We start from the raw sequence: 71461 nt of genomic DNA, 5'->3' as shown, positions 1-71461 counted from the left end.
TCTCAGGCTCCTCTGAGGCACCCCTAGCCATCACCCGCTTCCAAGTCAGCTACCTCTTCCCCCAAAACTCTGGGAGCAGATCTCCTTGACAATTTTGCATATATGTAAATACATTTAATCTAAGTGTTAAGTGCACGCAACGTTCACTCCCACCACAGAGGATGAAACCATCGTGCGGGTGTCCTCACGTCCTGCCGTGGTTACCACCCGGCAGATTCTGCAGTGTTAGCGCTGGAAGGGTTGTCCATTGCTGGGGCTGCTCCATTTGACAGATGACACTTTGGGAAGTTAATCGATTCAAGGGATCTGTCACCTGTCATCATCTCCACTCCACTCCCCAAATCACACCTCCCCTCTCCAGCTTTCCCAGCAAAAGCTTCATTTCCAAGTTGAAGTCATTCTAGCCAGAGCCACAGGAAACAAATTCAGAAAAAGTCCCTGGAACCTAGGTCCTCCTAGAAGCTTTAAACTCATTTTCACTTTTTAAAAACATTCCCACCCATATTATGCTCCCCAGCATTCAATACGAAGTTTCAGAAAAGGATAAGGTCTCCTTCCAGTCGCGATACAGAAGGCTGGGGTCACAAAGGTAACTCCAGAGTCCGACTCTGGGTCTGTGACCTGCTGACCCGTTTTCTCTCTAGCCAACCTGGAGAACATCCTTGTCCAGACCAGAGTAGAGTATCTCTGTCCCCTCCCTCACGAAAATTTTTATTTCTGTTTTGCTGAAGGCATTGGACCCCAAAAGTTATCCAAGGAAGAACATGGAAAAGCGATTTGTCTTCTACAAGACAGAAATCAAGGATAGGGTGGAATTTGAGTCTGCCCTGTATCCCAACTGGTACATCAGCACCTCTACAGCTGAACAAAGACCCGTCTTCCTAGGACAGTCCAGAGGAGGCCAGGATATAACTGACTTCACCATGGAAATCGTCTCTCCCTAAAGAAAGCTGGGTCCAGAGAGTCCACATGCGTGGAGTCACCCGAGGGCTGGCAGAAGGGGGATCGGGTCTGAACATGGCTGCAGCCTGAACTTCACTGTTGTCTAATCAATGCCCAGCCACCTTCCCTACGTTAATGCTAAGGCGAGCTCCTGCGCATCAGCTGGCAGGAACAGCCCCTCCTCCCAGCGTCCATCCTCAGACCCCATCCCCTGAGCCAGCCCTCTCTCACCTCTTCTACTCACTCCGCGCCAGGCGGGTGGAAACCCCGGCGCACTTGATTCAAAGAAATCCTCTGTCCTTTGTGCCAGCTTCTGATAAGTGATCACTTAACTATTTATTTATTTATTTATTAATGGGTTAGTCTATTTAATTTAATTCAAGGGGGCCCCAAGAAGCAGCAGTGTCTGTGAAAGACCCTAGTCTTCAATATCTATGGGACCAATTTAATTTGGGTTCGTGCACCATCTTTCAATCAAGTCCTTTCACCAAGGCTGAAAACATATAAGCTCAGATTATTTAAAGGGGAATATTTATGAATGAAGTGTGATCAGATTGTTCAATGATTTCGAAATAAATTTCACTGATAAAAAAAAAAATTTCTTCCATGTGGTCATTGACAGTCCTTGCCTCTGGCATAAAAGAAAGATAAATGGGACCTACTCAAATCAAATGGTGATCATTTCTTAAAAGCCTTTAGTCAAAAAAAAAAAAGACTTATTCGGGGGAAACAGCTGTTGAAATGTGGCGGTCCTCAGTGGCCATCCCAACACCCTCTCCTCCTCCTTTTCCACAGCTGTCCAAGCAAGGACACAGTATGTGGACGGACGGAGGCCGTACAACCCAGCAGAGCCCCTCTCCCAGCTCTCTCTCTCTTTCCTACTTGCAGTACAAAGCACGGGATGACTGTTATGAGAAGGCATCCAAGAGGTGCGCGTCCAGAATATGTAACAGGATTCCACGGAGGCAGGCAGCCGCTCTGGGGAGGAAAGCAGAGGTGCCCCTGGGAGCCCCAGCAGTGATAGTGTCCCTTTCCTTGGTTGAGTCATACAATTCCACGCACCTCTCTCAGGCCCAAAAGGGAGGACACGCCAGAAAGAATATGAAGGCATCTCACCTTGTGAGGAGACCAGAGTCTAAATGATCTATGTGAGAATACACTGGCACAGCCATTTCAGGGAGAAAATTGACAGTGTCTAATTTGTTTTCAACGTGCCTTATGACTCAGCAGTTCCGCTATTTGGTGTCTTCCCTAAAGGGACATGTTCAAGGATGTTTACTTTTAGAATTGTTTATGAAAAGTTTAACAAAATAAACTGGGAACATTCTAAATGTCCTTTAGGGTGGAATAGGTTAAATTAAAAAGAAAAAGAGAGCGCTGAAATGGAAAGAGATCCAGGCAAATCACTGCAAGAAAAAGTCAAGCTGTGAACAGTAAGTACAGAATGATACCATTTACGTAAAAGAAAAAAACACTGCACGTCCAAAATGCCTGCCTATGTGCTTCTAAGCGCATGTAAGGCAGAGAGCAGTGGGAGAGTACTGACTAGACTGAACATAGGGGTTACCTGGGGTGGGGTGGAGCTGCGGAGGCACGGATGTTTTGAGTGAGGAGAGCCAGAGCCCTCCCCTACTCGACCAAGCACAGAAGTACAACCGGAAGTAGGAAGTCTTCCCAGTGGGCTGGGAAGTCAATTTGTCTGCACCTTCAGCAGGTAACACACCACAGCTCTGATCACCTTTCAAAGAGATCCCATCCACATAGCTAGAGTAGGAGGCAAACGCTTGTGAATTTGACTTGATGTCTTGATGTCTGTGTCAGACGGACCACAGGGTTAGGCTGTGACTCATCCCATAAGCTCAGGCTGGAGTAAGCAGATGTGGGGAAGGTAAATGATGCAATGGCAGGTGGGAGCATCTCTGGTCTGAAGGACAGGTTGGGGATGGGTGGCTGCTACAATGTCCTGCTCAGAGCGGCAAGGGTAAGTCAGTGTGCCTTCTGTGCAGACCTCCTCCCCACCCCACTCCTCACCCCCTCAGGATGGTCTTGCTAAACTACCCACAACCACCTGGTTCAGCTGGACGCCAGGGTGAGGATGACCTGGAGAACAGGTGTGTTGCCTGTCCAGGGATGTGGGTCCACAGTCGAGCCTCCTCCCAGTTCCCACCACATCCCACCCACATCCTGGCTCCTAAACTGGCAGCTTGGAAGCAAGCTGAGTGGTTTTATTTTCTCCCTGGAAAGTCCAGAAGGCCTGCTTTTCTTATTTGCATAAGCATGACTGTTTGTTTACACAAGTAATCATGAAAACTCACATCCCTCTCTGAAAGTAGATCATAAAACCATGAACTTCAGGATATGGACCAGGAAAAGTAGGGCTGGGAGGGGCAGGGAGGATGCCAGGGGCCTGGGCTGCTCTCTCCAATCAGGGACCTCACTGTCTCTGAGAACGTTCTGGCAAATGGGGCAGCTGGGGACAGAGGGGCCCAGGTAAGGCCTGGGCCTGGGCAGATGGGGCCCTCTGGGAACCGAAGTACGAGTTGGGACTATCATTCAGCTACTCTCTTCCAGGTCTTGAATTTCCCCACAGGCTGTTTGAAAGGACCGATGCTTCTCTTTCTCCAGCACGTGCACCCCAATCCCACCAGCCCCCAGAGACAAAGGTGTGAAATCCTTCATCTGCCGGGGATCAGCTGGGCTTCCTGAGGCTTGTAAGTCAACCCAAAAAAGCACCGGCTGGAAGGGGATTATGTAGTTTACGTGTGAAAGTTGGGTTGGGATCCGTCCTTGCGCCAGAGGGATGTGTGGAACCCTGGTACATCCAGGAGCATCCACAGATGCTATGATTTGGCTATGAAATGTATCAGGAACACCTGGAAGGCTGTCAAGCTTGGAAGCTGAGCCTCAGCGCCCTCCACGCTTTGAGAATGAGACCCTGGTCCCAAGCAGCTCATGTCCTCCTGACACATCGTCTGCCGGAGCAGCACGCCCAGTTCCCTTCCCCAGAGGCCTTCCAGGGCCCTAATCCTAGTAGAACGTCAGTCTTCCGACATTTCAGCTTACATGCCACCTACAAGAATTCTGAAAAACTGCGACCTCACCATCCACCAACACACACGTTTTATGTTAAAATCTAACATTTTTCATCACAATTTTAAATAGTTCATTGCAAATGTTCTCATTTCTGGAATATTGTAAATTAGACATTTTAAAAGAAAACTATTACGTCACTTTTGTAAATGCATCCAGTGAAATCTCAGTACCATAGTGACCCTTTCCTACTGTCATCCATCTAAACATAACATGAACAAATTCTTCAACAGTCAGAAAATGTACACTCCTTTCTCTCCTTGAACTGGATATTTCCAATCATATCCTAGATGAAATTTTATACTAATGTAATATCTACTACACTTAAAAGCATTTTACCTAGCATCATCACCCTATGATACTTCTTTGTGAAAATAAAAATACATGTTGATCAAAACTTAATTTATTATATTTTTATGTAACCATGGGATGCTGAAGTTTTTAAAACTTGGTGTAGGTTGAGTCATCATTACAATTATTGTTAGTACACAACTGATGAAAATAACATACATATCTAAATTTTTATTAGCAATGTATCTTGAGGTAGAGCTTTTTAAAATGATATCATATATTTATATATTATTCATAATTAGAATGAAGGCTCAACAGCAATGTTATTCTTACTTTGCTTGCTTAAATCAAGTGCTGGAGAAACTTGCACATTTAAATAATAAATAGATGGGAATGAAAGGAATTTTATCATAGTAATGCCACTCAATGCTTTGAACTCCTTCTGAGTTACTTGCCAAAAACCATATAGTCATCTATCATCAAAAACTATGTTTAATGACTTATTAGCCAGCAAGATATTTAGGTCCTATTTCCGTTTTACCAGAAGATGAACAGAAACCACCAGAGCTACAAAAGTCCTTCGGGTTCTTCCCCAGACACCGAGAGGTTCCCTTTGCTCCACAGGTTCCGCAGGGACTCTGATACCCCAGGGCAATGCAGCTTCCTAAGACTCGGAACATGCAGGAAGCCTGCTGTTCTCATCTTTTTCGAGCTAGGAGACGGGCAAATGCACAATGGGAAGTGCAGGTCACTGCAGCCTCCTTTCTACCACTCATGCAGCTGCTGCCCTGTGTTCTCTTGGCTGGATAAACGACATCAAGAGTGATGGCAGCGACAATACGGAATCAAACTCTGCTGCACAATGCGGGGGAAGAGGCTGGTGTGGAGGCCTGGGGCCACTCGGACCTCTGGCTTGTTTTCTTCCTCTGTAATGATGGGGGTGGAGGAGGGTCAGGTCAGGTAATCAGCTCTAGCATCTGTGGTTCAGTTCATCATCACTGATAGGAAAGCAACTAAGCAGGGTATAGGATAGAGAATAAAAGGTGGGTGCAACGAGAGGTACTATTTTACATGAGGTGGTCAGGGGAGGTGGCGAGCAGAGATCTGAACGTCGGGAGGGCACCGATTTTGCAAAGATCTGGGGGGGCAGCACGCCAAGGGGAGGGAGCCTTGAGCTGTAAATGGGCCTGGTGTGAATGAGGTGAAGGGGAGGAAAACAATTTGCTCTACTTTTCTATGCCCTTTTTTGGCTGCTCTAATAATGAAATTCACGTAAGACGGAATCATCGGGAGAAAAACAATCAAATTTAGTTTCACACGTACAGGAACCCCAAGGATATGAGGCTCAAAGAGCAACCAAAGCAGTCAGCTTTTACACCTTTTAGACAGAGAAAAGTCTGTGAAAACTTGACAAAACAAAGGAGTTTTTGCTTGAGATAGCACACTACTAACAAGGTTTGTCTATACAGCTTCTAAGCCTTGAATTTTTTCTCTCTGGCCATAAAAATGCCTCCTATCCTGCTGTAGGTAGGCTATCCTCCCATGGGAGATTTATTTCCTGCTTTCAAGGGGACAAAGGAGGGTCAGAGCCTCCTTCTTGCACTGGCTGCTTCCAAAATACCCTTAATTCAAAATAGTCAATATGCCAAAGTGGCACATTTGAGGGCGGCCTGGTTTGAACCCCATTGGTGGCACAGTAAGAAGGCCAGCGTGGCCGAAGCACAGTGAGCAAAGGAGAGAGGGCTGCCGAGCAGGACAGGGAGGCGGGCAAGGGCCAGGTCTCTGTGTGAGGAGTTCCGACTTAGGGTGTGATGCAAAGCCATGCGAGGTTCCTAAACACAGGAGGGATGACCTCATGTGGATTTTATCACTCTTGCTGTTTTGAGAAGAATGGGCCCTGGCGGCAGGAGGAGAGGATGTCAAGAGTGGAAGAAGACAGACCAGTTAGGAGGCTGTGGCAATGGAGGACACAGGAGATAATGGTATCTTGAACTAGGGTAATAGGAGAGGAGGTGAGGAGGGATGTATTCTGGGCATAGAGAGAGCAGAACTGGCTGATGGAGTACATGTGGGTGGGAAAGACAGTAATCAAGAGGGACTTACAGGTTTGAGAGCAGATGAACTGGGTAAATGGGAGTATTTAATGCAAATGGGGAAGCCTTGGGGAGGAACGTGCTGGGGGGAGGGAGTGGTCCAAAAGTCCTGTTGGGGTCAAGTTTTATTTGAGATCCCTATTCGACAGCCATGAGAATATAAAATTGGAATCTCCCTTGAGATTCAGATTCAGGAGTAAATGGCATGTGGACAGCATATAACGCCATGGGTCACGTAAGACTATCTACCAAGAGTGGAGCTGGGAAAGAGAGAATGGCTAAAGACTGAGCCCGGGGCATGACAACATAGAGAGATCGGAAGGAAGAAATGAAGCCGTCAAAGGAGACTGAGGAGGAGTAACGAGTGAGGTAAGAGAAACATCAGGAGAGGGAGAGGATGGCAGGAGAAAACGGGTAAAGGAGGAGGCCCACCAGGTTCAACGATGCTGAGAGGCTGAGTTCATGAGGACTTAGCCATTGGATTCCCAGTGAGAAAGAGGCGGTGTGTGGCCATGACAAAAGTAAGGACAGAGCTGAGCACAAAAGTGTGATTGGAATGGGTTCCAATGAAAGGCAAGGAAGGGGAGCCAGTGAGTAGACAAGGCTCCTTTGAGTAGTTTTGCTGCAAAATAAAAGTGGGAGTGAGGGGGGCAGAGAAATGGAGCTGGAGGGGACTGTGGGATCAAAAGAGGATTTTTATGAAGATGAGAATTGTGATAGCACATTGGTAGGGTTACATGAATCAATCAGTAGGAGGAAGAAAGAAAAGCTCACAGGAGCCAGAGCCTTGAGTAGCCCACAGGGGAGGTGATGAAGGGAGGTAACATGCATGGGGACAGATGCAAGTAGGTCAGTAGTTGCTGGGGTAGACATACGAGGCAGCTCTTTCCTGCCTGCTCCCGTCTCCTGAATGAGACAGCACAGAGCATGCTCAGGACCGGTTTAGGTCCCGGTGGTTAATATTCCTGCAGGGTCTGGGTTTCCTCTCCCAGCTCCCTAAGCAAGACCATTTTCTCTGCCCAGCTCTTACTCTCAGATCAAACAGGCTGAGCTGCCCTGGCCACTGGCACGTTCTCTTGGAATCATCCTCTGCCAAACTCCAAGTGCTGCTATGCTTTACCTACAACCCCTTCAAGGTCCTACTGATGTCTAGAAGAGTCTGGAAGGCATCTCTTCTTATTCATTGTCACAGGATGGCTGTGAGCAGTGGCCATCCCAGGCAAATGAGAATTTTTCTGCCATCACAGACAGGAAATGCAGAAGAATAAAGAGACTTTAAAGCATCCCATTAATCAATACAATGAGTACAGAACTGTACTGGAGGAAGAAACATCAACAGTAAAGAAATCAGTCGAGTCTGATAAAGCAATGAAAGATGTTAACTGCAACAGATGGGAAAAAGTTGAAAGTGGTTAAGATAAAAATTGCATAAGGGTGACATTTGAAAGATGTCCATAGGGTTTAGTTGTGAAACCAATTCACAGTGACCTGAAGGCCTCCCACTGACTCAGCAGCCCGACTCCAACACTTAGGGCTGAGTGTGTTACCCTGTGGTTTGCGTCAGCGTTGTCCAAGAAGAGGCCACTGACCCTGTCTCAGATTCTCAAGCCAATGACCCAAATCAAGTTCCTAAATCTCTGGCTCAGGATCCTCAGGGTCAGAATCTTTGACCTAGGAGCCATCTGAGATGGTTGATCTGTGATCTGTGTCTCTGTGTTAAGTGGATTTACCACACCAGAAAATTATTTAAAGGGGAAAAAAAGCATAGAACTGATGATGGACATGAAATCCACAGCTTTAAACCTCTTCTGTGTTGTGCAGACATCAATTCTGAGGCTCTTTTAGTGACCTGTCTTTGGCATTTAATGTGCCTGAAACAAGTATAAAGAAATTGAGACACTGAAGAATTTGAAATGTTACATTTGCAATTCCAGTTTGAAGTGTGTAATTGATATTAGACTTCTGCTTTTACTTTGAAGAACAGAAAATTTCATTCTGTTTGTAAAAAGTTTGAATTTTGAAAGCCTGATTCACCACATTTTTTAATTTGCCTTTTTTTTTTTTTTTTGGAGTGTAACTTAGGTGCTTAGAAATATTTTGCTCATTAGATTTCTAAGTCTGCCCTGGCAGGCACTGTTTGAAAGAATCATGTATGAAACTTGTAGATATATTAAATTTGTAGTTTAAAATATTTAAGGAAAAGTTAAGTTAATTGCAATTAACTATGCTAAAAAAGAGAGGTAAATATTGAGATTTAATATAGTAAACAATGAAATAACTGAGCATTCATTTAAGAAATGAAATTGGTTTTCTCACTGTTAGGCCAAAAATTAGCCTTAGAATAGCAAGATTTGTAAGTTGAGCTTATTAAGAAAATTTTTAATTTATAATTGTAATAGTTCACTAGCTAAATTAAGGCTCAAGTAACTCTAAATGCTTTTCTATGCACACAAGCAACTCTTGAACCTTAAAAAAAAAAAAAAGTTAACTGACATCAGAGAAAGTCAGTTCACCTCTGCAACTCTTCAAGTCAGAAGACCAGGGAGAAGCCGGTCTCCAAGTGGTCTTTGGAAAGCTGTGCTGTTCTCTCCCTCCCCAGCAACCTAACAGTCCTTGAATACTTCATCCTCATTGGTTGTTTCTAATCTCTGATGACGGACAACTCTGCTGCTGGGTCTCATAGCTGAGTCCCAGTAGGGGAAACATCCGCCCACCATACACACACACACACACACACACACACACACACACACACAGACTCTTTGGCAACAAAAAAGCAATTTCCACATAATTCAGAGTCTCTGTTTCTTTCCACAAACCCCATGAAAAGTACAGAGCCTAAGCAACGTTTCTTATGCTCTTTTTCTCCTACATCCATTTCCCTCTCAGCTGCCTCCACTCTTTCTCTTTTAGGCTTGTTAAAATCCCTACCCCGTGTCCTGGACCCCTTGCTCTTCACAGCCTGGCATCACTCAAGTCTAAACAACTGGACTGAGTAAGGCAGAACTGGCCCGTTTGAGGGCAGGGATAAGGGGGAAGAGGCTAAAACGCAATGTGAAGAAAATGTATCCAATACACAGAAAAAGGGCAAACAAATTATTTGCAGCTTTTCAGGGTCTAACCAGCCTGCCTGAAAGGCACTGGATGTTCTAAGGCAAGGGTTCACCAAATATTTTCAAGAAGAGGCCAGATGGGAAATCTTTCAGGCCTGAGGGCCACAAGGTCTCCGTCATAACTACTCAGCACCACTGTCACAGCGTGAAAGCAGCCGCTGACAATCGGTGACAAATGGACAGGCTGTGTCCCAGTATGTTTTCATTACAAGAACACACGGAAGGCCAGATTGATCCCATGGCCAATGTGCTCACCCGTTCTTTGGAGGCAAGTACCTGTGTTTAATGTACTATTTACTACTGATCAAGGCCCAGAGGCTGTAGAGTTAGATGTTGACTTGCAGAAGATGGATGAGTGGTGAGAAATTTTTGTCCAGTACAACAGCAAATTATTTCCGTCCAGGAGAAATGGTGACTTCTACTGTTATGATCTTATTACCCTAGTTTGTATCTAACTTTGCTATCTTATTCCAACATTCTTTATTCCTCTGATGTTCTGTATATGTACAGGTATATCTGTATCTATCTATGGATATAGATATACACGTGTGTATATGAATTTCTCATGTCCTCCTTTGACCAGCTTTGTTGGTTTCCCCAATACTGAGTTAAATAGAATTTTGACATGTTTCCTGTATATTTGTAAGAGAGTTATATTTTTAACATCTTAAAAGTTATACTTCAACAATGTCTATGTCAGTAATTTTTTCCTGTCCCTTTAAAATAGAAATCTCTTGGGTTGATCTGGACCAGACTGCCCCACCATTCCGCAGGCTTTGGAGGTTCCACGGCCATTCCTCCAGCCCCAACCCATCCTCAGTGCTAGGGCACCTGGAATTAAAAAGATTTGCAAATGAGACTGGGCTGAGCAAATTAAGAGGAAGTGCAGGAAGCAGGATGTGTCGGGTCAAGCTCCACCTGTCCTGACTCGCTAACCTCACCCAGGGAGGTCTGTGGGGACAGGGAGGGGACCACTGTCTCCACCTCCTCCTGTACTCCCCAGACCTTGAGTCATGCTGAGTGCAATAAACCTTGAATAAAAGATATCAAGGGCAATAGTATCTGAAGTCCTCAAAATACTTCTCCTTTAGTCCAGAGATATTACTTATAAGAACAAGTCAGGGATGTGCAAGAAATTTTACATACTTCACAGATGTTTACTTTTGAGTAATGTTCAAACAGCTTTTTTTTAATGAAAATAACCTGATCTTCCAAGAATCGAGGACTGGTTAAATAATTTTTGGTATATCCACATGGCGAAATACTATACAGCCATTAAAAAATCACATTGAAGTAAACTATCTTATGATTTGGGTAAATATTCATTTTATAGTGTTTGATGAAAATAAAAGCAAATAATAAAATAAACAATTGGATTTGATTTGATGAGCATATATATTTGTGTATATAATTATATAGAGAGATATAAGAAGTATAATACATATGCAATATATGTATTATGTATATCCATTACATATATACACACATAATATGCGGTATATATGTGTAATATATATTTTATATATATAAAGACAAATCTGATGGTAAAGATACGGTACATCCATGCTCTGCTCAGCCTGGGGGACTGGTTTGGAGCCCTCAGAGTGGGGAGAAAGTCGGACAAGAGATCAAGGCAGCTATTTGTTCAGAGTCTTTGTGTTTCAGGCTGTTTATGGGAAGGCAAAGGACAGCACAACTGTAGAAAGCCCCTCCCTACTCAACCCACAGACTGCGCAGCAGCTTTGGAACCCCCAGAGCTCAAGGAAGCCACGTGCAAAGGAGAGGAAGCAAAAACGTGTGTGGACCTGCCCCGGCGCTCACGGGCTGCGCCACGAGCTGGGAAATTCCTGAGACACGGGGAGAGACTAGGCCAGAAGGCAGAGGTCACGCATCAGCAAGCCCAGGCAGGAGTCCACGTAACACAGATGCTTCTCTCTCTGGCTGGTGAAGTCTAGCACATTTGGTCCCAATGTTAAGTAAATACCGTGAGAGACATCCCAGCCCAGTCCCAGCCACAAAAGGAAATAAACATAATTTTTGGCTTAAGGGGGTGGGGACAAGGGTGAGATTCAAGAAAGTTTTCACAATAGAGGTGAAATTTAAGCCCCGAAAAACAAGAAGAATTTCTATTAGTAGACATAGGGTAGGTGAAATAGACGCAAAGACAAAGGTGGCAGGAGGGATGCAGGGGACAAAGGTAGTTGTCACCACAGTGGGGAGGGACATGGCTAGTGTGGAAGGTAAGACTGGTGTTTGGAAGGAAGAGAATGCTGCAGTATACTTTGGATTTAATTCTGTGGGCGATGTGGCTAGTTGGTCACACCCCAACCCTTGTGACAAGACAAAAAGGGTTTGTTGAATGTCTCCTTTCACCCCACCGTTCCCTCCCTCTTAAGAAGAAAAAGAAGGCTGAGGCACAGAGAATGGCAATGACTTGTTCCAACTCCACTGTGATTTGGGATGAACCAAGGACCAAGCCTCACACCCGGCGCGCTGACTTGGACTCCCTTCGTTACTAACACACTGATTTTAGCCACTGCGGACTACCTTGAGGGTGCACCAACATCAGAGCTTCAGCTTCCCTGCAAAATGCCCAGTGTTAGTCATGAGGCACAGAGGTTACGAGCACTGGGCTGGGATTCCCAGCTTTCATATAAAGTTGCTGTTTGACTCGTGACCATTCACTTAACCTCCCCACGCTATTTTTCCCACTTATGAAAGGAGATCAAGGTGTCAGCATAGGAGAACATGCAACTCACCTCTCCACTATGAATACATAAAAAATACATCCACAAAGAGGGGAGGATGTAGCTCAGTGCTAGAGAGCGTGCTTAGCATGCATGAGGTCCTGGGTTCAATCCCTAGTACCTCCATTTAAAAAAAGTAATTAAAAAAAAAAGAAATAAACTTAATTACCTCCTCCCCCTCAAAAACAAACAAACAAACAAAAAATACATTTAAAAAGAAAAAGATGTACAACAGATTTCTTCTGTATAGCACAGGGAACTATATCAATATCTTGTAGTAATCAATAATGAAAAAGAATATGAAAACAAATGTATGTATGTGTATGTATGACTGAAACATTATGGTGTACACCAGAAATAGACACAGCATTGTAGATTGACTAGACTTCAACAATTTTTTTTTCAAATACATCTACATATGGAACAATTCTCACTGAAAACCAGCTGGAGATTGGCAGAAAGACTCCTGCACAACCAAGGCTGTAAGAAAGATCCACGTGGAACAGGATAGGAAGGGGAAAGAAGTGATCAGATCAGGACCTGTGTCCCTGGGAAGGGACTCAGAGGAAAAGGGAGATTACACGGGCAGAGATACTCCTGGGGAGTGAGTGATTCAAGTCATATATTGGGCACCCCAGCCCTGGGGTCCAACACACAGAAGACGAGCCCCCTTGGCTGGTTGGAGGGCCAGTGGGACTAACCGGAGGGCTGTGGGAAGCCTGGACTCTGCTTGTGAGGAATGTGTGCATGCATGCTTGCTGGCTCCCAAAGCAGGGCAGAAAGAGCAGACTGAAAATCGTCCTAGTGGTTGACCGCCCCAGTGCGCAACCCAGCCTGAGCCAAGTGAACACTCCCGTCCTGACTGCTTCATGACACAGCTCCGCACCGGGGCAGTGGCTCAACTTTGAGACACGGAGGCAGCTCAGACAGGAAGTGGCATCTAAGCAGAGTGGGGACAGCCATTTACACCAGCAGCACATCAGAGATAGCCCTGATCCCTGTCTGTGGACCACCACGGCCCGAGCTCTGACCCACCTCGAGTGCTCACAGCAACCCCTCTTGCTCCAGCTCTCCTCTGGAGTGAAGGTCTCGTGCTGGGAGAAGGGAGAGCACACACTTAAAGGGAACTAAGCCGGGTCACAGCCAATCCTCAGGGCTTCTGCTTCATCAGCTTGGGACCTGACCCCACTCCCAACAGGGCAATGATGGCCACTGAGTGGAGGAGAAGCCCCAGCTTTGCACTCTTTGGCCAACATCTCCCCAGTTCCCCTACCCTCAGCCCCTAGCAACTATCTTTCTACTCTGTTTCTATGAGTTTGAAATTTTTAGATTCCACATAGAAGTGAGGTCATACAGTATTTGTCTTTCTCTGTCTGACTTAGCGTAGCAGCCCCAAGGTCACTTAGCATAATGTCCTCAAGGTTCATTCACCCATGTTGTTACAGGAGGCAGGATTTCCTTCTTTTTATGGCCGAGTAATATTCCATTGTGTATATGTACCATGTTTTGTTTATCCCTTCATCCATTGATGGACAGCTGTTTCCACATCTTAGCTATAAGTGAATAAAACTGCAATGAATATGGGAGTGAAGATATCTCTTCAAGATAGTATTTCATTTCCTTTGGATATTGCTGGATCATATGGTAGTTCTGTTCTTAAAGGATGTTGATTTTTGTTAAATGTCGATCATATATTTTGTCTTTTATCTATTAATGTGGTGTTTCACATTCATTGATTTATGTGGAAACACCCTTGCATGACACAGGTAAATTCCACTTGATCATAGTGTATGAACCTTTTAATGTGATGTTGAATTCAGTTTGCTACATTTTCTTGAGAATTCTTGCATCTATATTCATTAGGAATATTGACCTGTCCTGTAAGTCCACAAACTTTTATTCCTTTTATTCTTCTTTCTATTTGCTCTTCGGACTATAATTTCAAATGATCTATCTTCAGGTACACTGACTCATTCTTCTGTTTGATCCTCTGCTGTTGAAGCTCTCTACTGAATTCTTCAGTTCAGTTATAGTATTCTTTAGCTCTAAACTTTCTGTTTGGTTCTTTTTTGTTTTCATCTCTTTGTTGAACTTCTTATTTTGTTCTTGTATTGTTTTCTTGATTTTATTAAGTTACTTAGCTAGGTTCTCTTGTAGCTCTCTGAGCACCTTTAGAACAACTGTTTTGAATACTTCTTTGAGCAGTTCTCCATACACCTGAAGTCAGTTATGGAAAGTTTACTGTGTTCCTTTGGTGGTGTCATCTTCTCTGACTCTTAGTTATTCCTGTAGCCTGGTGCAGGCGTCTGCATTTGAAGAAGCAGTCACCTCTCCCAGTCTTTATGGGCTGACTTTGTTAAGGAAAGACCTTCACTTGTGGGTGGAGCATGCTGTGACCCTAGGTCTAGTGGTGCAGGGCACCAAGTTCAGGTGCATGTAGACGCCTGTGTAGTGGCCAGGGGCCAAATTGCAGACATATATGTGGGAAGGGGGTGGGGGGCAGACCATAGCCAGCAGCAGTGGCCTAAGCCAGCTGCAGGGCCTTGGCTGCTGGCATGCACTCCTGTGGCTGCAGGGTCTCCCCATGGATGCAGGCATGGCAGTGGAGGCTTGAGAAGGGAGTTGGCTGGATGTGTGCAGGTGTACAGTTAGAGGGCTAGTTCCAGGTAAGCCCAGTGGTATAGGTCAGTAACAGCCATTCTATACGTCTAGCTTTGCTGATCTCCAGGTAGGGTGAAACTGAAGTGGGTCCTTCATGCAGTGCCCCAAAAGGCTCGAGGAGCGGGCTGCTGACTCTGCTTTCCCCTTCCCAGTAAGAGGAACTCTTTCTAGCTGGGGAATTCCCTTCTAAGGCTGAGTGATGCTGGTTCGAGGGATAGGATGATGCAGGCAAAATGAAACTGTTCTTCCTTCCCATTTTGTGTAGTTATTCTCAGATATTTTGTTCCTCTGATTTGCTGAAGTTTCTTGGGTGGACTCCAGAGTTCTCTTAGAGCTCTTTTTGTTCATGGACAGCTATCCAATTGTTGATCTTTGGGGGAGTGGGACAGAGGATGAGGTCTGCTCCTTAACCATCTTGGTGACATAACCTCAACGATTCCATTTTAGATGAGGAAATTGAGGCCCAGAGAGGATAAAGAATGTAACGAAGTTCATTTATTCACTCAGTAATATTTAGTGAGTACCAACCATGTGCCAGACCCTGTACCAGGTGCTAGAGATTTAGAAGGGAATATTTTAATGTGGGGAGACAGACAGTCACCATGTAAGAAAATTATTTCAGTTAGAGGGAAATGCTGTGTCAGCAATAAAACACAGTGATGTGATAGAACTGAGAAGGGGGTTCGTCAAGGAAGCTCATCAACGAAGTCCTCTCCCAGCAAATGTCTCTGAACTAAGCTCTAAATGATAAGAAGAAATCAACCATGGAAAGCAAGAACAATCCAGGCAGACAGAACTATACATTTACATAAGCATAAAGGCCCTGAGGAAGCAACCAGTGGATGAGATTAAGAAAAAGCTAGAAGGCCAGCGTGGCTGGATTATAATGAAAAAGGGGAGAATCAGTGGCAGGATAGGAGGTGTTTTAACAACTGACCCTCTGAGGAAGCAAAAACACAAAAGTATTGGTTTGTAGCATTTTCCAAATTCCAAGGTGTAAATATTTCCACCATGGCCAACTTTAAGCTACCAACGTGACGTCACTAAATGCGAAGTTGGAAAGAGATGCGCACAGCCATCTCATGAGCAGGTGTAAGTGGCTTCAGCACACCACTGAGTGCTATGAGGCAAAACTGAGAAAAAGATAAGGCTCACCATCACGCGGGTTTTGTAAGCTGTACCGAGGAATTTGGACCCACTTAGAGATTATTGAGAAACTACTGGATGATTTTAAGCAAACAGTAATATTACTAAATTTATGTTTTTAAACATTATCCTAACCACTGTGTGGAGAATGGACTGTCCAGGAGCAAACGTGGAAGCTGAGAGACCAATTAGGAGGCTGTTGCTCCATCCAAGGAATGGTGGAAGCTTGGACAATCATGCATGCAAGCTTCCCTAGTGGAGAACGAAGAAAGAAAAAGATGTAGATACTAATTAGGGGTAAAGTTATGGACTGGATGTGGGAATGAGGAGAATAAATAAATCAAAGATAACTTCTTAGAGTTTTCACAAGAGAAGCCAGGTAAATCTTGGTGCCATTTACTGAAGAAGACCCCGAGAGGAACGGGTTTAAAGTAAGTGATGAGTCGAGGGTTCCCTTTTGGACATGTATAATTTGAGACACCAATGAGATATTCAAGTGAAGATGACAAAGACTTGGACAGATATGCAGGCTGGAGATATAAGCTTAGGAAGCACCGCAAACAGAGGGCAAATAAAGAGAAGAAGGTAGGCGCAGAGCTGAGCCTGGGACATGCCCAGACCGAGAAGCAGGAGAAGAAGAGCCTGCAAAGGTGATTGAAAAGGGCAGCCAGGGGCAGAGGAAAAGTAAGGGGGAAACCAGGGAAAGTAGGCGTCCCAGAAACCAAAGCAAGGAAGCATTTCAAAAACACGGGTGTGGCCGCCCGTGCCTGGTGCTGCTGAGAGACGGGGGTGGGGGGGGCAGACGAGGGCAGACCAGATGGAAGTCAATGGTGACTTTGGCATGCGAGTCTCGGAGGACGGGTGGACACAGAAACCCCACTGGAACAGAAGGAAGAAAGGAAGAAAGAGCAGGCGATGCAGCCGTGGAAACAGCAGGTAGAAGCGCAGCCCTCTGGGACGGAACACGGAGAAGTGGGGTGGTGGCCACAGAGGGAGGGGGGTCAAGGGAGGAGTCCTTCATGAGGGCAGACACTTGGGCAAAGACCTGGGAGGGAGGGAGGAGTGGATGCTGTAGGTGAGAGAAGGGTCCTGAGCCGGCAGTGGGGGGTAAAAGCCAGAGCTCAAGATGAGGGTTGTCCTCAGGGACACCTCTTCCATCGTAACAGAAACAAAGGCAGGTGGACTTGGTGTTGCAGTGCGAACATGAGAGAGCACTTGCCCAATTACCTTTATTGTTTTAATGAAGTACAATATGACTATCATCAGCTGGGTGTAGGGGTGGGTGAAGGTGAAACCATTTCTTCCTCCTGTTCAGCCTCCTCCCCTTTACCCTACTGAATACAGTCATACTCAATGCCTTCAGCCTTCCCTCCTTCTTTTTGTACTGGTCCTTCCGATCCTGCTCTGACTCACCAAGATAACTCACCCGAGTAAGATGTCTATATTTTTAAAACAAAGGATCTGGAAATAATATATTAGTCTCCCCCAAAAATGCTTCTCTATAATAGAAACATCTCAGCCCAGTAGGGGAATTTTGTTCCCCCAGGGATGGTAGGAAGGACTTAACCTTGGACCTGATACCACAGCTATCACATGGGACAAGTGAAGAGTGACATGTGAGACTGTCACGTAACTCCCCAGGCTCCAGGATGACTCCATTACTCACATTTGACCACCGAGGCTCTATCCATAGAAAGTGAGCTTGGACTTACCTGCCCCAAAGAGGGGAGGGACGCCCCAGAACTACTGAGAGGCCTCACCAAGTGTCACTTTAGGATCCAAATGCAGTTTGTGGAATGTCCACACACTTGACATTTAGCTGTTAACTACTGTGAGTGGCTGGAACTCAAGCCTAGATGCCCACGCATTCCCCTCTCCCAGGAATGACATCGGGGACACCTGCATCTGCCGTCCCAGGGAAAGGTACAACAGGCCTTCCAGCCAACCATGGGTGGAGGCTCGTGTTGGAAAAATGAATTCTTCACCCACAGCTATTTTCTTTTTTCATCAATAGAAATACCTACAGACTGAGTTGGCAAATGAGAGCCTGAGACACGTGCGAGGAAATTCTGGTCCCTGCTGCTGCTCCAGCTACTGAGTAATCACTCTGAATTCATTCTGTCTCTCCCAGGATTCTGCCTCTGCTTCCTTGGGAATTCCCCAGTTCAGGGAGTTTGCAGTAATCTTGATGTCTGGCTATTTATTTCTAAGGCTAGAAATGGAATATTTGTGGAACTTCCTTTGTTAAGAGGAAATGGCGACCTTTAAACTTTCATCAGAAGAAAAGGAAGTAAATGCTATAATAAGGTTCCCTCGGTCATTACCATCTGGCAGGGCTAAGAGTCTCTTGCCTTTGGAGTGACCTCAGCAGAGTCCCTGAGAGACAGCAGGGCCACGGCCCCACGGCTGTGCAGGACCTAAGGCCCAGCTATCCCTTCTCCTTCCACCCACCCTCCACTCTCAGGAGGCCTCAGATTCCATTTTCTAAGGTTAGGGATGAAAAAAACTCACCAAGAAGAACTCTGTAGTCCCTCCCTAAGCCTATTTCCCAAGCCTGCCCCAGGATGTCCCTCCACACCTTGTCACCCATCAGCCACTTGGCCTCCCTATGTGAGGAAGGAACATCGACAAAGCCCCCCTTGGCCTCCAGGCTGCTCCCATCAACTGAGGTCCTGACGCCTCAGACCTAAAGGTTTCTTCCTGGCTCCAGCCCCTAGAATCCCTATACTCTTTTCCCAAGAAGCCACTAAAGGGAGTAAACCAAGATATAAGAATATATGCGTGATGGTGAGGCTGTGGAGAAAAGGGAACCCTCTTACACTGTTGGTGGGAATGCAGTTTGGTGCAGCCATTATGGAAAACAGTATGGAGATTCCTCAAAAGACTGAAAACAGACTTACCATGTGATCCAGCAATCCCACTCCTGGGCATATATCCAGAGGGAATCTTAATTCAAAAAGATACATGCACCCCAATGTTCATAGCAGCACTATTTACAACAGCCAAGACATGGAAACAATCTAAATGTTCATCAACAGATGACTGGAAAAGAAGCTGTGGTATATTTATACAACGGAATACTACTCAGCCATAAAAAAGAATAAAATAATGCCATTTGCAGCAACATGGATGCACCTGGAGATAGTCACTCTAGGTGAAGTAAGCCAGAAAGAGAAAGAAAAATACCATATAATATCACTTTATTATCTCAAGGGGAAATAAAACATTGAACTGGAAAGGAAAAGTACCTAGTTTACTAATTGGCTCAGTTCTGAATAGCACTGACATGTTATCATAATATAAACGCTTGCTATTGATGTAAGAAAATTAAGATGTAACTGTATCAGGAGGACTGGGAAGTAGGTAAAATGAATGTGTTGGGGGGCAGTTTGGGGCAGAACACAGAACCAAAGTCCTCATTTCCCAAAGTGGGAATATCACTGTCAATACCTAAAACTTAGAGTTCAAGAAATAATAAAGTAAGCATGTCATTACAAAATAAGGATTCAAGAGCAAATAGGAGAGGTGGGAGGAGGAGGTAAGAATCTGCCGTATTTAACAAATCTTATAGACCCACTTGACTCTTTACATGTAGAGCTCTGACTTTAAACACATACACAAAATTTATAAAACTGTACTATTTTTTAAAACTAAATTTAAAAAGGAGAAGAAGAGGTCTAAACAGTCTCATTTCAGTAATTAAAACTCCCTTTCAAGGTAGCCCACCCAGTCAAAGTCAAAACTGCAAACTTAATTTCAAAATCAATACTTCATAAGCCAAGAAGAGAAAGAAAAATACCATATGATATCATTTATATGCATAATCTAGAAAAATGACATAAATGCACTTATTTATAGAACAAAAAACAGACTCACAGACATAGAAAACAAACTTATGATTATAAATCAATAAACAATGTAAAAACATTTTTTATAATTAAAAAAAAAAGAAAACAAACTTATGGTTACCAGAGGGAAAAGGGGTGGGGAGGGATAAACTGCGAGTTCGAGATTTGCAGACACTAACTACTATATATAAAATAGATAAACAACAAGGTCCTACTGTACAGCACAGGGAACTATATTCAATATCCTGTAGTGACCTATAATGAAAAAGACTATGAAAAGGAATATATGTATGTTCATGTATGACTGAAGCATTGTGCTGTACACCAGAAATTGACACAACATTGTAAACCGACTAGACTTCAATAAAAACAAAAATTGTAAGCAGAGATGATAGTCAAGCAAAAACAAAACAAAACAAAATCAACACTTCAGTCCCATGTGTGACCAGGACACCAATTCCTTACTCTGAAAAGGGAGCAATTAAAGAGAAAATAATTGAACATTAGCCTGTCCCTGTGTGTGTGTGTGTGTGTGTGAAACAAATGTGACAACACACTGAGGACTACTGGTTTAGGAGGATGAGTATACAGATATTCATGGTGCTATCCTTTCACTTTTTTTAATTTTTAAAATTTTTTTAATAAAATTTTTTAAAGATTACACTCCATTTACAGTTATGACAAAATATCGGCTCTGTTCCTCACATTGCACAAGACATCCTTGCAGCCTATCTTGCACCCAACGGTTTGTACCTCCCACTCCCTCACCCCTGTGTTGCCCCCCTCCCCACACTGGTAACCAATGGTTTGTTCTCCATGCCTGTGAGTCTGCTTCTTTTTTGTTACACTCACTAGTTGGCTGTATTCTAGATTCCACATATAAGTGATATCATACAGTCGTTGCCTTTCCCTGGCTGACACACTTCATTGTGCTCTTCTTTAAACTTGTCTGAATGTTCGAAAACGTTCGTGGTGAGAGCTGGAGAAGGGGGAAGGAGGGAGAACCCCAATCCCACATCTAATTCTAAGCCTGCTCAGCCTGGCCTGTGCCTCTGGGAAGGGGAGCGTGTCTGTTCCTTCACTCTTTCCTCTTTCCCCTCCCTCTTCTGTCTGACCTTCCTCCCCGACTGGGAGCCTCGGAAGAAGCAATGGGAAACAGAGAAAGTCTTCCATTTCTGGGATTTGCCGGCCAGATCGAACCCGCGTGCCAGGCACAGTCCTAGGTCGCCCAGGTGCTCGGAGACAACTCGTCCAGGCAGGTCAGCTGAGTGCGTGGGGCAGGCGGCAGGAAGTCACTCATTGGCATGAGCTGATTTGTATGCGGGGGCAGGAGAATCTGCAAGGAACTGTGTGAGGAAACGGGGTGGCATCCTCTCTAGTAGGCGCCTCCCCTCGGGCACGGGAATCACCCAGAAAGGGCCTTGGGAAAGGTATTTCACCAGCGACTCCATGGGGCATGGGTGTAACAGTCCCCAGGACACAGGGGCAGGGGGCAGGGATGTGGTCTTCCCTCCTCTGCACAGATGCAGAATAGCCTTGGGGCCTGTCCACACGTGGGTCCTCAGAGGACAGCCCCTCCCGGAGAGACAGGCCTCCGGTGTGGACATCAGCCTTCGCTGCTGGCCCCTGGCAGCAGGGCCAGGGCTGTGCCCTCCTGAGGCATCACAGGCCACTGTCAGCAACAGCAGGGGCAGTGCCATGAGGGGACTGCAGCCGCCAGGCTGATTTATCTGTCAGATAGCCCCAAAGCTAGCTCTGAGTCCAAAACAAGCTGGGTCAGACGCGGGGTGGGACTCCGAGTTCTTGGCCGGAAGGGAACAGAGCCAGGGAAACTGAAATTATGTTTTTGTCATTCCTTTACCCCCACACAGTATGAGGCCCAGAAAACTTTTGCTTCGTTTTGTTTTTCTCCGTAGAGTCTTTTATAACAGCTTTTTGACATGCAACTTACAGTCCAAAAAATGCACACATTGAAAGCAGACAATTTGATCATTTCTACATAGGCATACACCAGTGAAATTATCACCATAATCAAGATAATGAACATTTCCATCGCCCTCCAAAGTTTCCTCAGGCCCCGCTGTAACCCCAGTGCCAGACAATCATCGGAGCTTTCTGCCCCACAGATCAGTCTGCATTTTCTAGAATTTTATATAAATGCAATCGTACAGTACGTATTCCTTCACGTCTGGCTTCCTTCGGCATAATTATTTCGAGGTTCATCCATATCGTTGTGTGCATCACTCATTCCGTTCGTCACCAGGCAGTTTTCCATCACGTGGATGTCTCACGGTTTGGTTATCCATTCACTTGCTGATGGCATTGAGTTGCTTCCATTTTTAGTAATGACAAATAAAGCTGCTGTAAATATTCCTGACATGTATTTGTATAAACACATGTTTTCATTTCCTTTGGGTAAATAAAAACCTAAGAGTGGAAAGTCTGAGTCATATACAGTAGACATACGGTAGACATATGTTTCCATTTTTAAGACACTGTCAACTTGTTTCCCAAGGTAATTGTATCATTTGTTCTAGTTCTTCCACATCCTCATCATCTGCACTTGGTGTGCTCAGTCCTTCTCATTTTAGACATTCTTACAGGTGTGTAACGAGGCCTAAAGAGTCTGGAGATATGTTATCTTCTTTGGCTCCAAGAATGGTGCCAAGTCTGGAAATAATTCTTGCTTGATTGATCAGTCTTTTTCGGTAAATGGAATTAGCTACAAACTGGTAGTCCCACAGGTTAAGCTGTGCCTAGTCCAAGGCATAGACGCAGACACAGAGACAGTGAGGATCAGAAGACAGAGTAGGGGATTGGTAAGGAGGTGGCCTGGGCTCTCGTTCCGGTCTGTCATCTAGTCAAAAATTAGGTAAGCAGCCATGGGCAACTCACTCAGCTTCCCAGGGGTCAATTTTTTTTATCTGTACAATGAGAACATTAGAGTAACTTAATTGCAAACGTTTACAGGTGATCAAAATTATACGTATCAGTGAAGAAGAATTTGCTACATTACGTTAGAGAAATTTCATTCCTATGAGAGAAGCAAATTTCCAGAGATTTTAAGGACTCCATCAGATACAAAAGCAGGGAACTTAAATATTTTTGAGTCTTGATTTTGTTACCAGGAAATTCACCTTTTGTTTGATTTCCCCAACTACCTCATAAGGAAAGCACGGCTACCCCATTTCAGATGATAGATAACGTCTGTCTGTCAGGCTGCAAGCTTGGGCTCTTCTTGCTGCAATGATAAAGGAAGCAAGGAGTTCCCTACAGATGCATTAATCACTCAAGACCCCTGCATATGGGAGCTCCGTCCCCCTCAAACTGAATAGAGTTGCAGTTTCATGATAATCTCAGTCCTCCTCAACCCAATCCTTAACGTGAATGGTTTAGCGAGGCCTTGCCTCTAGAGACAAAGTTGCTAAGGATTTAAAAGAAGAAAAATGGGGTTCACCTCTGCTCCATTGGAGAGGAGCAGAAAGCGCAGCCCACACTGTCCTCCACGCCTGGAGGATTCAGGGGTCATGAGTATTTCAGGAGGGCCATGGGCGAGCTGAGGCTTCACTGGGGAGAGCAACCAGGTCACTGAGGGGTCTGAGAGACAAGCTGGGAGAGGGGCAGTTAGAGCAGACTTGGGGGGGGCACGCACGAGCGATGTCTCCATGTTCCTCAAGAGCTCTGCTGTGGTGTCCGCACCTCTGTGCATCTTTGAAGGCACACCTTGGATAAACAGATGGGACTCACAGAGGCATTTACAGGCTTTGGTTCACCAAAAGGGAGACTATTTTAACAACGCAGAGCGGGCTGCTAAACAAAGTTACAGGTACCCCACTCCACTTCTTGAATTAGCCTCATCTTTGCAGGAAATGCAACTGACAGTACTTACTCCTGCCCTGGGGAAGAGGTTGGACTAGGAACACAGTTTCAGAATTCTAAACAGTAGAAGGTATGGTCACAAACTAGGAGTCTTCTACAGTTTGTGTTTAATGAAACTGAAGAGTTGAGAAAGGAAATGCCAGATTAGACATTAACAGAGATTGCATTGAGACAATGCAAGTGGATGGTAATGAAATAATGAGTTCTAGGGCCTGGCTCAATTAGAGTGGGGAGGGCTGGGCCAGAAGCTTTCCCAGAATATTAAGTAATGCTGAGCATGAGGAACAGACTAGAAGGACCTTTATACAGGGGTCTGCCACCCAAAAAGCCACCAAGGTGTCCAACAAAAAGAGGGGTGTGTGCTCACCCCCCTTTCAGGCCCTCAGAAGAGAAAATTCCCAAGACATGAAGGCCAGAGGAAGATCTCTTCATAAAATTTTCATAGGCAATTAGGGAAGACTTTTTTTTAATGTTTTAAATGTTTTTAAACATTTTTAAATGTTTTTCTTACTATAACAAAAGTAACGTTTGTTACAGAAATGTTTTAAAATAAAGAAAAGCACAAAGAAGAAAATTTAAAACATCTGTGATCAAAAATCCAAAATATTTCTGTTGTTGACATATTGATATACATCCAGCCAGTCTTTTTTGTTTTTTATAAAAATGGGATCATACAGATATGGCTCAGTAGCTAAAATGCAGAACAAAAGGAAAAAAAATTTTGCCTCCTCTGTGTCAAAGAGCTTGCATTATTATTTTATGAAGTGCTCATAAAAGCTAACAGTAAAAAATCAAAAAGGGTAAAATTCATTAACAGAAAATTAATGAATTTTTTAAAGTGAAAATCATGCGCAGTGGTCAAAGTATGGGAAAATGGACACTTTGATACAATGCTGGTGGCTGGGTCAAGGGACACAATCTTCCCGGAGGGACAGTCTGGCAAAGATGTCCATAAACCTTTGGAGTCTGAATTCCACTTTTAGAAATTTAGCCAGAGAAAATTTATCCTATGGAAATTGAGTCCCAGGATGATATAAACATTTGCCTTTATTTTCTTCTTGTAATTTTATGATTTCATTTTTTTTAATGTTTAAGCCTTTAATTTATTTGGAATTGAATTTGGTATGAAGAAAAGAAGGCAATCTTTTCATTTTTTATTTTTTCAAAGGATTATTAATTCCCAAACACCATTTATTACTTAGTCTATGCTTTCCCCCTCTCGTTTTAAATACTGGAAGTTTGGCTCTGATGTGTGATCCACTGCCTTTCAGGCTGCATTTGAGGACATCTTAGACTGACAGTCAGAGGATCCTGTCTCCTCCCACAAACCTATGAGATAAAGAAAAACGTCACTTCTTCACTTTTCATTTTATTTCTATGAATTCCTTCTTTCCAAACTCTGCAAGGCCACTGGTTCCAGTCTATAGAAATTCCCGGGACCGCAGATAAAGCAGAACTAACCAAAATGGGGAAATTCGGGAAATGCTTCTCTATCGGTTAAGCCTACCCTACGTGGTGACTCAAACCGTCCAGAGCCTAAATCATCGTTTTCCTCCCCGAACCATTTCCTCCTCCAGACTTCTCCATTTCTGCTGTCCAGACTCAAGATCTTGATGTCAGCCCAGAGTCCTCTTTCTTCTCTCTGCACACCGCTGACCCACCACGTCAGTCCCTCCTTCCGCATTCGGGCATCTCAGCTCGGTCCCTCCACCTGGTCGCATCACTGCCCCTCAGACCGCGCCTTCCTCCCCTTCCACCAGGAGGAGCAGAGTGGGCTCCCAGCTTCACTCACTTCCTGTGCTAACAATCACAGTCAGAATTTTCTGCGTCACAGCATCGTTCTGCTCAGAACGCTCCAGGGGTTCCCCCTTGCTCACGAAGTCCAGATGTTACACCGCGCGAGGCCCGCCGCAACTTGGGAACCCCCGCCTACCTTTCCCATCTTTTCTCCTGACTCCGACACAAGCCCTCTACCTCTCTAATATATTTTTATTATTCAGTTGTTATTTCTCTCCTCTTTCACCTCTAGTCTTAACGGGATTTAGGGATATTTATACAAGTATTGAATGAAGTGTTATGATGTCTGATGTTAATTTGTAAAATTTTAAATTACACCGCACATTGATGCCCATGTGTTGACTTTTCTCAGTGGGTCAGTAGCCCTCACAAAAGCACAGCTCCCAGGCCCCAGTAAGACCTGGCTTTCTCCAAGCTCTTCTTTTAAGAGACATAAATGTCTGCAAGTTGCACCCTATTCAGTCCTGGAAATTTTGCACCAAAGATTTGATCAGAGTATTTTCCTCTAAGTCAAGTAAGAGCTGGAGGCAGAATGGGCTCGGGGCGACTGAAAATGAAAGCGCTGTAACAGGTCAGAGCAAGCTGGAAGGAGCAATGAGCACCACCAAAGGTGAGCCGGCGATGGCTGCGGCTGCACTGACATGCGCGGCACACCAGCTGTATCTCTGCGTGGATGGACCAGAGCCCGCTCCCTGGAAGGACACCACACTCTCCCTGCTTGCCCTACTTCCCTGACTTCTGCTTCCCAGTTCCCTTACCTGCACTTCCTGGGTTTTGCCTTCTGACTGCTAGGTGTGCCTCCCCGACTCTCTCACCCACTCTCAAGATTCCCATTGCTAAGGATTCCACATCGCCAGCTGTAGCCCACGGTCTTCTGAGCTCTCAGCACATGGGTGCACTTCCTACTGGATTCGCCTCATGGGCTCCTCCCACTCCACATCCTTTTCTCCACGTCTGCCACCATTTCTCTCAGAAAATGGTGCTTTGGTATTTATTCCTCACCGCTCCTCCCAGAATATGTATAACTCACATACATCAACCATCCAAGTGGGTAGCTCCCTTGGTGCCATCTGTCTTCCTCACACCCCAACATCTAACTAATCACCAAGTCATGTAGAGACTCCTTCTGATAACTCAAGTGCATCCTTTTCTCCCCATCTCCATGGCCACCATCCAAGTCCAAACCATCCTCATCTCTCACTTGGATGATCCAATAGCCTTCTCCCCTCATTTGCTTTCTCCCCTGCAGAATTCTTACAGATCTTTTGAAAACAGAAATCCGATTTGACCACTGCCCGGCTTAAAAACGCCTCAAAACTGCCTTCAGGATAAATCCAATGTCCTTAATCTGTTTACGAGGTTGCCTGTGACCTGGCCCTGCCTGCTCTTCAGCCTCATCTTATGCCACTTTGCCCCTCACTCCTTTGACTTCTGCCAGACGGGCCCCTTTTCGGTTTCTCTAGTGCAGCTTGGTCCTTCTAACTTCGGGGTCTACGCACATACTGTTCGTTGCCCAATACACAAACCTCTTTCCCTACACCTACCTGTCCTTCATCTGCCTAAATCCCACCCTTCCTGTCCATTATGTTGCTTTCTCAGAGAGACTTTCTGTGACCTTGCAGACTAGATTATGTGCTCCCCTCCCCCACCTAGTATCTAGCTCCATAGCATCCCATACCACCCCTCTCTTAATAACCACCCACAACTGTGACCATATGTGCAAGATATGGCGTCCCTGGGAGCAGACACACTTCCATGAGACTCAGGCCATGCTTCTTATAATCGCACCTCATTCCTCAGCTCCAAACACATTCCTGGATCAAAGATCCCCATCTTCTATGAAAGAATGAATGAACTGATAACTTTTAATAATTATTTCAGCCTACTGTAACTGACTATAGACAAGCTTGCATTCTACTCAGAATTCCTTTGACTATAACCCGATTTTTGGCTAGTCAGATTTGACATTCCCTGCAGCAAATCTATGCTTTCCATTCTGTGTCAAGGAGGGACCTGGAGCAGTAAAGAAAGATCCAAATTACATGGATGGAGGAGGGGGGAGAATGAATCCTAAAGGGGGAACAGCCTGGGCAAATGTGGAGAGATGGGAGGATGCTGGATTGGGGAAGAAGGAAAAAGAAACTAACGCTAAACTGAACACTCTTACAAACACAATCTCATTTAATCCTTCCAAAACTCTATGAAGTAAGAATTACAAGCCCAGTTTTACAGATGAGGCAATCAAAGCTCTAAAACTTAAGGAATTTGCCCAGGGCCACACAGTAGGAGAGACAGACATGAAATGTTATGTCTTTTGCTTTTTGTTTTTAATTGAAGCATAGTTAATTTACAATGTTGTCTTAGTTTCAGGTGTACAGCAAAGTGATTAAATTATATATTTTTTCAGATTCTTTGCCATTATAGATTATTACAAGACATGGAATATACATTGTTATTATTATTCCCTGTACTATACATTAGGTCCTATTCTTTATTTTATATACAGTAGTGTGTATATATCAATCCCAAATTCTTAATTTATCCCTACCCCACCACCCCTGTCCCCTTTGGTAACTATAGTTTGCTTTCTATGCCTGTGAGTCTATTTCTGGTTTGCAAAAAAGTTCATTTGTATCATTTTTTTTAGATTCCACATTTAAGTGCTATCATGTATTTGTCTTTCTCTGTCTGACTTATTTCACTTAATATGATAATATGCCTTATGCTTTTGCTAACCCAGTTTCCTCAGCCAGGACTACCTGCTCTCCACCTCCTAAATCTAATTCTTCAAGAGCTAAAATGCAGCCTCCAGGAAGGCTTCCCTAATTCTCTGGGTTTGCTTCGGTCCCTCCCTCCCCGTCGGTCTGTTCCTGTCTCTATCACAGCACTTCTTTTATTCCACTTGTTCTACCGTCATCTGCACAAGTCTTGCCCGCAAGTTCCAGGCCTGTTAAGGGCAAGTGGAGCTCTTTGCCACCTCTTCCCTGTGACTCCCACTACAATGCCTTAACACATGATGGACCTGGCAAGATGACTTCAGGAAGGTTCCATGGAAGTATGCTATAGGAATACCTGCTTCTCTCAGCCTCCAGGTTCTGCTCCTGAGTCCAGGCTCTCTCAGGCTGCTCCTTCTCGCCCAGGTGAGCCACCATGCTTTGAGCAACCCTGCAGGGGATATAGTGGCATATGGGGAACAGCACTGGATAGTAGACCCCCCTGGATGGACGAATCCAGGAGAGAGGAAATTAAGATAGTATTTCTTCCTTGGATGTTCCTTTTATATCAGAACACTCCAAAACTTGTCCAGCCTTTCAGATTCAGAAACTTAAACTTCCTTTTCTTGATGGTAATTGAGGGCCCAAATGGCCCTCCATGTATCTCAAGCTTTCTAGAAAACAAGTCTGAGTCATCACCACTTAACAGATGGAATAAAAGTGCCATTTCTTTCTAATTTATCAGCAACTGTCCTATATTTCTGCAGCAGAAGAGGAACTTATTTCTGTTTCTACTCAGAATGACAAATCAAATTTGCCACTGAAGTCATGAAAAGCGTGTATCTATTTGTGACTCAACTGTACGTGTGGCTGAGACAGTCTACAAAAGGACAGTGAGGAATGAGTCCAGCGTGGGCTCCACTATACGAACATAAAATTTCAAGAGCACAGAGGTGCCCAGAGGAAGAAAAAGGACATGTTCAGGGTAATCATGAAGTATGGATTGGACAGTTAGGGTTGGAAGAACCCTAGCCATCATCCAGCACAACTTCCTCCCTTTAGAGATAAGGAAAGCCCAGGGATGTGTGGAAATTGCCAAAGGTCAGAGCCAGACTTAACTCTCTTGAAATACACTGTCTGTCACACTGGCCACTCTGGGCCAGAATTGCTCTAATCAGGGGCCCATCCTCTCCAGCAGCCAGGAGTTCATACCAAAGGAAGGGAGACTATTATGCATTAGGCACAAGACCTTTGCAAAGGACCATCTGCATGCATAATAAGTCAGTCTCACATCATATTAGATGCTTATATTTATGTTTATAAAAAAATGCCTTGAAAAACTGTAAAGCACCCTACAAATGTTAGATTTTTAATGTAATTATATGATTTGTTTCTGGGATGTTCATTCGACAGTACCAACTTTTATTGGCTATCTTGTTTTCACAGCTAATTGATCTTTATATCTGGAATATCTGGCCAAAATGAAAGCATCTGATTAAGTTCTTGATTTGCTTTATTGGGAAATTCATCTCCCAGAGGCCGAAGAATGCGGCAAGAGGAATGCTAATCTAGACACACTTCTGTCCAAGAAGGAATTGATTATCTGAAAGGAATTTTGAGAAAAAGTGCATCTTACTTTGAAGTTTGTGATAGAGAAAGGAAGGACCCTCAGATATAGTTGTAATCAGAATAGGTTAGGTTTTGCCGCAGTAACAAATAAACTCTGAAGTCTCAGCAACTTAACACAAATGCAGGTTGTTTTAATCTCATGCATTAGCAGCCACACCTCATGCATTTCTAACCACAACATATGGGACACATGACCTCCGAAGTTGCTGCATCAGGGGAAGTTGGCAATGACGGAGGCACACACTGGTCCTTGATTGCATCAGCCTGGAGGTGAAACAAATCTCGTCTCACTTCCTGCTCACAGTACATTGGCCAGACAAGCCATGTGTCCCTAATCTAACTGCAAGGGAGACCAGGAAATGAAGACAGGCATTTATCCAGTAATTCCACAAATGGGCAGATGGATATTCGATGAGCATGGTCTACCAAATACATGCTCCTTAGATTTCAGGAAAGCAAATGTCAAAATGCATGAGTATCTCGTTTGTATAAAAACAAATCTATGTATGCCTTGAAAAAAGAAAGACTGAAAAGAAATTCACCAAAATAGTAATAGTGACTACTTTTAGTTATTCAACAGTGGGGGGATGTTTATTTTCTTCTTTTCTTTGCACATTTCCCTACCAATATTTAATAAACATGCTTTAGAATCTAAAAAAGTAAAAAGGTAATACAAGTTTTTTTTAAATTGAGAAACAAGTTCAGACCAGAGGTAACTATGACTCCGATGAAGAAAATGACTCAAAAGGAAAGGAAATTCCTTAAAAATGTGCTTCTAATTAGATAGTCAAAATTAGCCAGCAAGAAGAAAAGTGAGACACAGGCACAGAAATGACTGCTGCCACACAGGAGACTTTCCCATGAACTCTGATTTCTAAAAGAGCTTCCGTGAAAGACAGAAAAAAGGGCACACAGCCAAAGGAGAAGGAAAAGAGGGGACACAGCCCTATTTACCACCATCGCAAGAGGAGAGAGAAAGGGAATCTGAGATACAAACAAGCCAAAAATGCACATAAATTAGGGAACAAATACCCTTAGGCGAAGAGAAGGGGTCACGGCCAAACGGGGATTTGCTGGCTGATCATGAAACTGTCCCTTCCTGATTCTGCCAACTTGAATTTCTCCATCTTCCCCAAGCCACAGCCATCCCTCTGCTCTCCAAGTTCCAGAGCACTTGTGCAAAGTTTCTGCAAAGTTAAATGGGTAAAGATGTTAGTGGGGTCTACACAAGGCCCTGCCTTTCTGGCTCTTGCCTTTCTCCCCATCCCCATTTCACCACCGGTTTAGCCTACCCCTCACCCCAACTCTGGGCTCCAGCCTCAATGCCCTACTTGAACTAATTTGACCCCCATGGAATTTGCTCTGCCTGGAATATTCCCTCTTCCCTCTCCATTGAACTATCCACGCCCGATCTAAGACTAGCTCCTCTGTTCAATGCGTGCACTACACGCATCTCAGTTGGTACACATCTACTCATGTGGGGGTTACTGATCAGTACTGTCAGCTTGCAGGAGAGCAGGAACCATGGCTGTTTTGCTCACTGAATAGGGTCTCTCTCTTTTTTTTTAAACTTCTTTTTTATTTACGGGCGAGAAGCCATGGAGAGATATCTTTTCTTCACTTTACCTTTCTTTACTAAAGAGCCAGGATATTTCGAACTAGAAATCAAGAAACAGTGAGTTTCCATTTTCATTCCCACTCTTATAATGAACTCTCCGTGTGACCTTGAGACTTAGGCATTTCCCTTCTCTGAGCCTGCTTCCTCTGTAATAAAGTGAGAGTTTAATTTAGATGGAATCTGAAGTGCATCCTTCTCCAACATATATCATTCTACGTCCTTCAATAGAGGAGACAAAGCAGAAAAAAATCAGAAATTAACAGGAGCAAAGGAAAGGAAGACGTGCTAAGAAAAAGAGAAGGTCTTGTGGTTGGTTGAGGCCACACTCTGGAGTCTGAATCCCATGTAGGCAACTTGGTAACCTTGTGACCTTAGACAGTTGCTTAATCTTCCGGGACCTTGACTTCCTCTTCTGTAAAATGTACTAAGAATGCCTACCTTGCAGGTTTGATTAGAGATTAAAGGAGATAATGTATTATAATGCCAGGATCATCAAAGACATGGTTAACTGTTAGATCCTTTCCTCTTTCCCACTGTCATGGAATTTAAAAACATTATAACTAAACAGGGCGAGGGTTGAGCCAAAGGGTCAATCGTCTCTGCATGTGATGCTTTACACGCACTTCATTCCTCTGAAGGGGCTTTCTATCACCTAAAAGGAAATAATTGCTATTCCCTTATAGAGAAGAGTCATGTTTTCTCTCTTCATTCAAGCACCCTGAGAGATCCAACTACACACAATGATTTTAAAGTTGGTTCTGTAGATGATCATAGGTGTTTCCTGTCTCCACGTACAATAGCAAGAGTGTCACTAAATCCCCATCCAGACTCCACCACTGACCATGCACTCAGGTACGCTGATCACCTTCACCCCTTTCCTGTATTTCAAAGAAAAAAATCGAGATTTCATTGGAGGGAGAGAAGAGAGATGGAGGTTATTTCAAACCATTTCTTTCTTTTTTTTTTTAACAAAGAATCCTAGAATCACTGAATGATACACTGTTTGAGGCTGGAAAGACCGTTAAGGATGATCAGTTTCAGCCCTGTCACTTGGCGTTGGTGGTGATAAGAGACTTGAGCTTCTCTATGCAGCAGAAGGAGAAGATTGGACTTGGGACCTGAATCCGAGCACTGGCTCTGCCACTTTGGGGACCGTCGTTTGGTTACTTAACCCCTTCAAAGGTCCTCAGCTGTGAAAGGGTGTGGTAATCACTACCTCTCATAGGTAAAGCGAGGCTCCAGTGAGACAGGGTGGCTGAGAGAGAGCTCTTTGTAACTATATAAAGCAGTTTTCAAAGGAAAGCGTCACGTGACTTTTTGGACCCACAGCTTCTGGAGCTTATAAAGCATATCCACTCACCTACCAAAATACTGCGTTATCTCAGCTCACATACCTGATTTTGTGAATCATGAAAGAAAAACACTGATGCCCAGCAAAATCCCTGGCATAGAACAAGTGCACAATAATGTTTTTCTGGATGAGTCAGGTAAAAACGATTAAAGAAGGATTTATTGGTGGGGGAGGTGGGCAGGGAGGTAATTAGGTTTATTTATTTGTTTGTTTGTTTGCTTTTGGAGGTGGTACTGGGGACTGAACCCAGGACCTCCTGCACGCTAATCATGCATTCCACCACTTGAGCCATACCCTTCCCCTAAAGAAGTCAAGAGGTGGGTGCGTGAAAAGCCACCCAAAGTGTCAGTCGCACGACAACCCCCAAACACCCTTGGGCTCCAGCAGAGTTCTACCTAGAGTCTCTCCGTGTTCCCTGGGAAGAGGTGGTCTGGGGCTGAGTGAGGCTTACTTGCAAGTCAACCTTTGTTCACACTCACAGAAAAGTAGGTTCCCCCAAACCAAGCAAGGACCTCTCACTCTGTAAACCTGACGCACATTGCTTTGTCTTTAAAAACCAGCTTCCAAGAAGGTCATGTGCAGGAAAAGGCTAGACGAGGTTCCAACCTGAGTTGGCTGTCTAGAGAAAAGTTCAAACCTTCCTTGAGAAAGTCATCAGCCACACTGGAGGAATTCTCTGCAGGAGATGTGACATCGGCCAGGATGGGTGTGGCCACTGACGGTGGAACCAAGGGTATTTTCCTGGATTACCAAAGAGGTGGTATGTATTCCTCCCAGAAACTGAATAACTTCAGGGTTTCAGTGGAGGTTTTCACCTGAAAATGTCCTCCCTGTTGAAGTTTCAAACCATTACTTTCAATAAGAGCTCTGTTTTCTTCTGTGAACTCAGGCGTTACGATGATGGCCATACACGACTGTTCCCAAGCGACATAAGCCATCATTAGTGCTGTTATTATTTTTGTTTAGCTGCATCTCCATAGCAGCCCACGTTCACAGCGTGCTTTGCAATTGTTTCTTAGTAATAGTCCTCACAAGATCTGTGGGAGGCCGAGGGGAATGACCAGGGATAACATTTCTGTGTTGCCTAAAGGAGAACCACAGATACAGAGAACTGGCGGCCATCACTGTTCACAAAAGGATCCACCCCGATCTGTCCAACCTGGTCCTACCCTGGCACTGCCTACAGCCAAGACGCCAGTATTTTCCGTGGCTCTTATTTATAATTGTTGTAATACCAGGCCTATGACCAGCAGGAACTGGACTGGGCAAGTGAATCAGAATCAGAAATTTTGCACCTAGGACAGACCTCAATGATCACCTAACCAGCCTCATTATTTGCAGTTAAACAAGACCAAACAGAATACTTTACCCAACTCACACAGACCACGTGACTCCTAGTTCTGAGTTTTTTCGCTTTTCAGTATGTTGCATTGTGGTGCCTTGCCTTCCTCTCTTTACATTTTTATTTCTCCCCCACCTTCTTTTCCCATCTATTTCCTTTATTTTAAATTATGAGGCTTAAACCCCAACCAGAAAACCTGAAACATTTATCTGCCAAGATTCTGGTGTTCTACCACCCAAACTGGGCTAGCCTCGGGGTGCCAAAAATCTTTGACAATAACGACCAAGCAGCACTGAATCAGTGTCATTTATGAGTCCTTTCCTTTCCCCTCATCTCCATTCTTGAAGCCAGCCACTGGCTTCTGGCCTTGCTCACACCTCCCTGAGTCTGCAGTGATCCTCACACAGCTGGAGTTAAGCCTCAAGAAGGCCAGGCTTCTCTTCGGGCTCTGGAAGGTGGCGACTTCGCTCTAACGTGGCCAGGGCACAGTTTTCTCCTGAAGCTCCACCACTTACAGTCTGAAATGGACTGAGGTGCTCAGAGGAGTAAGAGGATTAAGACTTCTGTGGTTGAATATCACTCTTCTCTCCTCCACCCTGCCCTAACCAGGAGGCTGTCGCCTACTCAAGCAAACCTCCCTCTTCAGAAAAGATGGAACCTCTTCCCTCAAGAGCCAGCCCTTCACTGCCAAGTGTTCCATCAATTCATCCTCAGCCCTGCAGTGCAAAAAACAAATTAAGCCAAAACACAATCTACAGCTCTTGCACCTCTCTCCCATTCTAGCCATCTACAATTCCGATTTTAGTTCTCCCTCTCTTCCCCACTGAGTATTTTTAGAAACGAGTTTCCTGCTCTTCTTCCCTTTTTCCAAGACTCCATGTTTATCATTGTTTAGAACAAAGCAACTAATAAAGGAACCAAGTCGGAAACTCCTGGGAGCTCTGTAAACACTATTATCAAGTATATAATTTGCCATTATTCTGGCCAGTATACTGCTGAATGAACGTTAAAAAATATAAAACGGAGGTGGGTGGAGGGATCAATTTGGGAGTTTGGGATTGGCAAACACAAACTACTATATATAGAATAGATAAACAACAAGGTCCTACTGCACAGCACAGGGAACTATATTCAATGTCTTGCAATAACCTATGATGAAAAAGAATATGTAAAAGAATAGATATGTGTGTAACTGAATCACTATGCTGTACACAGAAACTGACATGATATTGTAAGTCAACTATATTTCAATTTTTAAAAATTAAAAAAAAAAAAACCACCCCAGAATCTTTCCCTGTAAATTCCCGGTGATGCAATCATGGCCACGCCTACTCCACAGCCAACAAAAGGCAAAGGAGCCTGACTCGGGCCACAGTTTCCAGAGAGACGAGCGAGTCATTTCATTGTCGCTCGAGTCAGCAGAGGTATCGTCCTTATCACATCTTTGGCTTTTAAAGTATTTCTTGTTTTTCTCCTTGGCCTTTATCTCTCAAACTGCCTTCTCTGAAGTTAAAGCCTCTTCCTTCGTTTTCCGGCCCTTCCGTGGTTTGGTGTGTGAGTTAGAATCACAGTCAGATTTCAGAAAATGATTCCCTCTGCTGGTGGGAAACTGAGGGACAGAGGAGCTGGTTTCAGCTGAGGGCACAGAGGGGTAGAGCCGAGCCTCCCTTGGAGGGAACTTCTTCTACCAGAACTTATTAGGAGAAAGCTGCAAGTGTCTAACTCTGTCTCTCGCTCTCATATCTGTGTAAATATCTCATTCTTGTCAGGGTGTTTTGTTTTGCTTTGTTTTCACACGTCCAGACATTCATTGAATGCCTACTGTGAGCCGTGCATCAGTCTGGGCACATGAGGGATACCAAGATTCTATTAGAAGTTTACAATCTAGTAGAGGAGGCAAAAATGTACGCAAATAATTCAAGGGGGTGAAAAGAAGGACGGGGAAAATGCTGAGTGTGAGCTAAGTCATTCATTAAGTTTCTCAAGAAGCACAGAGCAGGGGTGGTTCCCCTTGCAGGCATCTGGTTCAGAGGCAGGCTGGGCTGACAGCTACTGGTGTTCTCTGTTGCAGAATATGCAGAAGATGGCCAAAGTCCCCGACCTCTTTGAAGACCTGAAGAACTGTTACAGGTAGGAAAGAGATTTTGTCTCTTGTGATTTCAAGGAGGGGAGCAAGGCACATTAGAACCCAGCTGGGATTACGGTAACCTGAATGGGGCCAGACCAGCAGAGGATGCACAGGGGTGCCCCACCTCTGCAGTGAGCGCAGGCTGAGCGAAGACCCAGGGGACCTAAGCATCCAGCAGGGAAACTGAGATGAAGAGGATGGGGAGACAGCCATTTTAGAAAGCTTATTGTTCAGGTCTGCTGAGTCCTAGTGGTTTTCAGCATTGACTTAGACACAGCCTCGGTGGGGTTCACAGACCCTGATACAGTAATGGCTTCTAATGAACTGTCGGAGAAAAAAACCTTTCTCAGGAAAACTTCTCGATCTCCATCTGGAATAGGAAATGGTTTCACAGCAATCTGAGCACATGAAACACACACAGTCACACCTCCTTCATAGGACACAGGTAAATGAATAAAAAGTTAAAATTGTAGAATACCTTAAACAAACACTGGTGTTCCCATTACCTATTAAGATAAAGTGACACAAACTAGACTATGGAAATGTTGCCTGGATATTTTGCAAAGTATACATGATTAAATCTGTTTTAGTGAATACATGAAGGCAAGCTGTAACATGTAACCTATTTGGTTAAAATTAAAATGAGGTGCTTCGAACATCTTTCTTCTCTCTTGAGGAGTTTAAAATTTTCCCCTGAAATTCAATTACAACTCTTCAATTGGTTAGCCAAGCCTCATTTTTACAGATAGAGCACAGGTAAAGTTCAAGGCCTGGCCTGATGACTACTAATTCCAAATTATCAGGTACAGATTACTGTATGTATGTGTATGTATAGACGCCCTTAATTTTCAAAGATGACAGTAATTAATGGCCATGTGCATGTGTGTGTGTGTTACCCAAAGCTAATGTGCTTATTAACATAGGTTTCCCAGTGACTGTAGTGATAAAACAAACAGAATTATATCCCCATCATTTTATTTAACAGTGAAAATGAAGAATACGGTTCCGAAATTGACCATCTCTCTCTGAATCAGGTAAGAAAATGATTGTAATTCTTATGGATTTGCTATGCTTATGCAGGATTTTCTCCACCAAAAGATAACAGCACGGGCTTGAATCCTGGATGCTCTGGTCTTACCCTCGCTAGAAGGCCAGAGACATGCATTTCTTCCTTACAAATGAGACCAGCTGCCTCTCTGCACTGACACTTGATGGCATTCTTCGTGCTCACCAAATATTTCCAAAACAGAGCAGAACTATCCTGAAACCTCACGGATGAAGGCTCCTAGGTCAGCTTTTAATCAGAATGGTAGTTATGCCATCCTGGGACAGCCCCTTCGGGCCACCTCACCAGAGGTCTGTCTCCTAAAGTGAAAATTTGTGGTCAAAACTGTGGTCCTCTCCAACACCAGCTCCAGAGATTAGAGACAGCTCCCCGGACGTAATATCCCATGAAGCTGAGGTGGAGGAAGCGAGCCAACTGAACGTGAGAAATCTGCAGCCACTCACCGTGCTGTGTTACTTTGCTGTTAGACCACAAATAGACAGTATGCGCACTGGCACTGCCTCTAAAAGCTATTCCCGAAGGAGTTGTTCTAAAATAGTTGAGCATTGTCACGCAGATGTTTAACCTCCGGAGTGGGAACTAACTGGAAGGTTACCACTAAGATCACCTGTAGACCTCTTTCATGACATCTCAGTTTTTGAAACTGAAGTATGATTGATTTACAATATTGTATTAGTTTCCGGTGTAGAGCATAGTGATTCAGGGTTTTTTTCTGGTTATATTCCATTACAGATTGTTACAAGATAATGAATAGAATTTCCTGTGCTATACAGTAAATCCTTGTTGCTTATCTATTTCACACATAGTAGTTTGTATCTGTTTATCCCATACCCCTAATTCATCCCTTCCCCACTCCTTCTTCCCCTTGGTAACCATAAATTTGTTTCTTATGTCTGAGTCTATTTCTGTTTTTTATATAGATTCATTTGTATTATTTTTTAGGTTCTACATATAAGGGATATCATATAGTATTTGTCTTTTTCTGATTTACTTCACTAAGTATAACAACATCTCATTTTTGAGTCTCCAGATGGATGACAAAGACTTTCCAAGACAACACATCCTTTCAGGCAAATCCTGAAGGAAGGATGGGAGGAAGTAGGGGAGGAAGGGAAGGGGGCAGAGAAAGAAGAAAGAGAGAAGGAGAGATGGTGGGGGAAGACTGGGTGAAACGTGGGTTACCCAAGACCAAAATGGACATCTTTCTCTCTAAGTCTACTGAATAAAGCCCCCACAATGAAGGAGTCTTATTCCACGGCTGTGGACGGCCTCTCAGTTTCCATTTTCCTTCCTCACAGAAGTCTTTCTATGATGCAAGCCACGAGCCACTTCATGAGGACTGCATGGACAAACTGATGTCTCTGAGTACCTCTGAAACCTCTAAGACATCCAAGCTTACCTTCAAGGAGAGTGTGGTGATGGTGGCAAGCAATGGAAAGATTCTGAAGAAGAGACGGCTGAGCTTAAATCAGTTCATCACCGATGATGACCTGGAAGCCATTGCCAATGACACAGAAGAAGGTAAGGGGTCATGTGCGATAATATCCATTGCTTTCCATGCAAATGAGGACAGCACAGTCCAGGAGAAAATAGAATCAGAGTAACAAGAAGGCAACCAGCCGTCAGTCTGGTAGCTAACCATAAGAAAGGAAAATTAAGCTTTATCCTTCTCCAGCGGGGAGAGGACAGCAGTGGCCTGAGTCTAGCATACTTGCTCACAGGCTCACGTCGGGGCCATATTGTTAAGGTCATGTGACTTTCAGCATTTTGACCGACAGCAGTTATACACTGCTAGTAGGTGACCACTTACAAGCTATGCTCCTCCACATACCAATTATGCCTCCTTGGGCAAGTTACTTAACCTTTCTGTGCTTCTGTTTCCCCTGATGTCAAATGGAGATAATCAGAGCCCCTACTTCTTGTGAAGATTAACTCAGTACTCACAAGCTTCTGGACCAGAATAATGCCTGGCACATAGAAAATACCTAATAAACGGTAGCAATTATTATTATTACTACTACTACTTTTGTTAATACTACCAACACTGCTAACTTATTAATTGGCTGCATTATCTCTGACCTTCACAACAACCCTACAGCCTTATTTTACACATGAGGGAACTAAGCTCAGGAAGATAGTGACCTGCCCAAAATCTCAGCATGTAAGTGGCAGAGCCTCAAACCAAATCAGTTCCATCTGACTGCAGAAATCATGATTTATATCCAATGCCTTTAATGTACAAGCCTCTACATGAAATATAAACCCAGTATTTTTAAGATAACAACTAAACATTAATATATGTTCTCCTAGAAAATTGGAAAATAGAAGAAAATAGAAGAAAGAAAATTTAAAATCACTCATACTACCACTCAGTTTACCACTGCCAGCACTATGATACTTTCCTGAAAGTCTTTTCTGTATACATACATATATATGAACAAACATGTTGAATATATTATTATGGTCAACTGTATACAATTTTGTATCTAGCTTTTTCATTTAGCAATAAATAAAGGGCATTTTAGAATGCCAATCTTTCACCATTATAAGTAATGTGACAATGAATATCTGCATCAGTAAACCTTCATTTCTATCACCATTTACTTCTTTAGAATAAAAGATTCCTGGAAGTAGAATTACTCAGAGCCATGAGGATTTATGAAGCTATTGATACACACCCCAGTTCAGAGAGATGGTAGACTTCCACCTCAAGTGGCATCTATAATTTCTAGCGGATTCCTTTTTTTCTCAGAATACATTCATTTGAAAATATAGATGGGGACCATGAGGAGTCTTCCTGGTTACTTACAAACCTCCAAACAACCAAAAATGAGAAAGTTGCACAAGTAATCTCTTAAATTTAAAACAAAACAAAAACAAACCAAAAAAACTATTGCCTGAAGAAGCAAAGTTTCAAAAGAAACAAATAAGTAACCACAAGAATACTCCTAGAACCAATTCTGCTGACTGGGTGACTTCACTTCTCTCTGTTTCCTCTCCTACATTGGGACAGTCCTCATGTCCTCCTATAGCTACTTCCTGTGCTTGTATTAGAGCAGATATATCAGCTGTGTTTGTACCTAGACATTAATCTGAGCTTGTAATCATGGTTTTAGAAATCATCAAGCCCAGATCAGTACCTTACAACCTGCAGAGCAACGTGAAATACAACTATATGAGGATCGTCAACCACCAGTGCATTCTGAATGACGCCCTCAATCGAAGTATAATTCGAGACCCGTCAGGTCAATACCTCATGGCTGCCGTGTTAAATAACCTGGACAACGCAGGTAAGTGGACAACTCTGTCACCCTCCCCTCCCTTTATTTCTGTATTTCTTTTAAGCGTCCTGCTTGCAAAAAAATAATCCTCTCTACATTCCTGGCTTGCACAGTCCTTCTAGAAGAGGATGAAGCACGTCATCCGATGAAGGACAGGAGCTTCAGCCAAAACCTGGAAGCTCCACAGGAGAGAAGTGTCCTAGCTTGGAAAGCACTCAGCGCAGTGTAAAGCTTCCTGAGATCCTACCTCCTTTGGTTCTGAGATATTCTTATCCTCAATTTTAGAGATAAGGAAACTGAGTCTCAGAAATATTGACTTACCCAGAATTTACTCAGAAGCCAACGAGGGGCAATCACTCTCCACTGGAAAGCCTGCTGCTCAGACTTACAGACAACACCGAACTAGAAAGAATCACTATCTTTGATGACATAATTGTGAGACAAAACAGCCAATCAGCTGCAAATATGTTCTGAAGAATGAAATTTAGGGTCCAAGAAAGTTTATCACACAGGGCTCTTTTTGATTGGACATACTCCAGCCAACATGCTTTCCATTCTATGACATTTACAAGTTATTTTGTGTTCTATTTCCCTACTTCAGATTAGTTCACAGTTTTCCCACGTATTGACAAGGCCTATGTGTTTGCCATTTTCAGTGGCACTGGAATATGCAGTCATGTTGCTGTGTGGGTCCCTTGGGTTTGCTCTTAATAACTCAGTTGCAAATGTCTTTGTATAAATTCTTTTCTTCCCTATAAGGTTATTTCTTTGACGCAGATCCCAAATGCTAAATTCCTGAGCATAAATAACCTTACGGCTCTTAATAAGCTTCATTCGCTATGGAAAAGTGAACTACTCTGTACTATCATTAGCAGCATATGAGTGTTTCAGCTTCCTTAAACCCCTCCATTTTACTCATAACCTCACAAATTCCAGGGTCTTATCCCACTAATGTAATCACAAGAGATTCAATAAACACTCAGCCCCCAAGCATTCATTCAACATAGAAAATTCTAAAGTCATAAACCAAGTATTTACCTGCCCAGTAAATATGGCAGACATTGTGAAGGATATAAAGATGTGTAAATTCCATTCCTGACCTTCAGGTACTTACACCATACTTGGGGACGTAACTACACACACAGACACACACACACACACACACACACACACACCATCTTTATAAACACTTGATTTTATTCAAATACAATGGATTTACTCTCTTTTTTGGCGTTTCTCTTTGCCAGTGAAATTTGACATGGGTGCTTATACATCAGAAGAGGATTCTAAACTTCCTGTGACTCTAAGAATCTCAAAAACACGGCTGTTTGTGAGTGCTCAAAATGAAGACGAACCTGTGTTGCTGAAGGTCAGTTGCTCTCAGTCTCCAGCTCACCTTCACTTACAGCCCATACGTTTGCAGATGATCCCAGCAGGCAGACACCCCCAGCAGGGTGGCACTGCCCTCTTCTCTTTCTACCACCGTCCCACCTGCCCATCTGCCTTCCCATCCGACTTCTCATCCATCCCCAGAGGCCTTTTTCCTTCTTTCTCCTTCCCTACCTGATCCTGCTCACCTCCCATTCCCGGGCATCAACTGATTCCATCCATCTTCGATCTTCACTGACATCTACTATCTGCCCTATGTGATAGTAGGCATCAGGACAGTGGGGCCTGCCCTCCAAGAAACTCCAATGAGCCACTGAGATCAGAGAGGACTAATCGCCTGCCAATGAGTACAAAGCAAAAGGCTGGGAGCCAGGACACAAACCCTGGCCTTCTGACTTCGGTGCTTCTCTCTCTTTACTAGTGCCAATTTTATCCTCATCTCCACCCCATCTTCACTATCGCCTTTCTGTCCAAATATACAGACACACACACACTCACACCCACCATAGCTTTAGGTGTTCTCCCCACTGATAAACAGGTGATTCGTTCTCAGTAAATGTATAATCCAACCCCCACTCCCACCCAACTAGGATTTATGTGAATACATTGGTTTTTTTCTACCTGGATCAAGTGAGATGAAAGTGATGTCTATAGAGTAGAGCAGTAACTTCATTCATGAATTCATTCAACAGACGCTATTTATTGAGAGCCTTCTATTTTTCAAGCAGAGTGCCTACAGCTCTGTAGACAGAGGTGAGCCAAGGCCTTATAGAACTCAATCTTCTGAGGGGGCACAGACAGTAGGCAAGCCAAACAACCGGCAAAAATCACAAGATGCTGCAAGTCAATGAACAGGGTGCTGAGATGGAGAAATTGGGAGCGTGCTCTTTAGCTCGGACTCCCTGTGAGATGAGAGCTGCTTGATAGGAGGGAGCATGCCATCAAGGGGTGAGTGGGGTGGGCCCTCCAAACAGAGGGATCTGAGTGCATCCAGTCCTAGGGCTTCAAGAGATTACAGAAGGGACATCGAAGGAGCTGGGGTACTCCAAGAAAAAGGAGCGATAAGTGGAGGCTGGTGTTTGCAGAGCCTTGCATTTGGATTTCATTTGAGGGGCAATGAAAAGCCCTTAAAGAGCTTCAAACAAGGAAGTGTCTGATGTTACTTATATTTTCTAATATGGAGAACAGATTAGAAAGGAGGCAATAGAGAAAGCAGAGAGCTCAATTAGGTGGTTATAATAACGTCTGGGGGTGGGGAGTGGTGAGACAGGTGGGAAGAAGTAGACAGAATCTGGTTATATTTTGGAGATAGAACCAGAAGGAGGAAGAGGGGAAACTCCTCTTACTGAGACAAGGAAAACTAAAAGAGAATTGGGTTCGGGAAATAAAATCCTTGCCGACATTGAAAACTACAAGGAAACCGCAAAAGGATATTTAGTTGTTTTAGCTTATAAGAGCAGAGAAAAAGCATCTCAAATTGGAATTTGAATTTTGTTTTTCCATGAAAGTGCTGTTAGATTTTTTTCATACTCACCAAAAGGAGTATGGTCAAAAGAGGTCACAATTGTCAAAAAACTGTATTAAAAGGATTCAGCTGCTGATATGCCTGGGAAGCTGTGTGTGTTAGGTTTTTTAACCTTCAATTGTTGACTCAAATACAGGATAAACATCTCTAAATTCTCAATTACTTTCCTGAAATATGATTTTCACACTTAGAGGTCAAAATGCTTTAAGGTCTCAGAGTCACCAGGGTCAGATCTGATGCAAAATGCTTTATGTCTATGTTGGAGGCAGGACACGAATGGTGTTTGCTCTACCTGCCAGGATGCAGGGAGACACTAGTGTCTTTGGCAATCCTAGTGATGAAATTGAATTTCTCTCCAGTTAAGTAAGGAAATCAATTATTATGAATAGACAGGGCCATACATCTAATAGGTATGTAATAATTGCTTTCCGAATGAACAGATGAATGAAGAACGTATGTCATCATGTTACAGTGTCATAGGCCTGGAGTGCTACGTTTCTCACGAAGGCCAAATGCCAAGGGACTGAGCCATCAGTTCTTTTTTTAGCATCTTCTTGTTCTCTAACAGATCTTTGTTCTACTTATCCTTAGGAGATGCCTGAGACACCCAAAACCATCACAGATGAGACCAATCTCCTCTTCTTCTGGGAAAAGCATGGCAGTAAGGACTACTTCAAATCAGCTGCCTATCCAAAATTGTTTATTGCCACAAAGCAAGAAGAACTAGTGCACATGGCAAAGGGGCTGCCCTCGATCACCGACTTTCAGATACTGGAAAACCAGTCTTGATTCTGGAGGCTATGTACTTGGGAAGTGTTGACAGTCCGTATGTACCATGTACATGAAGGAGTCAAATCCTTCACTCTTAGTCACTTGCTCAGCAGGTGCCCTTTGTAGTTCTAAAGGAATGTTTACTCTCTATGTAAGAGAGAGAGCCAACTCTAGCAGAATCAACACTGACATCTAATATTGCTTGTTATTTAAAGAACACCCTATACTTTGCAAACTACCAATCATTTTAATTATTATTCTGCATAAAGATCTTGGGTGGACCAGGGCAACTGACTATGGCTACCAAAAAGGCTCTACCCATATTATAGCTGGGTTAACTAAAGCATAAGAATACTAAGAAATACCCACAATAGCAGCTGGAATGAGAAGCCATGGACCCAGCATTTCATTTCAACTGTTCACCTTCTGCTTTTAAATCACTGATGGACCCGGTATCCAATACTCTAAGTTTCTGGGACCTCAGTCTGATCATCTTCAAAATGGAGGGGATGGTACCTATATCCTTCCTGCCCCAACAGTGTTCTATGCCAATCAATGAGCTGTTTTAGCAAAATGCTTCTTGAAGCTGAGCTCAGGAAGAAAGCAAAGCATGAAATGTTATTTTAAGTTATTATTTATATACATATATATATTTATAAATATTATTTCTAAGATAATTATAAGATATTATTATATTTATGGCAATTCCTTGTATTCTCTGAGTGTGATTTCAGCAATAGTAGACAGCATTTTCCAGGCTGAGAGAGTCTGAGGTACTAAGGCACTTTGGTCCAAGTTGTGAACCTCTGTATTCTGCTACCTCAGAGCCCTGTAATTATGATAATAAATTTATATTAATTATCTTGTTTGTTTGAACTGATTGGTCAAAATCTTTCATTCCTCTGCGTTTAAACTTGCTTTGGCATTCTTGTGTCATTCAGTCTCACCTACTACCCAGTCCTACTGGCTCAAATGGGATGAAATTAACTTTGGCAACTACAGGACAACTGTTCTCTAAACTTTCTTTTCTGGGACATAAGCAATTGTTCCTTCAAGGTTCTAAAAGTTGTGATCAAATCATAGTGTTACATTACTACCAACAATGAGGATTGCTACATTACTATCAATCATAATTGAGTTAAAACCTACCAAAAAAAGTAAATCTGACACAAAACTACTTGTTGTCTTAATCATTATTTTACTGCATGGTAATTAGGAACAAATGATAAAAATTCACATAAATAACTATACTTAGTGTTACTTTACAAAACCAAGATTTTATGGTTCTCCACTCCCCTTTGTTAACCTGCAGTATTCATAAAAGGCATTAGGAATGATAATATTCCCAGGTTCATTTAAAGCTCATATAAGACACGTACAACACATATATTCACATATCCATACTAACTCACACATTCAGAGCCACATTAAAAACTAGTGATCCGTTTGGAAAGCAAGGATACAAAGTATGCTAAGTTGAAAAAAGTTAAGATCAAGAGAATTTGGAATTAGATGTGAAAAATCATGAGGAAGGAGCAGAGATGACTGTCAGTTTCCCGCTACTGGAGAGTGGGTGAGTGGTGGTGTCTTAATCAGTATTTTTGGTAGAAATATGGAGTTCTTCTACGTTCCAGGATGCGGTATACGAGCACCGTTGTAGACATGTAATTTGAGCTCCTGGCGGGACACTCAGGTGCAGATATATCTGGGCAGATGATGATGCGTCTGGAACTCAACAGATGTTAGAACTAGAGACAGATTTGGGAGACATGGGCAGGTTTATAGTAGGTAAAATCCTAACAGTAACATCAGAGAGAGAAGAGAAGCATATGATGAACCCTACTGGTTGCCCATGCAATCACCGTCTCCCCATCTTCCTTAGTGGCAGAACTCTGACTTCATTCAGAAGGACATATGTCTTGACCCAAAGAATGAATCCAGTTGGTCTAAGCCAATCACGATCATTCTGTCCTCACATGACTGAGTCATGCTGAGTTAGTCCTGTCTAATGAGATGTCAGTCAGTTGGGGGCAACTGCTGAGAAAGATTTTCTACCCAGATAAAAGATAGAGCCACGTAGTAGAAAGTCTTTTTTCCCTCCATCCTTTCTGCATGAGACATGTTCTGTGAGGATGTGGAGCTTGGAACTGTGCTAACCAACTTGCCACCACTGGGAAGCCTCAAGCTGAAGAATGAAGAATGGAAGGAGGAAATGAGTCGGTATCTCTGATGACACTGTTGCACTAAGAACCTACTGCCAGACTTTAAGACCACAGAACCATTATGGTGATTTTAAGTCATTTACCTTTGGTTTGCTATTACTTACAGCCAAACTCAGCCTAACAGCACGGCAGAATACAGACAGAAAAGTGGAGAGAAAAGGAAGAAACTGCTCTCTTGTTTGTTTCACCTCCTTCTTTCTAGCCGCTGTGACTTCCTAGGGTTTCCATACCCCAAGTCTGGCTGGAATAAGACTAAGTATCTTAATATTTTAAGAAATAGAGAAATGCAACACAATTGAGCAAGCAGTATCAATTCAAGAAATCTTAAACATAGTATCTGCTCAGTGTTTAACAGTGAAATATTAAATCATTCTAGAAATGGCCTCAAACGGTATTCTAACAGGGTATTCTCCACTCCCCATCTCCCCACTGCTTAAACAACAAGGTCACCATGATGAGCTTCAACAATCCTAGCCCTGAACTTGTTGGAGTCTATTTTTTTCAATACAGTCTCACACATCAGTTGCCAAATTGATGAGAGAAGAGCCAAATCACCTTTAAGTCCAAGCTATAGAAGTAAAAGGGAAAGGATATTTCCCTAACCCGCACCCACATTAAATCATCCCTCTGATGCTTCTATACACCTACACTTGAACTTTTGGGGGGCAATGGAAATAGCTGGGACAGCAATAATTATTATGACGGATGTAAAATATGCTTGTATGTCTATACGTATTCCTTGATTGTGTGGTGGTTTTGTGACCAAATAAATACATTTGTCAAAATTGTCCTCTTGAGTCTTGGCCAATGTTGGCTTGTCAACATCTTTCATAAAACTTGTTACCCAGAATTGAGCACACTATTCAAGATATGGTGAGCCCAGTAAAGCCTGTCCTTCCGCCCTTCCTATTTTAGACACCATGCTGTGGTTAGAAAGTGACATTAGCTTTTTGAAAACAAGTGACACTGTTGATGATTTCATATAGTGTTTGTAGGCAACTCACCCTAAATTCAAAATTTTAAATATATCCCTGTTCAATTTAATCTTAATTTGGCCGCAGATTTTTCTAGATTGTTCCAGATTCTGATTTCTTTTTTAATACACTGACTCTTCCTCTTAGTTTTGAGACATCTGTAATTTGGTGAGCATATTTTCGTTTTCCTGATAGTATACTGAGGAGTATAAAAAATAGGTTACAAACATTTTTATAGTGTGATCCTGTTTTTATTTAAAATACCTAAAATTTGTATTTGTAAAGTTGTATACAAAAATGTTAGCAATTCTTATCTCTGAGTGCTTGGGTGATTTATAAGGTTTTCTGGTTATGCATTTTTCTGAATTTTTAAGTGAATGTATGGTTGCACAGCAAAATACCAATTTATATTAAATTTTTATGAATTTGACTTTTTATTTAGATTCCACATATAAGTGACAGCACGCAATGTTTGTCTTTCTTTGGCTTATTTTACTTAGCATAATGCCCTCAAGATCCATTCATGTTGTTGGAAACAGCAGGATTTCCTTCCTTTTCATGACTAAACAATATTTCATTTTATATATAATATTTTCTTTATCCATTCATCTGTTGATGAACACTTAGATTGTTTCCATATCTTGGCCATTGTAAATAATGCTGCAATAAACACTGGAGTGCAGGTATCTTTTCAATATTCTGTTTTCATTTCCTTTGGGTATATAATTAGAAGTGGAAATCCTGGATCATATGGTAGATCTATTTTTAATTTTTTGAGGAACCTCTATACTGCTCTATAAAAGTTATTTCTTTTTCCTATAGATGCATTATTTGGTTTTCTTCCTCATTCCATTTCCTGTGCTCCACTCTCACTTGCCAAGAACTTTGCCCCCTTTACTTAGAAACTTATATCTTACCTCTTTTTCCACCAAAGTGACTGACAAACAAAAAGGAATCTTATACAGTCTTATATACAAAGAGGCTAAGCCCTGAACGGTAATAAACTGAGGTCTCTGAGGTGCCTGGAGTTCTCTAACATTGGAGCTTTTCCCAAGTTTACGTGCTCAGGCCTCACTTCTAGAATTCTGATTCAGTCAGTCTAGGGTGGGGCTTTGAGCATCCTATTTTCTTTTCAAAGCTCCAAAGGCAATTCTCATGTTCATCTCTGGTTAAGAATCACTGAATTAAGGCATCCCCAGGGTCAAAGATGGTTTTAACATTGGGCTCCTCTTTGGGCAAGTCAATTCATGCTTAGAAGAAGTGGGAACACAAAAGTCCCATCAATTCAGCAGAGGCCTTCTTACAGCTCTGGGAACACCAATGTGCCCCATTTGGAAATAGGGCACTAAACAGTCAAAGCCCACCCATTCATACACTCACTTACATTCACACAGAAGCTGAGGGGCCCGGCAAGTACGTTCTTGCCACCAGATTCACTCTTTCAAAGGTCTGTAATGCTCCACCCCATTGAGAGAGGACTATGGAATAAAGAAAATATGAGTAGATTGTCCCTGGGTTGTCCTCTTATCTCTCAGCATCCCCAGAACCAACTTTGACTTCTAGGACAGTGACGAGAGGCCTTGATTTCCAGAGGAACACTCCCCTCCAACCCCCACCAAGAAGTAGAGCTCATATCCTTCCACAAAGCTCTTTCTACATCTTAGTTCGTGACACCAGTTCTTCCTCTTGTGAAAAGAAATGCTGTTACTAAGTTTTTAAAGGGGAAAAAGAAAGGATTTTTGGAAATTACCAACAGGCATTCTTAGCGTGACATACTGCAATAATTTAGAAAAGATTATTCAACAGATGTTTTGTGAGTACACAGAATAAAATGTTGCAGTCACAAGCCTCAGCTCTCCAGGAGCAAGTCATGCCACAAAACTCATTTCCATGTCTGCTGGGATGATTCCCCGATTGGTGTCATTGGCAGGTATATCTCTATTGTGACAACAGGCATACTGTAGCTTAATGTCATTAAACATTTAAATCAGATAGCTACCTCTTCTTGTTCTGGTTCAAACTCATCAAGGGAATTTCAGGGATTATAACCTAGTTTCCTGCATATTGGCCTCAAGGAAGAGAATGTGCTGGGTAGAGGGTATGAGTATCAAGTGTCTTCTGCAATTCTAGCCGTCTTGTAAATTAAAATTGGCTCTCTCTTACAATTCGGTCTCTTGTGAATTTAGAATACTATAAAGAAAAAGAGAATAGACTTTGGAATCAGTACTGGATTCAAATCTCATTTACTTTATAACTCTGGGCTATATCTTTGGACTATAACTTTCTCTTAATCTCTCCATCTCGGTTTCTTGACCTGTAAAAATGGAACTAGTAATAATCACATCAAAGGTTTTTTGTTTTAAATGAGATAAACTACAGAAAGAACCCATCACCAAGGATTAAGAATGTTCGATTCATTTTTTCATTCACTTAAGAGTAGCTGTTATAATTTTTACTTATCCTTGAGAGACTAATACATAATCAGGGTAACAATTAAATCAAGTTCCTGAACCCACAAAACTGAAGACTGGGCCACAGGTGAAGGGATACATTCTTCAAACCATCAGGTAATGTCTCTGGACCAGCCAGTCTGCCATTCTTGGTAACTTCAACATGGCCATGTTATATCTTTCCAACTTCTACATTCTATTGTATTTTTTTGGTATATATATACACACATATTTTTTTGTTGTTGAAGTATAGTCAGTTTACAATGTTGTGTCAATTTCTGGTGTACAGCATAATGCTTCAGTCATACCTGAACATACATATATTTGTTTTCATATTCTTTTTCACCATAAGTTACTACAAGATACTGAATATAGTTCCCTGTGCTATACAATATGAGCTTGTTGTTTATCTATTTTATATATATTAGTTAGTACCTGCAAATGTATTGTATTTTGATTTCTACCATGGCATTTAACAAAGTCTTTAATGATATAGTGATAGACAAGATACATAAGGGCCAGAACAGCCAATAGTATTACTGTGTGGACCTGCAGCTACTTCTACATAGTGTGGTTACTATAGTCAAAGTCTTTTACAAAACTTCCACTCAGTCATTCAACAGATATTTATTGAATTCTTATTTGGTGCCACGTAAAGTAAATATACTGGTCTGTTCTCATAAAACTTACAGACTAGCAAAGAGAAAGATAAATAATCAAGCTAATCACAAAGTGAAACTCAGGAAAGCTCCCTTGCGGAAGGGATGCCTTGCCTGAGACTGAAAAATAATTAAGAATTAACTAAAAGAGCCTCTTTGAGTATAGCTCAGTGGTAGAGCACATGCTTAGCATGCACGAGGTCCTGGGTTCAATCCTTAGGACCACCACTGAAAAAAAAAAACTCTCAATAATAAAAAGACAAATGACCTAATTAAAAAATGGGTGAAGAATCTGAATAGATGTTTCTCCAAAGAAGATATACAAACAGCCAATAAACACATGAAATGTTCAACGTCATTAGCCATCAGGGAAATGCAAATAAAAACCACAATGAGATACCACTTCACACTCCCAGGATGGTTATAATCAAAAAGATGGATAATTAATAAGTGTCTGTTAGAATATGGAGAAATTGGAACCGAACCCTCAACAGTCTGGCAACTTCTCAAATTGGTAAACAGAGTTATCATATGACCTAGTAATTTCCCTCCTAAGTTAAATACTCAAGAGTATTGAAAATACATAAAACATATGTCCACAGAAAAACTTGTATATGGTTGTTCACAGCAGCATTACTTATAAGAGCCAAGTGGAAACAACCAAAATGTCCACTAAGATGAATAGGTAAAATGTGGTATATACATACTTTAGACTATTATCCAGTCATAAAAAGGAATGAAATACTGACACAAGCTACAGCATGGATGAACTGGAAAACCTTATGCTAAGTGAAAACAGTCCATCATAAACCACACATTGTGAGAGCAATGGGAAGCCATTAAAGCCACAAGGAGACCAGAGGACACTCTGCTTGATGAGTTGAGAACTGTTAAACCTGCCTAGCTTTTCCCCCATATTTTGTGTCCTACAAAATAGCCCTTCAAATATTCAAAGAATGCAGAAAAGAGTGCAAAATCGGCCTATGTTGCTCCAGAGAACTAGGACCGACGAGCAAGAGGTTTATTTAAGCTCGTTTTAAAGAAAGTTTCCTAATAACCAGAGTTCTCAGAAAACAGGAAGGGAAGGTAGTTCTCTGGCACAAGCAGAATCCCTGCAAAGATGTAATATGTCCATGAGATCTGAAGAATACTCTAGCACGGGGTGGGAGATCAGGCAAGATGACTTCTAAAAGCGCTACCTATTCAATTATTAAGAGTCTGTAAAGACCAACAGAACCCCCTTCACTTTTCTGAAACTGTAGCAAGCCCCTTTCTTACTCATTAACCAAACATGCTCTTGCCTAGTTGCTAGATTTAACTATGAGGCAAGGATTCATAGTCGTAAATGGAGTCCACATTTTTCATTTAAATTATTATCAGTTGTCCTATTTTAAACATATTTGTATACTACTAACGTAAATGCCAAAATATGTAAATCCAGAAACCCTAGGGTGGTCCCCTGCTGCACACCCAGTTTGTGAACAAAGCGCTGCTCCAGTGGCTTCACTGGAGAGCCCACGTGTAGAAGCAAACCTGGCAAAAACGGACCCAGACACAGCTGCACCTCTCTGGCATCTAGGAAAGAGGAACCCTAACACACACGGTGCAAAAAGCATTTCCCAGACCGCTTCATGGAACTGGGGAATAGCCCAAACAGGACAAACTTCAAAGGAAAAAGGATTAGGACCAAAAAAAGAAGAATGAGCTGAGTCTAGGGACTCAGGAGGACTGGGCCTGCCCCCATTAACCCTTCCTCGGGTAGGCATACACCCAGCTGATGAGGTGTAATCAAAAACACACATTAAAAAGGGGGTAGGGTATAGCTCAAGTGGTAGAGCACATGCTTAGCATGCAGGAGGTCCTGGGTTCAATCGCCAATATCTCCTCTAAAAATAAATAAATAAACCTAATTACTTCCACCCCCAAACACACACACACACACACACACACACACACACAAATCATGCATTAAAAAGGAGCCGTTCTCGGGGGGGGGGGGGGTCAATTCCCCAGTATCTCTGTTGTGGGAGAATAGGTTCCTACCTTACATAGGAAGGAATTAAGAGCAAGGCATGGTAAAGTGAAAGCAAGTTTATTTAGAGAGATACACACTCCATAGACTCAGAAGGGAAAACAGCTTAGGAGATATATCCTCCATAGGTAGAGAGGTGTAGGGTGTTTAGTTTAAAGTAAAAGTTGATATACACTCCATAGACAGAGTGCGGGCCATCTCAGAAGGCAGAGAGACAAGAGACAGAGACAGAAAGAGACCACAAGGTTTGGAGTTTTAGGTTTTATAGGCTCGGTAATTTCATATGCTAATGATAGGAGGATTATTCCAACTAGTTTGGGGAAGAGGCAAGGCTTTCCAGGAATCGCCCCCTCCGCCCACTTTCTGAATTCTTTTAAGGTCAGCCCAGGAACCCTCAAGGCGCCTGTGGGTGCACCATGAGGCTCAAGGTCTATTGGAAGTTGAATCTTCCGCCATCTTGGTTCTAACCAATTTGTCTCGTCCTCAGTGACTGTGCTGGTCCTTCAGTGGTTGTGCCCTGCTCCCTTTCCTCCCACTTCACCTCCATAAAAAATAATAAATAAATAAATAAAAAGGAGCCATCCTGAAAACGGTATGGAAGTACCTCAAAAAATTAAAGATAGGATTACCATTTCATCCAATAATACCCTTCTAGGTATATATCCCAAAGAATTGAAAGCAGAGACTCCAACAGATAGTAGTACACTCGTGTTCAAAGAAACATAATTCACAAGAGCCAAAAGGTGTAAGTAACCCAAGTGTCCAGGACAGATGAATGTATGCGCAAAATATGGTACATACATAAAATGGAATATTTTTCAGCCTTAGAAAGGAAGGAAATTCTGTCATATGTTACAACACGGGTGACACGAGAACTCCACCTTCTGGTTTCCCCACTCTATCTGAGGTAACTGTTTATTAATTTTTTACAGTGGTTATGGTTGTAAAGCATTGTTAAGTGTACTTAATGCCACTAAACTGTACGCTTTTAAAAAATAGCTTAAATGGTAAATTTTGTTATGTATATCTTACCACAATCAAAAGCCAAAATGGTACCGACCTGCTGTACCAAAAACTAAGAGCCTTTCGTTTCACAATAACAAATAGAGATGAATGCTCGCGAAAAGCTGCCAAATTCATCATATTTGGGTTTTATTTTATTTTTATGTGAACCTTAGGATCTGAGAGGGTTAGGGAGGCCTTGCCTTCTGGGTCCCCGGCGCAGCCCCAGGGCCGGTCACCCCTCCCCTCTCCCAAGCTTTCTAAGAAAATGACAGCACCACAGCCCAGAAGCCGCATCCTTAAAAGGGTCGGGGAGACTCACTGAGCTGCTCCGCCTCCATCCCAATCAGCCGCCTTCGTCCCAACCAGCCGCCTTCAGAGCCAAGGGCCCGCTCGCCGCACGTCCTTCCAATCAAAGGGCTCCAGGAGCGGGCTTGAAAGGCAGAGCCAACCGCAACGCGCCTGTTTCCTTTAGTCCCGCCCTCCCCCGCTTCCGATTTGCCGGTTTCAAATCCACGGGCGCCAATGAGAGAGGGCGCATGCGCAGCGCACTGGCCTTTGCTCCAGGCGCGGACTTTTGAGTTGAAACTGTCGCTGGGGCGTCATGGTGCGGCCTGGGCCCTCCGCCGCCGCAGGTGAGTATGACCTTCAGCCTCTGTGACTTAAGGGCGGGGACGAAGGGAGGCCGCAGAGTAAACTCCTTCTGCGGAAGTGGCCCGTTCGCTCGCCTGCCTGCCTTTGTCTCCCCACGGGCGTTTTCGGTCCTGGGAACGCTGCCCGGAGCCCAGGCCCCGGCCCCAAATGATAAGCGCCAGGCATCTTCCAGTCCAGTGACTCCCGCAGCAGCTCTGCAAAAAGCTGCCTTGTCACCTCCTTTGGGTAAAGAACCTGAGGCCCCTAGCCCGGGGTCGCACAGCTAGTAGGAAGCCAAGCCCTCCTGCGCCCCAGATTTGGCTGCGGGCAGAGACGGGGTGTGGCCCTCGGGGCTGCACCGCCTTCCCGAGCTGTGACAGCCGTCAGGGCAAGTCTGAGCCCGTCGCGGAGCTCGTCTCCTGGCGAGCCAGCGCACCCTGGAAGCTGATGAGTTAAATCTGCACGGAGACTGAGGGTCCTGGGGTCCCTGACTTCCTAGGTGTGTCTGGAGCCCTTTGCTGCCTTTCAAAATTCTCCTGCTCAGATGCCTGCCACCTGCCATCTTTTAGACTGTAAATGAGCTGGTTAAAATCTCTAGCTGAAGTTCTGTCATGTGTTTGCTTGCCTGTTTTGCAGAAGAGCGGCAGAGAAAGCTGCAGGAGTACCTAGCAGCCAAGGGAAAGCTGAAGTGCCAAAACACCAAGTGAGTTCTTCTCCCACAGTTATGCAAGTTCTGTTGCCCTGATAGCTAATAGTAATTTAAAGCTTTTTCAAAACATAGAGCTTTCGTTTGCTGTCTACTCAGGCAGCATTGGGATCCTGTGATTGTGCAGAAAGGGCATTTCCATGCAGGCAGGACAAAAAACATTGGCAAAGATTTAAGCATTATTATTGTGACAATCTCCGAAGGCAGGAGGGGAGGGTCTACAGTATTACCTGGAGTGCTGGAAGCTTTTCCTGTCCCTGCTTTGTCTCCTCGGAGGATGATTCTTGGGAAGGCATTGTTTGACCAAGGAGTTGAATGGCCCTGGTTCTGGTGCTTCTTTGTAAAGCAGAAGAGCCACTGTCAGTCGACCCTCCACAGCTGCACACCCACATCCTCCAGCTCTTTGGTCATTTTCTCAGCACTTACTCGAGGTGAACAGCATGTGCCTGCTTCGCTTTTATCTCTTGCCAACATCTTATCATCTCAATGCTATTATTTATCTCCCTTACCTTCACATTGATATCTTTTCTCCCCAACATGTTTCTAAATTTGTATTTGGAAAATGAATATTTACAGAGTTAGCTTTCACCCTTTTTTTATTTTAGTTTCTTCTCACTTTGGGTTTTTACTCGACTTTATTTCTTCAATTAAATACACCTGATTCATTTATTCAACAAATATTTATTTAATATCTATAATGTATCAGTCACTCTTGGTTCTAGACATATGGTGCTTAACAAGACAGATGTCCTTGCCCTTCCAGGACTTATATTCAAGATGAGAGAAACAAACATCAGGTCGTGATCAAAGTCCCTGTTAGTCCCAGTTGTTTATGATCCATGAAGATTGTATCTTTCTAAATTCTCTATTTTTCTAGTTTTTTTTTTTTTGCGTTTTCTGTCTCATAACTAGATTTCATTTGTGACCCAGTATTTTTTAATTATATCACTTTCCCCTGCTGAAAATTCACTCTTTGAGGATACATTTTTTAAAAAATTTTTTATTAAAGCACAGCTGATTTAATACAAATGAATTTATTGACAAAACAGACTCACAAGCATAGAAAAAACAAGCAAGTTTTTTAAAGAAGCAGTTAATTATCTCATTTGGCATTGAATCTCCAGTGCCTGGCACATTTGCAGTGTTCAGGGAACAATGTTTGAATGAGTAAGACTATGCAGATGAGAAGACACATATTTCATTAATATTGTTAGAATGTAATATTTATACATAGGACATCTCAGAAAGAATCACAAAAAAACGGGTGAGGTTGGTTGTGATCACTGAGGAGCAGAATAATAGGAAGGAAGGGAGGATAAGGAGACTTTATGGATTATAATTTTTGAATTGTTTTACCATATATGGAAATTCTAGTGATTTAAAATTCTAATCATCATAATTTGTAATCACTATACTTCACAAGCCTTGCTGATTCTTCTGTACTAAGAATTAATCTTGTTTTGTCTTTTGTAGGCCTTATCTAAAAACCAAGAATAATTGCCCAAATCTTCCACCTTCTAAATCTGTAAGTAGAAATCAGTCTTTTAAAAAATACCCATTTTGGATGATTGGCAATAAAAATAATATATTAGCAACCTAAAAAACATGTTTTGCAAAGATATTTCTCGTAAATATAAGAATAATTTGGTTTAGTTAGAAACAGTATTACTGTTTGAAAAGTACAACATATTATAGTTCAGTTCTGTTAACTAAAAAAATCTTTAAGTGCACTTTGTTCCTCTTAGTAACTAACATTTATTGAATGCTTACCATGTGTCATTCACTTTCTGACTTGCATTCACTCACTGAGTTAATAACCTTATGAGGTAGGTACTGTTCAGGAGCCCTGTTTTACAGATGAGGGAACTGAGTCACGGAAAGTTCGCATAACTAACTTCCCAAGGTCACATAACTATTAATCTCTTAATATGTTAGTAGGCTTAGGAGCCTTTGGTCCTAACCAGTTTGGTACACTGCCGTGAAGGTAAATAGCTCAGCAGTCGTTAAAAGAGGACGAGTATGTTAGACCTTCCAAGCTGTCAAGTCAGTTCAGCTGGACTGTGGATGGAATGATAAAGGATTGTAACATATTTAAGGTTTAAGTGGGAGAAATTATGCTTATGAAAGTGACACAGATTCTTCCTCTGCAATAAAATAATAAAAATCCCAACTTTAATTTTTAAAACCATAGTTTTATCTAAGTTCAGAAATGTAATTGAAATAATGTTGCCCAAAGTGAGACATTGTTGCCAATTTTAATAAGTTTTAATGACTCATTCATTAAAGAAACACAAAAACATATATACATCTATATCTACATGCATAGACATATATATGTCATACATGGACTATATATGTTATGTGTACACATGACATTAAACCCTGGAGGTTAGAAAATGCATATAAGGCAAAATTGGTGCGTGGTGATGTGAACAGTTGGAAATCACTGGGTTAGTCTTCTACTTTATGCAGATTGAACTGGTGTAGCATTCAAGTCTTAAAGGAAAAATCTGCTGGAAGGGGCCCTCAGTAAGAGTTACTGATTTCAGTAAATCAGATCTTCAGTGAGGTGACACCCTATCTGCTGCATACAGTTGTGAAGATAAAAATGAAGTGGGAAAGGCAGTTATGGAACTTAGGAGAAACTAAAAGTACTAGGCAAATAGGCATCATTACAATCTGAGTGATGGCTTTCAGTGCAGATGCTCCACAGTCCAGGGTAGCCTGTTCCTATTAGTTACCGTATCAACTCTAAAAGCCCCTCCTTCATTTTCAAAGTTCTCTGCAACCTGGTCCTACCTTTCTATTCAAAATTAAATCACATGACTGAAATATTTACTTATTAGTAACATAGAACCTAACCTTAAAACCCTGTCCTGACTTCACAAATATGACTAGCTTTCTACTGAGATGTTAGGTGCTTGCTGAGAGATGTTCCAAAGCATCTCGTGCCTCCCAGCATCTGCCACCTGTTCAGGCTGCTGATCTCCAGGAATGAGACAAAGCTTCTTGAGTAACACTGTGACCTTTACAATGTTGTCTAAAAAAAAAAAAACAGTGTAGCAATCACAAAGTACCAGGAGGAACTTGAGAGGTACCCTCACATAAGTCTGTTATGTATGTATCTTTCCAGAGTCCCTAGAAAGGCTCTTCACTGGGACATAATGGGCATTCAGCAAATACTTACTTGAGCCAAATTTATTTTAAAATGGTAATTTTTGTATGTTCACTGCATCTCTGCTTAATTCTATCAAGCTAAAAGATTCTAATATATTTTTGATAGAAACTCAAGTTATAGAAATCATTTATTAGTGAGCCTTTATTTTCCCAGGATTCAAGTTTCCTAAATGAAATTAGAAATAAAATAATTAACTTCTTATCTTAAAAACAATGGACTATTGTTATGAATTTACTTTTTGTGTGTGTGTCTTTTAGACTATTAGACCCAAAAAGGATGTTACCAGCCATGTTGCTTTGCCCGTCAAACCTACAAGACCCATCAGCACTGAACTTCGGTCCAGAACTGCCAATATCACAAGGTCCCAGAGGCCACAGTTGGAGCCACCAAAACTTCTGGGCCAAAGGCTGACTTCAGGATATGTTTCTTCTAACCCAAACTGTAAGCATTCCAGCAGTAGTCAACAACAGTGTGGATCTGGATCATCCACTACTGGAGAACTATCAAGAAAAGCCATGGGGTCACTTAATATACAGGAATTGAAAACTACAAAGCAGCAGGTAACAGATCGAGGGGATGCTAAACACACAGACTCCGTGGCTAACACCCATGTTGAAAATGAATCTGTAGATAGTTGTCAAGAGATAAACAAAGAGAACTTGTCCCAAACCTCACCAGACTCTGAGAGGGGGCCAAATGCTGAATTATGGGTGAAAAGTAAGCCAAAAACTGACTCTTATAATCCAACCAAGAGCAGTTTGGCTCCTACTAAACAAGCCTTGAACAAAAATTCAGTGAATAGTGCTGTTCTGAAAAAAACAGTTAATAAACGATTTATTGGAGAAACACAAATCCGAATTCCACCAGTGAAGTCACAACAACTCTCCAGAGGAACAAGTCTTGCAAGACCAGGGGCAAAACAGGCAAAAACCGTTCCCTCTCACTTTGTTCAGACAGTTAATAGGACTCAAGCATCAAAGAAACCAGCGGTCAAGGACATAAAGAATATAAAGGTTAAGAGGGGTAAACATGAAAGATCAAATGAAACTCAGTTACAGTCATGCACAGTTACCAAACAGGAAGTAAAACACACCAAGCCCAGGACATACCCCAGTGTGCTTCAAGGAGGATGTAGCAACAGAAATCCAAACGTTAAGCGAGATCGTAAACCCACTCAAGCCTGTTTTGGACCTCAGACGTTATGTGTTCTGCAAAAATCCAAAGCCACGAACCAAAGACCTAAGTTGACAGTTGGCAGCTTTAATTCAGTCATTCCAAGCACCCCTCACACAAGAGCCAATGGAGGAGCCAGCGGGAACAAATTCAACAACAGCTGTCAACAAAAAGCGCAGACTTTGGACTCCAAGCTGAAGAGGACCCTTCCGCAGAGCTATTTTCTAAACAAGACAGCTCCCAAAACGCAAGCTGGTCGCACAGCCATAAATGGAAGAGGAGCCTCAGGTGGGACCCAGGCTAATCCAAATACAAAGAAGACCACAGCGGAGGATCGAAGGTACCTCACTTTCATTCCAAAATTTTGCACATTAAAATGATTAGACAAATTGACCATCAGGAATGCTCAAGTCAGGAAGCAGGTCATAAATAAGGGCTCCTGAGTAATTTTTATCCACAACCCTTAAAAAAAAAAATAAGAAGATTTGAAGCAAATATAACAAGTATTAAGATTTGATAGAGCTGCGTGGTACATACATGTCTTATAAATTATTCTCTGTAATTTCCTGTATGCTTGAAATAATTTATTTTTTAAAAAGAAACTGAAACAGAATGGTTGAATAAGAAGTAAGGGTTGCAGATGGAGACTGCTCAGGAAGTCAGGAAGCGCCCTGCAGGGACTGAACAGCAACGGAGGAGGCCGGGTAGGAGGAGCCAGAGTAGCGAGTTTACCTGGCTCGGAAACGGGGAGATGGTGGTCCCTTGTCCAGCAGATTAGTGGTTACATCCGAAGTTGTCTGGGGAGAAGGAACAGGAAACGTCCCTGAGCCTGAGCAGACCAGGTTTTGGAAAGTAAGCTGAGGCAGAGAGGACTAATCAGCTCACATATAGGGTTAAAATGATAAAAAATCAGGATCTCGGGCTTCTGGGGTTAACATTAACATACGCAGTGCTTGAAACAAAACCAAGGGATTTCATACCCTTTCTGCACAGGACCAGACGTATTCTCATACAGCCGTGAACCTCCCAGAAGCACCTGTGTGCACTTAATTGGAGCAGAAAATAAGGAGATTCCTGGCAAGGATGAAAGGAGCGTGTACATTTAGATGGTGGCTAAAAGGTATTGCAGGGTGAGCTGAGGGCAGGATTTATTCTCTGAACACAGCCCTGAGCGCCACCAGCCAGCTCTCTGCCCTGCTGAGGAGACAGACGTAAACAACTTAATTCAGGGTGATGTGATTAAGAGGAGGAGGCTGGGGTGGCTTCTTTAGATGGAAGGGTCAGGAAAGGGACTTTCAACTGTGACATCTGGGCTGGGAAGAGGACACTGACAAGAAGAAGGACCAATCTTCTGAGCAAAAAGAAAGCTGAATGCAAAGACCTGGGGCTGGTGAAGGAGGAGGTCAGGGACCCTACCCTGGAGCTCACGGTCTAGACCTGATGACAGACAGTGGATCGTAAGACAGTTTGATTACAGTGGGGCCATGTTTGATTACAGTGGAGAGAGAAGGATCCCTCATCCATTCCTTGAGTGTTCTTTCAGCACCTCCAGTGTCCTAGGGACATACAGCGGCGAGCACACAGTCACAGTCAGCCCTTAAGGAGCTTTTTTTCTGCTGTGTCTATAGAAAATACAAGAATAATAGAGTTGTGGCATTACGTTGGCTTTAAAAAGGCAAATTCCCTCTTTGTGTGTGATGAGGAGTGGTGAGGAGATGAGAGTGCTGAACACATGCCGGATGTCTCTGCTTCCATCATGAAGCAGAAGGGGAAGGAGTTGGGCTGAAATAAGCATAGTGTGGACTGGGCTCAGGAGTCAGGGGGAAAAGAAAAGTGTTAATTAGTTATTGACATTCTGGATAAAGCAAAACTGTAAGGACAGAACCCAGATCAGCGATTGCCAGGAGCTGGGCGTAGAGGGCAGGGTTGACCACCAAGGAACATAGGGGAGACTTTGAGGGTGTTAGACCTGGCTTGTAGTTATGGTTACACGGTTTCATGCATTTGTCCAAACTCACAAAACTATACACCAAAAAAAGTGAGTGTTACTATAATGTTATTAAACAGCTATGTGTTCCAAACGCTATGCTAGGCACTGGGACATCCAGGCTTTCTGCCTCCGTAGACCTTGCATTCGAGTGGAGAAAATAGAAAATCTACATGTTGATTAAGTAAGACAGAATAATTACAGAAAATTACCTCGTCAGGATATTTGAATAGAGGACAAGACCCTGAGGGAGGAATGGGATTGGGTCAGGTAACTGAAAGGACGCCAGAACTCCTGGAAGGTAGCGAGTGGTGGGGAGTGGTGTGAATGAGGTTGGAGAAGCAGGCAGGAGCCAAACTGCACTGCGCCTCCCGGCCATGGAAAACAGTTTGAATTTTATTCCAAGAGCCATGGGAAGTTCCTGGCAGTGACTCTGGTTTACATTTTAAAGATGGCTGCTGTGCACAGGGCGAATTTGACAAGAGTGAGAGCAAGGAGATGCGTCAGGAGGCTGCTGCAGCGTTTCAGGCAGAAGGCGACAGGGATCTGGGGCAGAATGGTGGTGGTGGAGGTAGAGCGATCTGACTGCGATGTGTGGGACATCGGGGAAGGAGAGGACTGCTCACAGGCAGCTCCTGGTTCCAGGACTTAGCAAGTGGGCAGATTGGGGTACTGCTCACCAACGTAGGGAAGGCGGTTTGGGAAGAGATTTGAAGATGAAAATCAAGAACTTTGTTTTGAACAGTATTAAATTTGAAATGCCTGCCAGACATCAAATAAAAGATATCAGTTAGGCGGCGGATTTGACAAAGTTGCGGGCTCTACGGGGAGATCTGGGCTGAAATGTACGTTTGTGAGTCATAAACATGTAGTTGTAATTTTAAGAAGCTAAAGAGCCTGCATTCAAACGCTTGGGTCACCATGTCGTGGTGCGTCCCCCAGCAGTAGTCTGCTGACTGCTTAGAAGCAGGACTCAGAGTGAACAGGGTGTGGAGAGGGGAGTGGGGGTTAGGACTTGGCACCATCAGAGGACTAGATGCTTAAGAAAAGAGTCTGAAAATTACTGATCTTGTTAGGGGAAGAGGGGGTCATGTGTGGTCAGGAGAGGGCCAAGGAACTGGGCAAAGCGGGTCACTTTGCGTGGCCAGGACCCCACTGAGAGCAGAATGCAGGTTTGGTGGGTCTGGCTGAGTGCGGGTAGAAAGCTCCCGGTGAGAGAAATGGAGTGCTGAGTTACTGATCTCAGAGATGGGGGGATGTCTGAGGAAAGCAACTGCCAGAGGTAGCATACAGGAAAAAAAAATTTTTCAGAGAAGAATATTGAAGAATCATCAGGAAATTAAGGAGTGTGAAGACTGAGGTACTAGCCACCTGTGAGCCTAGTAGCCCCTCAGGCATCTGCCTTCTGAAGGGCGGGGGTGACCGGTGCTGCCATTACGGATTTGTAAATTGTTTTTAATCCCGCTCTCCTGACTTTGTAGTTGAAGGTGTTTAGTGATAATGAATGTGTATCATACTTTAGAAGCTTGATTAGATACAGAATAAAACCCTAATGCCTTTCTCTCCTTTAATTGCATAACAGGAAGCAGTTAGAAGAATGGCAGAAATCTAAGGGGAAAATCTATAAACGGCCTCCCATGGAACTTAAAACAAAAAGAAAAATAATAGAGGAAATGAATATTTCGTTCTGGAAGAGTATGGAAAAAGAAGAGGAAGAAAAGAAAGCGCAACTTGAGCTGTCCAGTAAGATCGACAAGACTCTGGCAGAATGCGTGCAGCTCATTGAAGGGGTGAGTGAGGCCGAAAAGTTCCCGAAGCTCTGCCGAGTCTTAAGAGTTTTTAAACATTTTGCTTAAATATAGTGTAGAGGAGATAGCCTCTGTCTAAGCAGAAATTCAGCTGCTCTTTTTAATATAGAAGGATGATACGATAATGACGTGTGCTTGAATAACGGCTCTTGGATGCCAGGTGCTGCTCTGAGCACTGTACTCAGATGATCTCATACAGTCACCATAACGACTGTGACTGTACCCACTTTGCAAGGGAAGCTGAGGCACAGAGAAGTTGGGAAATTAACCCTCTGGCTCCAGAGGAATCCAAATGGAACTTTGCCTTCTTCATGCATCAAGGTCCAAACTGTAAACGTTTGACATTTGGGTGTGAGGCTAAAGTCAAAAGAGTAACTGTGGACAGTCCCACAGGGGCGCTCTGGACGCCGTGCGGGCCACACCTCTCAGCGCTGTCCTCATCAGGGACGGGCCCGTAGCGTTAGTAGTTCCGTGATCATTGATTAATGACTGCCCCTGAGGGCTCGAAAATGCCCAGGCACTTCTGACTCTCTGGACACAGACAAAGAGGTGCTAGCTGTTGACCATGAAAGTACTTTGTGAAGCCTGTGTGCACAAAAATGATCAATTATTATCAGAGGGGATAGGGGTGCCACACACAGGGCTGACGGTGAAAATTTAATGATCAGTGTCAAAACTCATTGAAATGCACTATTTAAATGGATACATTTTATTACATACAAACTGAACTTCAGTAAAATTGATTTTTTTTAATTCAAAAAATACTGATCAGACTGATTTCCACATACCTGCTTTGATAAATATTAGGAGATGTGAGAATAACAGGTGGCAATAATTACCTCTGGGTGTTTTTCTTTTTTTTCCAGGGTGTCCTTTCCAATGAAGTATTTGCCATATTGTCCAGTATTCCCGAGGCTGAAAAATTTGCTAAATTCTGGATCTGCAAAGCGAAGTTGCTGGCGAGTAAAGGCGCCTTTGATGTTATCGCACTGTACGAAGAGGCCATTAGAAATGGGGCCACAGTGAGTATCAGTCTTGGGAGGGCGACTCAAAAAGTCTTCCGTGTGAGTTCTCTGCCATTTGCAAAGTGAAATGTTCAAGCTTCTATTTCACTCCATAAAGTTATACGCGAAGTAAGAAGTGCTATGTGTGTCCTTTATGGACATTTTCATGAAAACATTTATTGTGTACAAAATAGTGTTACATGTAAACCAAGAGAATCACTTTCTTGTCAAGTGAGTGTTTCTCACTTTACACTCACTGTAGAAATATGTAATGTTCCTGAAATTACTGTCTTGTTTTCTCTGCTTAGTTTTCTGAGTATTTGTTATAAAATTAATACCCAAACTCTTCTCTAATTGTCTGAATTTCTCGATGCTTTCAAAACATCAGATACTCTAATGATTTCTTTTTCTCAGAGACCTTTCCCCCGGGCCCTTCCTGATCTCTTCCAGGCTTGGCACGTTGTCCTTTACCCGTCTTTACCAGCCGTCATTCTGGGACCTCCTTTCGCCAAAACCCTCAGATTCTCTTTTCTTCCTATGTTGTCTGATTCTCCTCCAGTCTTTTCTTCTCTCACCTTTTTTTTGGGGGGGGGGTGTTGTTTGTTTGTTCTCTGTTGTTCATTAAAGGCTTTTCTCAGATGCTGATGAATCTGATGGGTTTTAAGATGGGTTTTAAAAAGCTTATTAAAAGCTGTGGACATAGATGAGGCTTTACTATAGGGCGATCTGGCTGAGCCAATTGATTGAAGAACCCTCAATTTCAGTGTCTTCAGTTCTTTGCTCTGAGGCCAGTCTCCTTCCTGGGAACTAGAGACCAGGCTACCCGTGTTACACGGGAGTGGAGAGGTGGGAGTCTCACCCTTCAGCTGGGAGACTTTCATTGACCCCTTTTCAGTGGGCTCTCCCCTGCTCAGTCTTGCATGATATCCCCCAGAGATTCTGAGCATCCAGGCCCAACTGGAGTTAGGAGGAGGGAGGAGGGGCATGGTCGCCAGGCGGCCTGGAGTTCAGGGATGCAGGGTGCGTTTGGAGGTCTGCCTGCTTTTTGACAGATGCTCAAGGGTCCTCCTGATTTTGACCCCACCATCCATTCCTGAGCCTTTCAGAGGCTCTGAGGTCAAATCAGGCTGTTTCTTAGCCACACCACCGGCATAGAATTGGCTCTTTTCACGTTAGTGAGACTGGTTATCTCTGCCTTCTACATTCTGAATTCCAAAGTCTTGCTCTTTCTTCTGTTCTCTGTGGTTACTGCTTCCCTTTCATCCCTTCATTGTCATTTCAGTAAAGTTTCAAGAGGGATTAGAAATAAATGTATATTCAATCCATCATCTTTAAATAGAAGCCTGTAAACATAAAATCCACTTGATGAAGGTTTTATATAATTAAGACTTTGCAATGTATTCTGTACATTTATTCCCATTTCCTTAAGCTCACAGTATTGTAGATTTTGCAAAAAATGTATAGATAGCTTTGCTTTTACGCCCTGTTGTCGGTTTACATCTGTTATTTATCTGATACAGAGTCCCGGGTCAGGAAGAGCAGCCTCCAAGTACTACATTCTTATAAGAAAGTGCAGTTCATTTGTGATGTTCTGCTACATGGTGTGGCTGACACTCTTTAAAAAAGGAAGACTATCTAGATAATTTTATCAGAAAATTACTTTTCTGTAAAAGCTTTTTTTTTTTAGTGTGTATTTTTTATGTTATGTCAAATAAAAGAAGAAAGAAAGGAAAAGCTGGGCGAAAACTGCGCAAGTGCTAACTGAAGGTTACATTTGGGTGATGGGATCATGGGCGATTTCTTTCTAAATTTGACCTGTTGCTTGGTTTTCTGTAACGAGGTATATGACTTCTATGATAAAGACAAAAATTCAGTTAAGGCAACACTAAACATATGTGACAAATTTTCTATACGGCTAGCTTTACGTCTTTGGGCCAGAATCTTTATGTGGGAACACATCTTCAATGGGATCTTATAAATCAATAAGAAAATTAGTTTGATTTGGAGAAATTTTATTATAGACAACTTCTCATAAATATATGTCTTCTTAAGGCCAAGCATGCCAGCATTTAACCAACATTTTCTTTGTTCCTTCATTTTTCCCAGAAAGTGAAAACTGAAACCTTTTAAATGTTATTTATAGTTAGATAGGAGATAAAAAAAGGAAACATTTTTGTTATAAAAAGCGTTTGATGTTAAACAGCATCATAAGTTCTGTAGATCATTTTTCCATTAATTTTTTTAATACTTTTCATGTATTTTCTTCCTTTTTCCCAGCCGATACAAGAGTTGCGGGAAGTTGTTCTTAACATTTTGCAAGATCCAAAGAGAACCACAGAAGGTACTGGTACTTTGTATTTAAATTCATTCCCTCCAGCCACTCAAGTAAAAGTCACTGAGGAACATATAGGGGAGAAAAAGAATTATAAGTGCCCTGAAATGCCTCTGGCTCCTTGATTTCCGTGGCCTGGCCCTTTTGGCCTTCAGCAGCAGCTGATTTATTTCTGTTATTACAAGTAGATATGACTGCTCAACACCAAACGAAGGTTCCCACCAGAGCAGCCTAGATTAGGGTGTCTTGCTTCCCTGTAGAGAAGGTGAGAGAAGACAGGTGGCTCTTTGCCAGAAGAGACTGAGGCAAAGGGGAGCACTGGTTTGGTTTAAGTTACGTGTTTAATCGTGACAAACCCAGGAACACGTGTGCATCCAGATTCCTGTTATACTTTAATAGTGGCCATCTCAGGAACTGTTTCACTTAGTTGACCATTGCTGTCATCGGACAGAACCTTTAGAGAACTCTTCTTTGAAAAATGTGCCCAATACAGTGAGTGGCACATTATGTATAGTTGCTTTTATAATATTTGTTCTATGAATGGAAAGAGAAAGCAAGCTACCTTGAGAAAATGAAATGAATTCTTTTTATGACCTTAGAAGATGACAGATCTTTTTCCTTTAAGAGTAGATTGACTGAAACTGTCACAACATTGTGAACCAACTGTACTTCCGTGAGGGGAAAAAAAAAAGAGTAGACTGAACTTTGGGAAACAATCAAGGCATGTGGAATTACAGCTCAGTAACTCATTACTTCTTAGAGTAAGATCACAGAGTAAATGTCCTCAGTGGTGCTCCTACTGGGAATGATGCTGCAATTCAGATGTTTGTTTCTTTGTTTGTTTTTCCTTTTTCAGTTTTAATATGTGGCAGTGTTCTTCAAAGGGATTAAAAAAGAAAAAAAGGAGACAAGAATCCATGCCTTTCTACCACTGGCCCCAGTTGGCCTCTCTTGGGGGTGGGGGGGTCTCAGCTTCCAGCCACAGTGTCTGCCTGTCTCAGTCTAATTTCCTTCCCTTCATTTGGCTGTTATGGTTAGGCTACCATGCAGACTGTGTTAACGTAAGACATTTTTTCACTTACTGTCCAGGGTGACAACCATATGGTCGTCTCTGGGTACAGAGAGGATCAAGTTCAAGTGAGTTAACCCTAATGAGTCAGGAAGGTTGATCCCAGGTGTGGTGTAAGGGTACAAGGCCAATGACTAGTCCCTAAGGGGCCCTCTCGAGCATGAAGAAGAGATTGGGGATGTCTTCAGAATGTTGAAAGGGAATGAAGGGTCCATTCGCAAGAGGCAAGGAGGCCCACGGGCTGTCTGGAGGGCTGGTTAGGAAGATGGGTATTACTAGAGTGATTAGCAGGGAAAACTAGTTATAAGTCCCACTCCAAGTCAAGTACTCTTTATTTAGTGTATAGAATCCATAAGGATCACTGGGAAATCATTGTATATGTTGTGTTTTCATTTTATTGAGTTTTAGCTTCTGTATTAAACTGCTAAATCTTACTTTTCTTTTCGACCTTGTATACACAGGGATTACCTCTGACTCTTTAGTTGCTGAAACTAATATAGCATCAATAGAAGAGCTGGCCAAGAAGATGGAGTCTGGGAAGTCTTGTCTTTCCCCAAAGAAGAGGGAACAGGTTACAGCAACACCTCAGATAACCAAGACAGAACAGAATAATCATTATGGTATCAAATTACAGATCGCCCCAATCCCTAGGTAAGCAAACTCTAAAGCAGGCTTTGTGTTCACAAGTCTAATTCAAGTCCAGTTCTTAATTTCTCCTCCACAGATCCAGGATACCAGCAGATGAGTGAAACCTTACTCCTCATACGAGGATTAGGTGGTCTAATCTATCTTTGGTGTTCAGGGAAGGAGCTGAGGGTGAGGGGATGAGTGGAACCATTGCCAGGAAGGTCTGTGTCCTTTCTCTGTACCCACACCATCCCCACCCCACCCCCAAGGAGACCCGACCTGCAGACCTACAGTGAGGAAGGCGCTGCTCAGTCAGGAGGGGTGTTGGGGAGGACTCACCCCTCCCTCCTGGAATGTCCTGGAATCATCCCACCCCTTCCCCCTCATTTGTCCTGCACTTGCAGGCCCCGCCTACCTTTCCTGCCAGTCCTGGGGGGGACGTGGCAGCGGCAGGGATGCTGCGCAGACTGCCAAGCAGGGGCGACCTCTGTAGCTGGGACGGATGGGGCAGTTAATAGCCCTATAAGAACAGGAATGGCGGTCAGGTGTGTACTAGTAAGAGGCTGCTCACAATATCAAAGGCGTTTGGTTTCTAAACAAGTAAAAGTTTAAGGCAGAATCCATAGAAACTTAAGGAACTGCATCAGGCTATCAGTGTCATTTTCTAAAACATTAACATAATGTTTGATCTCTGTGCTCTTGAAAGGAGTCTCCCAAACAAAAGCACCAGGACCACAGTTCCGTATCTTAGTTCCCTGGAAAGCACAGCCAGGCCTCTTCCAGTCCTCATCTCCTCTCTGACGTGGTACTTCCCCACTGTAGGCAGCTCAGGGGTGGATGAAAGCAAGCAGTTGATGTGACAAGCCCCCCTTGGTGGCTCTAGAATTCATTGGGAGAGTTTTCAGAAGACTAGCCGCCAGTTTTGTCGGGCTAATGTAGTCAGTGGTTTTGTGGATGGGGACAGGATTCACTAGATGGAAGGGTCCCTGCAGCCTGTCCTGCAGGCTGCCTGTCACTGGAATGCGTTAAAGTTTACCAGGAAGACACTGTTTGTTCCACTTTTCGTTCGTGGTTTAGTCCACCATCTTAAAGGATGTTTTTTGAATAAGTTACTGTCAAAGCCAGAAAGAATCTTAGAATTCATTGGTCCAACCTCATTTGGTCTTAAGCCCAATTTCCTCAAAACCTGTCAATTCTTTGAAAGTTTTTGGAATAAACAAACACCAACTGCCAAGTAGCTAACTTCACATAAAAAACACACTTAACACTTCATTCAGTTAAATCCCTATATTTACACCATCTGAGAGCGGACAGACACCACCTGGTTCATTCTGACAATCAGGGAAAAGCCGTCTTGGGACAAGAGCTGCTCTAGACATGGCTCTTACATCAACCTACAGTAAAATGTCTACCGTGTTTTGTTAAGGAATAAGAAAAAAATAAAGAATAGTAAGTAGGATTTCAGAAGAAGTAGTAAGGTTTTAAATGCACCTCTTGCTGTCTCTCAGGATGAGCGGAATGCCGGAAGTGCAAGACATGAAACTCATCACCCCCGTGCGGCGCTCCACGAGGATCGAGCGAGCGGTGTCCCGCTACCCAGAGATGCTGCAGGAACACGACTTGGTCGTGGCTTCTCTCAATGAGCTCTTAGAAGTAGAAGACACAGAGTGTTTTATATTCCGCAAAAATGAGGCTTTGCCAGTAACATTAGGGTTTCAAATCCCTGAATCATAATTCCTTGATGCTTAAAAAAAAAAGAGAGAGAGAGAGAGAGAGACATTTCAGAGCCTCCATGAGACAAGAAGTGCACTTATCCGGGAGACCTAGAGGACTGTGTAATGGAGAGGCAGCCCGGGTGCAGACTGTGGGCTCCCGGCACTTAGAAAGGAATTCACTGGGCTTACTCTCAAATTTTATATCCCCACAGGAAAGTTTGATTTGCTTAAGACTAATTTGCTGCAGTTTTACAGCACACAGAAATTTCAAACTACTGGATATTTACCCCACAACTACGGTAAAAAGTCTGAACTGTATTGACCTACCTTAGTCCCAACATATTTTTTGTATCAGCAGGTCAGTTCTGCAGAACGCTTGACCTGCATCCACTTAGCACCCCTCTTCCTCCCGGCGTGGAAGATCTGAGCTTAGGAACCAGCCTTCCCCGCTAGAAGGGACGTGACAGACCATCTGGTCAAGCCCCCTCATTTTACAGATGAGTTTATACTAGTTAGGCCTCTGCTCCGAGATCACAGATGACTTTCATGTGTGATCTTTGACCTCCGTCACAGAAACCTGTAAGTGAGGGGGGTAATTCATGTCCTTTCTGTGCCTGGTCTCCTGTCATGAAATGCAATTCTGCATTGGAATGGTCATCCAGCTTTTTATATTCAAACCTAATTTTGCGTTTATTATTCAGAAATGCTTCAGATAAACACAAAAGGGAGCAGCAGAGAGGGGTGGGGAGAGGACCCTTGCCTCTTCGGGTCAATTCCTTGCTCTGCTAGGGGATACCTGGCCTGAGAAGACAGTCTAGGCCCCACTATTATAGGTTGCCTGTCCTCCTGCCTGGGCAACTGCTCTTGAAAAGGTAAAATCAGAACCGTTCTGTAAATATAATGTATAGAAAAACCTAGGCAGCGTATTTTAAATTTTAGTTTTCATATTTATGTATTATCTCAAAAAAACATTAAATTTTATTCATTCCTGCTTATTCATTTATCTTACTTATTACAGAAAACGGTGATTGTGGCTTGGCCTAGAGAATTAGAGGTTTGTCTGGGGAGACACCAACAGGCGATCCCGAGGGGCCTCAGAGGAAACACTCATTACCCTGGAGAGCTCGCCTTGATCTCACCATCAGCCTTGCCCAGGACATGGGTTTTCCAGTGTGAGGGAAGCAGAGCCGTCTCTCTCAGTCAGATTCATAGAAACCAGTTTCATAAAACATATAAAACCATACTGCTAATAGACTAACTTTCAGTGAGAAAAGGACTGTCACCACAGCCAAAATGCAGGAATCCACACAGCCAGCCCTTTCCTTCCCTTTAGACAGACTCACTATCTGTGAGCCAAATAATGCCCAGGGGGTGACTTAGAAATCACAGAATCTGAAAATGGGACTTAAAGAAATCAAATATTCAAAATCACCAGACTTTTTAAAAGAGTCTGAAGCAGGTCCCTCTGT

At 43.1% G+C, this 71461-nt stretch overlaps 3 protein-coding genes and 1 long non-coding RNA gene across 4 annotated transcripts in view; 3 read left to right on the top strand and 1 right to left on the bottom strand.

The window, feature by feature from the left end:
• The window catches only part of IL1B (interleukin 1 beta), a 14337-nt gene extending 12818 nt beyond the window's left edge, over window positions 1-1519 (top strand). Inside the window, exon 8 of the mRNA XM_006203828.4 lies at window positions 732-1519. Coding sequence (XP_006203890.1) covers window positions 732-944 — 213 coding nt within the window. The 3' untranslated portion in view covers window positions 945-1519. The remainder of the gene's footprint in view (window positions 1-731) is intronic.
• Window positions 1520-30079: 28560 nt separating this feature from the next.
• Window positions 30080-54152, bottom strand: LOC116285918 (uncharacterized). Its single transcript, XR_004195684.2, has 3 exons — window positions 54083-54152; window positions 30983-31137; window positions 30080-30214 (listed from the first exon to the last, which is right to left on the bottom strand). It is a non-coding gene; the product is annotated as an uncharacterized lncRNA (long non-coding RNA).
• On the top strand, window positions 35610-45248 carry IL1A (interleukin 1 alpha). Its single transcript, XM_015238792.3, has 7 exons — window positions 35610-35685; window positions 36333-36391; window positions 37375-37423; window positions 38754-38976; window positions 40572-40745; window positions 41984-42105; window positions 44242-45248. Exons 2-7 carry the CDS (start codon window positions 36336-36338, stop codon window positions 44437-44439), a joined length of 822 nt encoding a protein of 273 aa, XP_015094278.3. The 5' UTR covers window positions 35610-35685; window positions 36333-36335; the 3' UTR covers window positions 44440-45248.
• Window positions 54153-54305: 153 nt separating the features above from the next.
• CKAP2L (cytoskeleton associated protein 2 like) lies at window positions 54306-70987 on the top strand. Its single transcript, XM_006203830.4, has 9 exons — window positions 54306-54395; window positions 55030-55096; window positions 56573-56624; window positions 58535-59790; window positions 63020-63227; window positions 64112-64267; window positions 66527-66590; window positions 68112-68301; window positions 69786-70987. Exons 1-9 carry the CDS (start codon window positions 54365-54367, stop codon window positions 70009-70011), a joined length of 2250 nt encoding a protein of 749 aa, XP_006203892.1. The 5' UTR covers window positions 54306-54364; the 3' UTR covers window positions 70012-70987.
• The last annotated feature ends 474 nt before the right edge of the window (window positions 70988-71461 follow it).

Source organism: Vicugna pacos, chromosome 28, assembly GCF_048564905.1.
Source record: "Vicugna pacos chromosome 28, VicPac4, whole genome shotgun sequence".
NCBI classification, from domain to species: Eukaryota; Metazoa; Chordata; class Mammalia; order Artiodactyla; family Camelidae; genus Vicugna; species Vicugna pacos.
The sequence above is the reverse complement of the archived record's forward strand: the minus strand, read 5'-3'. Positions and strand labels throughout refer to the sequence as shown.

Excerpts from the sequence above, each read along its gene's own strand:
- IL1A (XM_015238792.3), top strand. The coding sequence starts at position 36,336 with ATGCAGAAGATGGCCAAAGTCCCCGACCTCTTTGAAGACCTGAAGAAC. Across the intron at positions 36,392-37,374 it reads GACCTGAAGAACTGTTACAG|TGAAAATGAAGAATACGGTT; the intron begins GTAGGAAAGAGA and ends TTTATTTAACAG. Across the intron at positions 38,977-40,571 it reads TGCCAATGACACAGAAGAAG|AAATCATCAAGCCCAGATCA; the intron begins GTAAGGGGTCAT and ends TCATGGTTTTAG.
- CKAP2L (XM_006203830.4), top strand. The coding sequence starts at position 54,365 with ATGGTGCGGCCTGGGCCCTCCGCCGCCGCAG. Across the intron at positions 56,625-58,534 it reads ATCTTCCACCTTCTAAATCT|ACTATTAGACCCAAAAAGGA; the intron begins GTAAGTAGAAAT and ends TGTGTCTTTTAG. Across the intron at positions 68,302-69,785 it reads CAGATCGCCCCAATCCCTAG|GATGAGCGGAATGCCGGAAG; the intron begins GTAAGCAAACTC and ends GCTGTCTCTCAG.